Raw genomic sequence first — 72,089 nt, forward strand, 5'->3', positions numbered from 1 at the left:
AAAGTCCCTTACCTGGTCCCGCAGCTTGCTTCGCGGTGGGGGGGAGGCGCTCCATCCCTCCCCCCGAAATTCTGGGTGGGGGGGGAGGCGCCCCATCCCTCCCCACTGAAATTCTGGCTGGTGGGGAGCGCCCCGCCTCTCTGGCCGCGAAAGTTCTTCTCCTGCCGGGACGCAAATGGCGGCGGCCGTAGCCGCCGCCGTTTGCGTCCCTGGCCTGCAATCAGCCGTGATAGGCTACGTAAATCTTTACGTAGCCTATCACGGCTGACTTTAAAAAAAAAACGCGTACGCAAATGGCGGCGCCCATGGGCACCGCCATTTGCGGATGCGCTTTTTTTTTTTTTTAAGTCAGCCGTGATAGGCTATGTAAAGATTTACATAGCCTATCACGGTGTTTTTTGAAAATCTAGCCGTGACAGGCTAAGTAAATCTTTACGTAGCCTATCACGTTTGTTTTTTGTTTTTTGTTTGTACTTGCAAATGGCGGCGGTGGCAGCCGGTCGGAAGACCGGCCGCCACCACCGCCGGACCGCCGCCGGGAGCCGCCGCCACCAGGGACATTCGCCAAAGGTAAGTCCCATCCCGGGGGAGGCGGGGGGGCGGACCGTTTCTCCACCAATTTCGGGGGGCCGAATGAGTTGGCATTCGGCCTCCTGGAGATTTGTGGAGGAATTCTCCAACAGCCCTAGCCACTGCACCAACATTTGAGGTGAGGTTGCTGATGAGCTGAGCTGAGAACTGCACCACAAAAATTAGAGAAGTGTGAAATCTGAAGAGTAATTGCATTCCAATCCAGACACTAGTCTGGGAGCTGTTGATGAAGTGGTACAGCAATTCAATATCAAATTTGTACAAATTTCCCCCACAGAATAAAGTGGGGCTGATTAATTCTGCAGGGGAAATTTACTCAAAGTGGGAAATTCATGCAAAAATGAACTGGGAAGTTATGCAAATCAAATGCGGGCTGTCTCCAGGAATTTGCTAACATTTTGATGGATTGTTGTTGTTGTTGTTCAGTCGTTCAGTCGTGTCCGACTCTTTGTGACCCCATGGACCATAGCACGCCAGGCCTTCCTGTCCTGCGCTCTCTCCCGGAGCGTGCTCAAGTTCATATTCATTTTGATGGATACATGCTTACAATTGCAATTACAGTTGAGGCTTCGAACAGGGCATTCTCTCGTGTTTTGAACAAAATTCTCATACATCCCTATGCATATTACTTCAGTTCTTGAGGAAGCACAAAACTCACATTTCTCTTCCCCCCTCCAATTGCCATTTCATGCTTTAAAATTGCTTCTACATTCCTGATGTTAAAATTACAACAAATCTGTTTGAGAATCCTAATTATATATAGGGGCTCCAGCCCTGGCAGCACCACTGGATGGGCTCTGGAAAGTGTTTTATTCCAGAAGGCTTTTTATGATGATTCGCTCCTGCTTTTTTCCTGGCTTCTTGGATCTTTATGTTGATGTGTTTTACTGGTTTGGATGTTTGACTGACTTTTACATTGCTGTTTGATTGCTATTAGTTGCAACCTGGTTGGGGCAGGGGGATGATTATTAAAATTAAGGGCCGCAGACTTAGTGGTTAAGATGCTGAACTGCAGACCAGAAGGTCGGCAGGACAGCAGTTCGAGACCCGAGTGCCGCGTGACGGAGTGAGCTCCCGTCTTCAGTCCCGGCTCCTGCCAACCTAGCAGTTTGAAAGCAACAAATTGCAAGTAGATAAATAGGTACCGCCTCGGCGGGACAGGTAACAGCGTTCCGTGCACCTGGGTGTTCAGTCATGCCGGCCACATGACCACGGAAGCGTCTTCGGACAGCGCTGGCTCTTCGGCTTAGAAATGGAGATGAGTGCCAGCCCCTAGAGTTGGACACAACTGGCTGGGGACACCTTTACCTTTACTTGCAACCTGGTTGGGGCAGGGGGAGGATTATTAAAATGGGATGTTGATGATTCAAATAAATTAATAAATTATCTGTAAAGGACTCTGGAGCCTGATGCCTCAGTGTATCATGCCATGCTGTTTTCCATAAATGATTCCCCCACATACACTTTGATTCATCCACCCTCTGTAAATCTTAATTAAGCCTCTGATCCTTCCACTTTTTTTTTTAGCTGTTACATGTATATATTTATATACACACATAAATGTAATGCTGGTTATTTGAATGACGTGTCACATGACATTACTTCTGCTGGGTGAAAAAAACAGGTTGAGTGGTTCAGGGAGGAAGTACGCTCTGATGCCTGGTGGAAAGTTTATCCTCTTAAGAGACCAACAGAAAGGGGCAACTCGTTGTAATGCCCACACCCCGGAGGCAACATTTCCTGGTTATTTCTTTCTTGTTCAGGTTTGAGCAAACACAGCCCTAAGTGATTCCATCAAGATGCCACCATAGGAAATGGCTCCCAGTAATAGCATCTCACCATATTGGTGATGAGGGGTGTGTGTGAATTTATGAGAAGCACAATTAGCCACAGATATAATAGCAATGGAGAAATGTCAAGATCTGGTCGTCAGATTCTTATGTATTCAGTCATAATAATCTGTTTCGCCCAGTTTCTGCACCAGTCCATGATTTAAGAAAAAAATGAACCACACAAATATTGGTATTTATTTTTGTACGTACCTTTTCCTAACATGCACATTTCTGTACACATCTATGCATTTTTGTACAAAACCTATGCATTTGTGTACATAATTTCCCCTAATATACACATTTTTGTATGCAATATTTGAGAGGAGAGCTGCGTCGGGAAATTAGGGAAAATGCATGATTTGAAGGATAACTGTCTTCCAATCAACCCACATAGTAGTCCAGGAATTGAACTGGTTCACTTAAAAATGCAAACCAAACAGAATAATCTGTCATCTGTAAGAGATAAGGGAACACGTCCCCATTTGCCTTAAAATCCACTGGAATTTATTTTATTTTGTGCGGGTTTACAAGCATTCATTTCAAGCCGCTGCGAAGTCTTGAGGACTTTCACAAGTCCTTGAAAACAGGGATGTGCAAATCCGCAAAATTCAAGCTCACAGAAGTTCTCCGAATTCCATCTCAAAGCTCGTTTTGACTCACATCTGTATCAGGTTGCAAGCATCTGTTTTTGTTGTGGTTTTTTTTTTTTTTTTGCACAAAAATCTGTGTATCTTCTTGCTGCAATCCTTTCCAGATGCATGCATCAATATGCATTCTTCTCCCATTGATTTAAGTGGATATGTGAATATTTTTCAAAAGTACACAAGTTATGGAGACACTAGCAGGACCGGTAAAAAGAAAAAAAGTAACCTGGGTGCTCCAAGGGGGTAAAAGACATTGCACCTTCTGGAAGCTTTTAGCTGAAGGCCCAAGAAGCATGCTCCATGGATACCGGCACAGTTTGCTACACTACAATGAACTGTGTCCACCTTTTTCTGTCCGCAAAACAGCTTCTTTAAGCAGTTTACACATTTACAGATGATCAGCCCGCTCTATGATTGCACAGCACAAGTGCAAACATGTTTGCATAATCCAATAAAGTGTCTGAAAGGTCAGGATTGGTTGACAGGGAAGTGGGCCTCGTAATGAGGCTGCAGACACACGTGTAGCCAATGAAACAGGTATATCGACTGAGTGGCTTTTCATTCCTCTCCTGCCTACAGCTGTTGTTTGTGTTCCCACCATGTGGTAGATGACCCCCAGCCCTTCCCCTCCATCATGTTTGTTGATTCTCTCGCTGCTGTCATCCTTAATAGCTTCTAAAAACCTTTCAGTTGATGAGGGCTCATGCTTTGCCATGCAGGAAGATGATGTGCATTGCTCACAGGTGCCTCAGATCGCATGCCCAACAAGGAGGAGATGGGAACTAGCAAGCGAATGAGCTGTCCTGAGCTGTACATCCTAACAGCTGTCATGTCCATGACTTTTTTTTTTTCTGGTTTGGCCTGCACCATACTGGATGCTGGCAGAAATGCCCACATCTCAAAAGCAGGATTTGATTCTAAGGTCCATTCTCAGGGCAGCTAGTTTAAATCCCAGAGACATCAGCTAGTCTCCAATTACTATCTTTGGCTCTTGGTTCTAGGAGTTTAGCAACAGTATTATTTTAAAACACCGTTAAAGCAAGTATTCTGAAACAGAACCTACTGCATTACAAGTTGCATAATGTTTCACCACATTTCCAATTTTTCCAGTGGAAAATGAGGTGCATCCTTCCAAAATTAAAGAAAACATACACACACCATTCTCCACACTTCCCTGGGCCTTCACATCTCCAGTTCTGCCACTTTACCATTGGGCCACATCCCTGGCACTTGTTTACGTATTAGCTTTTTAACTTAAAAGACAACGTTTGCAGTGCTATGACATCACAAGGCCCTTCCCTATGGCATCATACGGCCTCTTCCTGTGACATCACTATGCCCATTCAACAAGCCTCAGTCTTTGAGATGCTTGAGACTGTCAACTGGGGTAATCACATATGAATTGCCAAAAGAGAGGAAACCCAACACCAAAAAAGAGGACAAAAGAGGACACAGAGTTGCATAAAATTTGCATGTGTTAATTCATATATAGAGATGGAAATCTAGGGGGGAAAATATTGAAACACTTAAATAAAAATACAGTACATCCCACCATTGCATGGAAGACTGTGATCAGGTGACCTGCATGCCTCCCAGGTCAGTCTGCCATTCAGGTGCTAACTGTTGATGGCAACCATTCTTATGGGTCTTTATCATTAAACTGGAATTGGACAGGACAGCCCTTCAAATATTTATTTATTTATTTATTTATTTATTTATTTATTGCATTTATACCCCTCCTTTTTCCTCTTGCAAGGAACCCAAGGCAGCTTACATTATCCTCCTCCTCTCCATTTTATCCTCACAACAACAACCCTGTGAGGTGGATTGGGCTGAGAGTCTGTGACTGGCCCAAAGTCACCCAGTGAGCTCCCATGGCCGAGTGGGGACTAGAACCCGGATCTCCCAGCTCCTAGTTCAACGCTCTTGCCACTACACCACACTGGCTCTCACCTTCAAATAGAGGACAGTCTTGTGGCTGCCCTGCAAATACAGGACTGTCTTCTGGAAAAGAGGACACATGGCCTCCCTAAGTATCCTACTAATATATCTCAAAACTAGGGATGGATGGGTGCGCCCCTCTCTGGGTTCTCCAGGCACCCACCCAGCACCTGCCCTGCTCATGCACCCCTGGAGCCACACTTGAACCCACCCCCCACCAGCCGCTCTTGCCAAACCACCCACACCTACCTGGGCCCTGTGCTCCAATATCACGATCACCATTTTGCTAAAACAAAAAACAAAAACTATGGCAACTGTGAATATGCGCACATAGTGCTATATACAAAACAGCATCGTGAATCACCATATACACGAGATTACTGGCATAAATGGGCTATTTACACCTGTAATCTTGCTTATGTGGGTGATTCACGGTGTCATTTTGTGTATAGCTCTGTGTGTGCATATCACAATTGCCATGTTTTTTCATAAGACGTCAATCGTGACATCAGAGGACAGGGCCCAGGTGAGTGTGGATGGCTCAGCAAGCGAGACGAAGGGGTCGGGCAGGGGCTTTGAGGGAACAGCTCAGGGGTGGGGTGGGGTGGGGTGGGGTGAGTTTGCCAGACTCCTGGACCAAATCAGGCATCTGTACCATCCCTACTAAAAACCAGTCTGACAAAGCCAGTATGCTGTTGACCCTAATCCTGGACACACCAGGCCTCAAACCCAGCTGAACTCCAATCCCAACCTAACTCCACTCCAGCCTACCAGGATCTACCTTGGTTCCAATCCTGATTCTACCATTTTCCTACTTACTTTTGATTTTAAGTTTTGGCTTTTAATTACAGCTGCATGACTGGCAGAAACAGGCTAGGTTAATCTTTTTCCTAGCCTCACCACATCTTGTCAGAAAAGAGAAGCTTTGCCTCTTTTACTCCTGCTTGTCATGCAGATTTAAACAGGGCAAATTTTGAATTGGCCCCTGTACTTTTCCCCTTTAACAGCCATCTTTTGACCTGTATCAGGTAGTGGATGGGAAAGTCCAGGCCTACACATGTAACAGAATGAAGTGCAGAATTCTGAGGACTGTGGGCCACTTTAGAATACCAGTGGAGGATATGACTTTTAAAGACCCTCCCCACCTATCTCATGAAAACCTCCCTGCAAATTAAACAACCACATCCTAACACATCAGAGAGAAAGGGTGCCCAGCTTGCCCCTTCTTACAAGGGTTTTCTACCTGTAAGGTGTCTATTATGTCAGGTGACCACTTAAGCTTGCAAAAAAAAAGAAGAAATACATCACCAAAAAAGAGGACACTGATTGACATAAAATTTGCAGATGCCAATTTATATCTGTACATGTAAATTTTAAAATAATTACTATAATTTGAACAGAAATACAAAAAATAGAAATCTCACGGCAGTGGTGAAGACTTTGACAAGGTGACCTGGGTGCCTGCTTCATCTGCTGTCCAGGTGCTGTTGATGGGCAACTTCAAGGCTCCTTGAGATTTTTCTTCTCCTTAAACTCTCCTTGGATTATACAGCCTTTCATGTAGAGGACTGTCCTCTGTGAAGCAAGACACATGGCCACCATACTTTTAGGTAGGGGAGCATTCATACATACAAAGCACACCCTGGCCTCTAGCACCAGCCAGGGGAACTAGATCCCCTGGGAGGTCGCACCCCCTGCCTCCCTAAAAGAGCATAATGGCAAGGGGAAGACCAGCCTGGCCCCATCCATTAGCTGAAGAAGGAGGAGCTGCAGGAACCTTGCTTCCCCACCACCACCTGCCAGGAAGAGCTCTCCCCACTCCAACAGCCAGTGGCTGTGGTACTGCAGAACCGAAGAGAGGGATGCTCTATGGCACCAGCTAGAAGGCTAAAGGCAGCTCCGCTGTGTGTGCATGTGTAAGTTCGGAGTATTATTATTATTACCTGTTGCCTCTCAGCCATGTAGAGAATCATGGCTTGAAAGGTGGTGCCTAAATCTTCTAAATAAATAAACAGATAGATTCCACCCCTGCATCGGGAGTGATGCAGTCCAAAATGAATAGACAGATGTGATTCTACCCCTGCAGTCGGTAGTGGTACAGTCCATTCAGCTACCTCGTGCTTCCAAGTCATTCTGCTCCAGGCGTAGGCCATTGATGTTTACCTGCATGCTCTGAAAAACCTTTACCTGCTGATTTCTTCATGTCAAACCTCTGTTAAAGGGAATAGGAGAAAGCAGGCCAAGCATCAACACCTGGCGCCCTCAACCAGCTGCTGGGGTCCTGGCACTCCCAACAGGGAGCGTGAGTACACTGATATCTGCTGCGGACCCCCCATGCTAGCTGGCTGGTTCTGAGAGCTGCCATTTCAATTCCCCATAATGCCCCAGAGCAATGTGACATCAGTGGCATTGTGGGAAATTAAAATGGTGGCACCCACGCAGAACTGATCAGAACATAGCTGTCTCCCACAGCCACCAGGTAAGCCCACAGAGGCCCACTGACATAGGAGGAGGCCCATCAGAGGGCATTTTGGTAAGGAACCCCCTCAAATTATGGAGCCAGTCCCGAGAGAAGGCCGTATGTGTGTAGTGGTGTGTGTGCTCCCAGCTCATTGGCAACCCTAGCTGTAACAGGCCAAAAACCTTCTCAAGGCTTCAAGTCTAAATCAAATTAGAAACCTATCGGTGTGCAATCTGGTTGCACGGTCTTTCCTTTGAAAATCACATTGAGACATCATGGCTTTGTGGACTTTTATTGTTACACAACTGCTCCATTTCAAAACAAACCCATACAGAGCACCAAAAGAGAATAGGCTTGCAAACGTTGCAGAAGACATCAGTTTCCCCAAACGGCAGACGAATACTAGTGAAATGGGTACAATTGGGGAAATAACTTCTCGTCACTGAATACAAATTTAGCACCTCGAAAACATATGCAAAAGAGGACAAAGATCCTTTCACTTTTCATTTCATATATACGTTAAGTACACCATAATAACTGTTGTAATAAATAAGTCATATGTAGCTGCCATATGCAGGAGCCAGATCTTTGGACTTCGTATTCTAGTACTGTTTACTCTGACGAGCAGCAGCGCACTTAGAGCTGAGCCAAAATTTCCTCCCCAAAATTCTCCATCCCGTTCACAGGCTGTGAAGTTGGCTTTCATTTCAAGGTGATGGTCCTAGGTGGTGATGGTGGGAAGATGTGACCAGAGTTAAAGTGTTCTTTCTTTCTGTGCACTTACTAATGGCAGTATTCACGTCTATTTCTTCCAAAGTTATTTCAATCTCTACCCAGAAGATACCAGAGTGAGTTCAGGAAACATAGCTTCCTTCTTCTGCCCTTACTCAGTGTTGTTCTGAAGTAAAATCAGAGTGAAGGTAACCTTCTGCATAGAGATGGAAGGTGGGGGGAGGGATGTCACCCAGCAGCCACCAGTGAAGCAAAAGTAAGTGGGGAGCAATGAGTTGCACCATTTCTGGAAAACTGGGGCAAACGGGGCAAATTCAAGCGAGAAAAGCTTTATTTATTTATATGTTTATTTATTTGATTGATGTATTTGATGTATTAGCTGTCCATCTGGCCAGCTACCCGGCCCCTCTAGGCAGTGTACAGTACAAATAGCAACACAAAATACAATATAATCAACTGAACAAAACAACATTACTCTAAAAAACTCACCCCTAACCCACCCCAAATGCCCACCTGAACAGCCAGGTTTTCAAAGAACAGCGGAAGCTCATCAAAGAGGGGGAATGGCAGAGGTCACGAGGGAGGGAATTCCACAGAATGGGGGCCACCACAGAAAAGGTCTTGTCCCTAGCTGTCCTGGCTGATGGGATAGACAGAAGGCCTTCCAAGGCCAATCTCGTTGAGCGGCATCCCTGGTGTTGCTGGAGGCACTGCTTAAGATAGACTGGGCTGCAACAGTGTAGGGTTTTAAAGGTCAATACTAACACCTTGAATTGGGCCCATAAAACAACTGGCAACCAGTGCAACTCCTTCAGTACTGGAGTGATGTGGTCTTGCCAATAGCTGCCTTTAATCAGGCAGGCCGCCGCGTTCTGCACCAGCTGCAACTTCCAAACTGTCTTCAAGGGTAACCTCACACAGAGCACATTATAGTAGTCTAGGTGAGAAGAGCCCAGGACATGAACTACTAAGGGGAGCAGATGTTATTGTTTAGGGAGCTGGGGCACAGCCGCTGTATCAGATGGAGTTGGTACTGTTCCACTTGGCTCACAGCTGACACCTGAGCCTCCATGGACAGCTGGGAGTCTAAAATGACCCCCAGGCTTCGGACCTGGTCCTTCGGGGCAGCTACACCCCATTCAGCACCAGGTCAGCATCCCCCAACCTCCCCTTGTCTCCCACCAAAAGTACTTTGGTTTTGTAGGGGTTCAGTTTCAGCTTAGTCCTTTCCATCCAGCCACTCACCGACTCCAGACATTTGGACAGGGTTTCTACTAGGGAAGTACGAAAGTCACTTACCTTTTCACAGCTTGGATTCACGGTGGGGGGGAGGTGCTCCGTCCCTTCCCCCAGAATCCTCCCTGGGCCGGCTCCGCTCCGTGGCAGCTCCGCAGAGCCGCTGGCCAGGGCCGTCAGCAGCCAGAGTTCCAGCCACGGACGAGCTGCCACGGACGCAAATGGTGGCCACCATAGCGGCCTCAATTTGCATCCTGTGAAGCTGCCATCATAGGCTACATAAGTATTTACGTAGCCTATCACGGGCCGGCAAGCAAAAAAAAAAAAAAGTATGCAAATGGCAGCGGCTATGGCGGCCACCATTTGTGTTCCCTATTTTTCCCTGTTTTAGCCTATGTAAATATTTACATAGGCTATTATGGTGAAACAAAGGGGAACGCAAATAGCGTAGTGGGCGCCATTTGCGTTCCTTTTTTTCCCCCGTTTTAGCCTACATAAATATTTATGTAGGCTATTACAGCAAAAAAAAAAAAAAAAAGGAACGCAAATAGCGTAGTGGGCGCCATTTGCGTTCCTTTTTTTCCCCCGTTTTAGCCTACATAAATATTTATGTAGGCTATTACAGCAAAAAAAAAAAAAAAAAGGAACGCAAATAGAGCCCACTACGCTATTTGTGTTCCCCTTTTTTTCGCCGTAATAGCATACGTAAATATTTACATAGGCTTTGCATACGCTGTTGGGGGGTATTTGGCTTGCCGTGATAAGCTACATAAATACGTACGTAGCCTATCACGGCCTCCGCAGGGATGCAAAAGGCGTCCCTGCATTAGCCGTGATAGGCTACGTAAGTATTTACGTAGCCTATCATGGCTATGATGAGGAAGCGAATGGCAGCCGCAGGGCAGCCGCCATTTGCAAGTCAGCACAGACAGTAGGGATGTCAGAGAATTCCGCGATGGATCTTGGTGAGGCCGAATGCCCGTGCATTCGACCCCCCGAAATCCGTCACTGAACAAAGCCCCTGCCCCCTCCCAACCCACGAAAGGTGCGTGGAATGAAGTCCCCACCGCCCCCACCCCACAAAAGTCACACGAAACAGAGCACTTACCTGCTCCCGTCCTCACTGCTTTGCGAATGACGGCCATCCTGCGGCCGCCATTCGCTTCCTCCTCTTCAAGCAGTGATAGGCTACGTAAACACTTACGTAGCCTATCACGGCTAACACAGGGATGCCATTTGCATCCCTGCGGAGGCTGTGACAGGCTACGTAAGTATTTACGTAGCCTATCACGGCGGGGGGGGGGACCCCAGTATACGCAAATGGCGGCAGCTACTGCCATTTGCGTACACTGGGGTTTTTTTCCCCCAGCCGTGACAGGCTACATAAATACTTACGTAGCCTATCACGGCGGGGGGGGGGGGGAAACCCAGCGTATGCAAATGGCAGTAGCTGCCACCATTTGCGTATGCTGGGGTTTTTCCCCCTGCCGTGATAGGCTACGTAAATATTTACATAGCCTGTCATGGCTCAATACAGGGACGCAAATGGCGGTGGCTACAACAGCCACCATTTGCGTCCCTACAGGGCTGCCCAGCGGACGGATGTCCAGCTGTGGGCAGCTGGAGCCGGCCGGTGGCTCTGTGGTTTGGCCGCGGAGCGGAGCCAGCCAGGCAGGATTCTGGGGGGAGGGACAGAGCGCTTCCCCCCCATCAAGGATTCCGGGGGGAGGGACGGAGCGCCTCCCTCCCACCACGGATGCCCCTCAGCGGAGCAAGGTAAGGGATTCGTACATCCCTAGCAGACGGCAGTAGGTAAGTGCTCCGTTTCGTGCACCTTTCGTGGGTTGGGGCGGCGGGGGCTTCATTCTGCCACGGATTTCGGGAGGCCGAATGCACTGGCATTCAGCCTCACCAAGATCCGTGGCGGAATTCTCTGACATCCCTAGTTTCTACAGCCACCCTTGGTGAGGATTTAAATGAGAGGTAGAATTGTGTGTCATCTGCATATTGGTGACGTATTTTAAGTACATTCATCTTACTGACAGATGTAAGAGTGCCTACAGCTAAGCTGAAAAGTCTAGCCCAGGGGTGGGGAATGTGTGGTGCTCCAGATGGTGTTGGACTTCAACTCCCATCAGGCCCAGCCAATATGACCAATGGGCAGTGATTATGGGAATTGTAGTCCAACAACATGGGGGGGCAAAAGTGTTCTCCAGTCTTGCTCTACGCATGCCTCAGTCTGTCACTAGTAGCTGTGACCAGCACCCACAACCAGATGCAATGATGAACAAGTGCCCAGATGCAAAAGATGATCTATAATCACTCCTAGGATCAGCATCTGGGACTGGATACAAAGAGCTGTTGTCCTAAAACAGTAAAGAATACACTTCTTCACTGTTTTAGGACAATAGAGGATAGGGATACAATTGAGGCTTTTTCTAAATTGATTCTTTTAGAATGCTATGAGAATAAGAGCCCTTCAGAACTGATTTTGCTGTATATTTCCTAAATGTGTTTGTAGACTCTTTGTATTTTTGTATGTTCAATGTCTGGTCAGTGACCATAATAAAGACGGTGATGATGGTACAAAGAGCAGGACTCCTTTTTTTCTCTTCCCTGAATAACAAGCTGCATCAGCTGAATTCCCCTGTTCCATGCCACTGTTAAAGCTAAATTGTTTAATTATGATGCCCGGAAATATACTAATGGCTATTAATAATATGCACTTTTTAAGGTGGTGCACTAAGCTTAAGAACAATTATGTCAGGTCAAACACTGTCCTTCCCCCAGTTTCACAGGGCTTTCATGGAACATAGGTTTCAAGTAATGCCATCTGTATAGCTTGAAAGGGAAATACACAGATATTCCACAGCAGGAGCAAAAATGTGGTTTGGGATGCAACCACATTGAAGACATAATTCATTGTTTATTATTTGGCCCATGCTATGTGGATCCAAGGAACAAACTCCAGTTCCAGATTCTGTCTCAGTATTTGGATACTGCGATCAAACTTTTAAAAGGACAATCAGTTTAATATCACCTATATGTTAGCACTACCTCCCATAGAAGCTAAGAAACTATGTTAGCTTTTTCTTGTACAACAGTGTCTTTGGAGGTGGGGCTTATATTTAGTAGAGGCAGTAGCACAGCTTCTTTCTTTTTTCCTAAGATTGATTTATCCCACACTGGAGGCATTGAAGACGAAGCTGGACAGCCATCTGTCTGGGGTGCTCTGACTTGGATTCCTGCATTGAGCAGGGGGTTGGACTCGATGGTCTTGTAGGGCCCTTCCAACCCTACTATTCTATGATTCTATGAGGCTGGACAGCATCTGTCAGGGGTGCTCTGACTTGGTTTCCTGCATTGAGCAGGGGGTTGGACTCAATGGTCTTGTAAGCCCCTTCCAACTAGGAGTGCACGAAAGCCACTTACCTGGTCTTGCAGCTTTTCGCGGTGGGGGGGAGGCGCTTCGCTTCTCTCCCCCCAAAGTTCAGGCCGGGGGGGGAGGCTTTCCGCCTCGCCCGGCCAAAATTCAGGCCGGGGGGGGAGGCGCCTCAGCTCGCACGGCTGCGAAATAAAAAGTTTTTAAAAAAATGCCCCCGTAATAGGCTACGTGACGATTAACGTAGCCTATCATGGCTAGATCTGCAAAGTCAGCCGTGATAGGCTACGTAAATCGTCACGTAGCCTATCACGGGTGACTTAAAAAAAAAAAAGCACGTACGCAAATGGCGGCCCCCATAGGGAGCCGCCATTCGCGTTCCTTATTTGGTCGCTGTAGTCTACGTAAATCTTTACGTAGACTAAGGCGAAAATAAGGGCAACGCAAATAGCGTTGCCCTTATTTTCGCCGTAGTCTACGTAATCTTTACGTAGACTACAGTGACCAAATAAGGCACGTGAATGGCGGCTCCCTATGGGGGCCGCCATTTGCGTACGCGCTTTTTTTTTTTTAAGTCACCCGTGATAGGCTACGTGACGATTTACGTAGCCTATCATGGCTGACTTTGCAAATCTAGCCATGATAGGCTACGTTAATCGTCACGTAGCCTATCACGGGGGCGTGTGTTTTTTTTTAGTTTTATTGGAATGGCAGTGGCGGCAGCCGGTCGAAAGATCGGCTGCCGCCCCCGCCCCTGACGAAGACCCGACAAACCGCCACCAGGACCCACCGCCGGGAGGGACATTCGGGAAAGGTAAGTCCCGTCCCGTGGGGGGTGCGGGGTGCGTGCGGAGAATTTCTCCCCGAAACTTCTTCGGGGGGCCAAACACGTTGGCGCTCGGCCCCCCGAAGTTTCGGGGAGAAATTTTCCACCAACCCTACTTCCAACCCTACTGTTCTATGATTCTATGGTTCTATTCTTGTTCACTGACACTGAAAGAGATAACTGCAGCAGCAACTGTGCTGGATGCCATTTTCTACCCACACAATGCCCCAGACCTAGGGTTGTTCCAACGTTTTGTGTGTGTGCAGTGGTGGTGGTGTGAATGGCAGCCACCTCCCGAAAGTATGGAGAATATTAGAAGACAATTCTGCAAATTGGCATTTTTTATTTCATATTTTTTTAAGGCAGGATGAGAAAAAAAAATCTGAAAAATGTTCTCAGAAAAATATCTTCTGACCAATTTTGGCTCAGCTTTACCTGAAACATTCCTGTGTAGTGCAGGAGGGACGTGCGTTTATTTTCACAGAATGCACCCCAACAACCCTAATGCCTCTGCTTCTCAAATATTTACTGTAAGTTGTTAGGGACTTCATCTTCCATTTCTTTTCCCATCTCTCAACTGTCACCTCAGTATTCTATATATCCTGAGGGTTTACATGTCCTTTTCAGGTTCTTATGGAGGAAGTTAACCCTTTTCTTTTCTTTTTACAGATTTACAGATTTCTACATACCTAGGGAGTCCCCCATTATTATAGAAATGACTCCCCTTTTATGGAGCTGTCCCATTTTGTTTCCAAACTCTTAGTCACTCAACAACCCAAGTTCACTATCAGAGGGAATTATGGGGTAGCTGGAGACAGAATTGTGATATCCCTTTCGATACGTGGGCTTATATATCTGAAATAACTTTTCATAATATACTAATTTAAGTGAAATTTGTTTTAAATGAATCAACAGATGGTCAATTACACCAATGACATACATATCTGTTATTTTGTATAACAATACCTATTTGTTGGAAGCATTAAAAAAAGAAGGCAGTTATTTACACATGTGGTGGACCTGCTCAATAGCAAAGACATTTTGCAATAAAATGAATGGGGCTATTGAGATGATAGTTGTCCTTAGATCCATTAGTATTTCTTCTAAACAATACAGAGGATATACACAGCCGACACTGACTAGCATGAGCTAATTTCAGAGATGATCACAGCTGCTAGGGTACGGTTTTGCAAAACAACACTGGAGATTATTGTTTGTTCAATCAATAGCCAAATGCAAAAGCAAACTCCATGAATAGGTCATCGTGTCAAATCTGATGGTTTATAGTAGACTGAAAATGGGGGGAGGCAAAGATGTAATAATATTGTTCAGAAGTGGGTGTCTTTGTATTAATTACTGGCAAAATAGGACTCATAGATCAATAAATATAACTAGCTTGTGGGAGGCATGGTTCAGCCATGGGGTGGGGGCCAGGCTTGAACATGCAACTCCCCATCACCCTTTCAGCCCTCATGTGAGCAGACTCAATGCCTGCATATCAATCAAAGTAGACAGTACTGGGTTAGATGGGCCAGTTTTGTTTATGGTGGTTCAGCATACTGTAACAATTACTATGGTGTAATTGATGTATGCTATTTTAAAAACATTATAAACATATAAGGAACAGGAAAGGCAACAGATCCTTGTCCACTTTTGCATCTGGTCACCCTACTGGTGATTTGCACACTATGCCTATTAAAAGAAATATGGCAAGCTATTGCAATGTTTTCAAAACTTTTGATACTTGGGGCATAGCGGTGTGGGGGTGTTTGGTCTTTTTCTGGATTAAATTTGGAAGCCATGCTTCACTTGCAAAAAGAGGCATATGCCGAGACTTTCTCAACCAGATCCCAGAACACTGGGCAAGAATCCTCTTTGAAATGGTAGGATAGCACAGTTAATAATATTGCCTCCAGCACCCTTTGGCCAGTCAGCTGGAGCTCCAAGATGGGGCCATGCTTTCTGGGCCATGCTGCTTGCTGCTGCTGCTGCTGCTGCTGCTGGGGTTCACCATAGCTGACAGCTGTAGCATGTTGAGAGAGTCAAAGAATCCTTATGCATCCTTCTTTCCTTGGAATGATGTCACTGCCCCCCATACAAGAAGGGTCATATAGAAGGGCTATAGCTCAGAGGTAAAGCACATGCTTTCATGTCAAAGGTCCCAGGTTCAATCCCCAGCATCTCCAAGCAGAGCTGCCTGGGGAAGATAGATTCCAGCCTGAAACTCTGGAAAGCTGCTACCAATCAGTGTAAACCAAGGCAGGGTAGATCCCATCAACCCAGCCAGCATGGCCAATCTTCAGGGATTATGAAAGTCTAAAACACCTGTAGGACACATCCTGGTTACCTACCCATGTACCAACAGGCCCTGCTTTATCTTCTTCCCATCCCTGGTATAGACAATGATATATACCACTGGTCTGTCTTGGTATAACACCTTGGTATAACACCTGCAACACCTTGGTATAACACTCGTCTAACATCTTCCTATGTTCCTATATAGACGGAGCACTCAGTATTTCATGAGACCTCCCCACTCCAGGGAACATAGATGGATATATGTATCTGAGATGGTGGCTTACTTTCTTAAGGCCCCTTTCAAGGTCTGATACGTAGTATACCCCCACATGGTTTGGGAACCACAGAGCTGGAAGCAGCCATAGCCTAGCAGAAGACATTCTTTGCATGCAGGAGATTCCAGATTCAACCCATGGCACATCCTGTTGAAAGGATCAGGTAGCAAATGATGCCCTGGAGAGCATCTGCCAGTAAGAACTGATGATACTGTACTAGATGAATCAGTAGTCTGACCTTGAGCAAAGTGGTTTCCAATATTCCAAAGGTATGGATTGGGTTGTCAGGAAGGAGGAAGGCAACAGCACATCATTCCCATTTGATCAAATGGGGAAAGTGAGACTTGGGGAAACTCTCTCAACCATCAGTGAGTTGTGTTTATATGCAGAAAGCTGGACATTACCTCTATCTACTCATATACCTCCCCATGGGTGGCGGTGATACACTACACATATGTCACTGCCAATTTTGCCTGTCTCCTAATACAGTCATACCCCCTCTCCATTACCTTCACACTCTGCTTTTCTTGGCTGTAAAGATCATGGAGATAGCATGTAACATAGATTCTACCCCGCCAACACCATTGAGGGGTGCAAAGAATCTGGGAGCAGTTCCTGATCTCAGCTCATTCCAAGTGGATCAGTGCTTCAGGAATGCATACTGGATGCTTTCCTCTGATTCCGAGTCTGTCTCTGAATCTATGCAGGTGGGGCGGGGCTGTGGGGCCAGGTTCACCAAGGAAGAGTAGTGCAGCTCCTCTTCTTTCTTGTTCACCACATTCTCGTAGTCAGCCTTGGTGTCTCCCTAAAGAAAGGGAGGATACAAGTTTAGAGGAAGGGCTGTAGTTTAGTAGTAGAGCACACACTCTCTCTGCACACAAAAAGTCCCAGGTTCAATACCTGGCATCTCCAGGATGGGCTGGGATAGAGTCCACAAGACCATAATAAGAGCCCTGATAGATCAGACCAAGGTCCATCTAGTCCAGAATTTTGTCCATACAGTGGCCAGCCAGCTGCCCATGGGAAACCCACAAGCAGGACATGAGGTCAACAGCACCTTCCTACCCATGTTCCCCTGCTGCTAACACTGGTGATACATAAATAAATTCTAGTAATTCTAAATTTGCATGCATATATATGTTCACCAACTGGTGTACAAAGAGGCATACTGCCTCCGATACTAGAAGTAGCATATAGCCATCAGGACTAGTAGCCATTCATAGCGTTATCTTCCATGAATTTGTCCAGTCTGAAACCCTGTAAAGCTGGTGCCAGGCAATGTATATCAACTTGGTGCCCTCCAGAAGGTTTGGATTTCACCTCCCATAGCCCCAGCCAGAATGGCTAATGGTCAAGTATGCTGGGAGTTGTACTCCAAAACACCGAGAGGGTGCCAGCTTGGGAAAAATTGGTGTAGACCATTGGTCTTCACTGATGTGTTGGGAGGGATCCAGTACTGGGCTTGGTCCAGTACAACCTGACCTAAGCAGGGTTGCAAATGGCTACTACCATTAAAAAAAAAAATCTAGATAGGTCATTCTCTGTGGTGGTGCCGTGACTTTGGAATGTCCACACCCTGGCACCAACTTTATTATCATTTCTCCACCAGGCTAGGACCCATTTGTTCAACCCGGGTCTTTATAAACAGCTCTGCTGCTGGTGGTTTTATTAGAATTTGTAATTGTATTTTTATTGTTGCTTTAATGTTGTTATGTGCCCTGGGATTTTTTTTTCTAATGAAGGATGGGATATAAATGGAAATAATACATGAATAGTGAATAAATAAATATGGTAACGATATTAGGAAGTGGATCTTCAAAAGCATGGCTGGGCTAAAGCAGGGTCCTACTAGATCAGGAAATCTTGAAGACTACTTCTGTAGACAATACTGAGCAAGATAGAGCAATGATCCATAGCTTCCTACATTCCTATGCAACCATGTTAAACATCCCAATTTTATGTTATCTCACTCTGTGCTGTGTTAAAGAAACACGAACACCAATCGATGCCAAATTTCAATAATTACCAAATTGTCAACATTCAAGATTTAGATTTATTGGTAATTTTGACCTTTTTTCAAAAGTACAAGTCATAGAATCATAAAATAGTAGGGTTGGAAGGGGCCTATATAAGACCATTGAGTCCAACCCCCTGCTCAATGCAGGAATCCAAGTCAGAGCATCCCTGACAGATGGCTGTCCAGCCTCGTCTTTAATGCCTCCAGTGTGGGAAAGCCCACCACCTCCCTGGGTAATAGGTTCCATTGTTCTATTGCTCTAACAGTCAGGAAGTTTTTCCTGATGTTCAGCCGGAATCTGGCTTCCTGTAACTTGAGCCCATTATTCCATGTCCTGCATTCTGGGATGATCTGGCCTTCCTCTCTGTGACAACCTTTCAAGTCCTTGAAGAGCGCTATCATATCTCCCCTCAGTCTTCTCTCCTCAAGGCTAAACATGCCCAGTTCTTTCAGTCTCTCCTCACAGGAGAGTTTCCAGGCCCCTGATCATCTTTGGTGCCCCCCTCTGAACCTTCTCCAGTTTTCTGAATCCTTCTTAAAGAGTAGTGTCCAGAACTGGACACAGTACTCAAGATGAGGCCTAAGCAGTGCTGAGTGGAAGGAAACTAGTACTTCATGTGTTTTTTAAAAAAACTTTAGATTTTGACATTTGCCTACTTTGATTGGACTGATCAAACATACCACATGTCATTGCAACTCATGTATCAGATTCAGTCAAATGTTGACAGCTATATGTCAGAAGCAGGGATGGGCAAACAAGCAATGTTCAAGTCCACCAGGATTTTCTGAATGCCATCTCACTGCTCATCTCTCTGCGATTTGCACTTGTGTTTGCGAACACTTTTTGTTTTGCATGAATGGAAAAAATTGCTCAAAATAAATATATATCGGACATGACAGTTATGCAACACCCCCCCAAATTCGCACAAATTTCCCTTATAGATTAAAGCATGGGTAATTTAAAAGTTGCACATTTTGAGAAAGCTGTGCATTTTTTTTTTCAAAATTTGCACATTTTGAGGAAGTTGTCTATTTTGAGGAAGTTGTCTATTTTTCAAGTACGCATTTTGCAAAATGCAAGTTTAGGAATTTGCAAATATTAGAGAAAATGTGCTCCTATTCACAGGGCATTTTTGAGCGATTTGCAAAGTGAAATTAAATTCTCAGACATCCCTAGAAGCAGTCCAAACACTGACTACTGCATAAAAACTGTTATGTGAAAATTATACAGTCAGATACTGACCTCTACTGGATGTTGGATATCAGTTACTGTCAAATATTGGCTGTTGCTAGATGATGGCAGTCAAATCTTGCTAAATGTTGACTGTTACATGGGAGGTATTATTGGGTTCTCACCACTACTATATGTCCATTGCCAGATACTGTCAAACACTGACTACTACATGTCAGATGCTGTCAAAATACTGACTGCTGCATAGAATGTACATTATGAAAATCTATGGTGAAGAAATTTTGAGAATTTGGGTGGAGGTGGGGCATTAATTCATTTTAGCCTTGCATCATGCTCAAAGCCTTTAAGCATTTAAGTGAAACCATCTACATATTTTTCAGAGTTTTCATGGCAAAACGAAGCAGTTTGCTTTTTTTTTTTTATTTCAAATTGGAAGTGCAATTTCTCATATTTCTATAGCTGTTCTTTGACCTGAGCTACAGAACTTGTTCTGTAAAAGATGGACACTTCCACATTTGAATGTAAGTGGACTAATTAATACAGGTATTTCCTGCTTTCAGTGATTCTGATCTCTTGAGCAGGTATGCTGTGTGCTCCAACACCCTTACTATATACAGCCACTTAATAGGAATACTTGAGAGGCAAGTTTCTTCCTCCATCCTCAAAACTGCCACTCTATGGCAAGAAAACCTTTAATTATTGAATGTCTGCTTCTCACACAGTTGTTTTTTTTTTTTTTTTTAAAGCACAGGGGCAGAGTGAAAATAAAAGATGCCAAGCCTAGGAGAGAGTTTCAACAGCAGAGCCCCCTGGGACCAAGATACGCTCTGTGGAGATTTTACCTGGGCCATGAAAAGGAAACACATGTTTATCTTTTTTAGACAAATTATTTTATTTCAAGGGTGATGGTTACTTGTGAATTGCGCGCGTGCATGCACACGCGCACGCACACGCGCACAAGCACACAGAAAGAGGAAATTGACTCAGAACAGCATAGCCTATGCATTAGCATGCCTCACTGCTTGGATTGCCAAACAAATAAACAGAACCAAATGTTGCCCATTAAGTCCCATTTTTATTTGTTCAAAAATGAATGCAATGAGTAACAAAATAAATGTGTATGAATGAGTCCGATTTTTGGTATCCCGTTCATACTCATCATTCATTCAGGAATGAGGAAGTTACCTGGTGGCAGCGGTGGCACCAGTACAACTGTTTTGGGCAGCCATTCCTGGCATCCACCATTTTATGTTGCCAGAATGCCTCTGACATTGCGTTATGTTGGAATGTTCTGGAGGGAAGTGGCAGCTGGCGGTCTGGGCTACCACTTTTTTTATAGTAGCTACCAACAACAACAAATGGCTCAGAAGAACAGCCTTCCCTGATCTAGCACCCTCCAAATGTTTTGGACGACAACTCCCAGAAATCCTGATCATTAGCCATGCTGGTTGGAGAAGATGGGAGTTGACATCCAAAACATCTGGCGACCACCAAGTTGGGGAAAGTTGGTCCAGAACAATGCAACGCCAAGGGCATTGTGAGAATACACATTGGCAATGGCCAGGAGCAGTCACTGAAACCAGTTCTTGGTACTGTTGCCAGCACACCACCCTAAGTAAAAAGGGGAGGGGAGGGGGGTGCTTTGGGAACTGAGCAGGGTGTTTTTTTCCTTCTCCAGATATTGATCCAGGCTGAAGAAGAGTTAGGGAGCTCAGGGGGTCTTAAAAGACCCCCTTTCATTTGAGGTGGGCTTTTAAGAACCCCAGGAGGTCATACCTGAGCCAGACTTGGATTAACTCCCATGACACCCCTAGATATAACAAAACCAGGAAGGACAGAAAAAGAGAAACAGGAAAGGGGGAATGACATCAAAGCAGAAGCAGCAGCTAGGAGAAGCAATGGCACCCAATGTGGTTGAAAAAGTATTTGCCCCACTGAAGTGAGGGATTGAGAAGAAATATTTCTACCCACTATAATAGCTGTTTTCCATCCCCCAAAGGTGGAGAATGGAGAATATTCAGCATGGTCCTACACTGCGCATTAAATATTTCCACATTAGTTATGTGCCAGAGCCAATCAATTAAATGCTTTAAAAAAAATAGGCAAGGGGACTTCTTTTATTGGTCAGGTTGCCAGCTCACCAGAAAGTCCACCCGGCCATTGTAGAGTTTCACAACTCCAAAGGAGGCATCTCCTGCCCCACTCTTCTCCTCTCTCCTCCTCCACCACCACCACCCAGTCCCCAGTAGACCACGAAGTTAAGAATAACTTAACTTTCCAGCTGAACATCAGGAAAAACTTCCTGACTGTAAGAGCAATACGACAATGGAACCAATTACCTGGGGAGGTGGTGGGCTCTCCCACACTGGAGGCCTTCAAGACGAGGCTGGACAGCTATCTGTCAGGGATGCTCTGACTTGGATTCCTGCATTGAGCAGGGGGTTGGACTCGATGGCCTTGTAGGCCCCTTCCAACCCTACTATTCTATGATTCTATAAGATTATATAGTGACACACAGCCAGATTTGCCAGTTCGAGATTAAAATCTACCACCATCCCTGATGCTGTGTGGATGGAGACATGTGGCTCTCCCCCTGCATCGTTATAGTGCGAATCGCCCTTCCCCATCCTGGCACCGCCCAGGAGTGTTGGCCTACATATCCCATCATCCCCAGCCATTCTGGTGGGGTTGATAGGCATTGTAGTCCAACACATCCAGAGGGCATCGTCGGGACAGGGAAGACCAACGCGAGTCATATATACCTGGCAACGTAAATTTGAGTGGCAACTGAGTGTAATACTGGAAGTGTTGATCAGGAATGGATTGGGAGTGGGCCTGTTCATAATCGATTCCCTGCAACACCACTCCCCTCTCAGCTGCAAGGGCCACCCTCCCTGTCCACATCTTACACAGAAACTGGGAGAGAGTGCTACACAGGATCTAGGATGCCAGGTTTCACTCACAACCCAGGGGATTCGGGCTTCAATGGAGTGTGTACCTTTGAGGGGGCCCTGGGTTTCTTTACCACACTATAGACCACAGCTTCATCCGAGCAATCCAACGCTGCTCCTGGGCTTGGTTGATTAATCCTGTAAGATCAAAGAATCTGGTAAGAAAGGCATTAGGGGAGTATGCAGAGAGTTGGTGGGTAGGCTACCTGGACGCAATCGACTCTATAGGAGTGTCGATCTTCACTTGGTGCATCAGCAGCATGCACAAGTGTGTTGCATGCTGACTTCGGGTGGGTGTGTCACAGCAGTGGCACTGCCACCATTTGCTTTTTGTTGTCATTTAACTTATTTAAAATAAACATACACAGGAGGAGACCAAAAGCAGTACCAGATGCAACGGAGGACCAGGGCTCCTGTGTCTCAGTGAGTGATCATGTAACAGAGGTAGTTTCTGGGAGTATACCTTTCCCCTTCATGACACGAGCTGAAATTCTTCTTCTACCCCACTGTTAAAATCCCAGGAGCTCTGCTTTCCTCCTTTGCACCTGGCCCATCCAAGGGACAAAACAAAAAAGGAAATAGGCAGCAGAACATAATGTAAATGGGGTCCCAGATTGTAGGCTGGATGAAAGGTGGACCCTGATTCTGATCAGCTTGAAGAAGGCTTCTGCAACAGAGGCAAGGACTCTGGGCCTTTATATCGGTGTGGAAGTTCAGCAGGCACACTTTGGCATGCAAGGATGACATAAGCTGCAGAAATTCCCCGTCTTTTATTGTGTCTATTCACCCTGATACTGATCTAGCTTCTTTTCTTTTTTTTTTTCTTAGCCCACCCAGCCCTGGCATCAAGGGTTGGCATCACTTGGCATTTGTTGAGGCCCATACCCAAGTAGGGCACCTACTACTGATAGCTGGAGCCTCCTAGCATTTTCCTCCTCCTAGGGGTGTATGAACCCCACTTACCATTCTGCTCTGTAGTCCGCTCGGGCGGGGAGGCGATCCGTCCCTCCTCCCGGAATCTTCCCCGGCCAGTTCCACCCTGCGGCGAGTCCATGGAGCCGCCAGCCAGGGCCACCCGCAGCCGGAATTCTGTCCGCTGCCGGGCTGCGGCTGCAAATGGCGTCCAGCGGAGGAGACGCCATTTGCGTCCCTGCCCTTTGCCGTGATTGGCTACATAAATATTTTCATAGCCTATCACAAAAAGAGCAGGGAGGCAAATGGCGTTGGCTATGCCATTTGCATCCCTGCTCTTTGTCGTCATAGGCTACGTAAATATTTACATAGCCAATCACAGCAAAGGGCAGGGACACAAATGGCGTCAGCTATGCTGGATGCCATTTGCGGCTGCAGCCCTGAAGTGGCCGGCTGTGGAACGAAGAGGACGGACCCAGACCGGCCAGCGCCAGGTAGGGTCCGTCCTACCAGGCTTCGCGGGGTGGCGGGGGAGAGCAGTCTGTTCCACCACAGACTCCGGGGGGCTGGATTCTAAAGAATCCAGACTCATTGGAGTCCGTGGCAGATTTCCCCACCTTCCCTACTTCCTCCTCCTTGATGTCACAGTCTTTCCACCTGCCCTCTCCAGGAGAGGAGCAGCAACCCCTCACCCTTTGCCCCGTGTTCTCTCTCTCTCTCTCTCTCTGGGAGATGGTGCCAATTGGGTTCAGAGAGAGGAGCAAAAGAATGGTCAGCAGCAACAGTGGTGGTGAGGAGGAAGTGAACAGAATCAGAGAAGGGGAACAGTGTGAACATCCTGTGAAGAGCCCCCCAAAACCTGCAAATGGCAGTGCACCTAGCCCAACTCCCCTGACACCCTGGTCCCCTTCCTGCCATACCTGGCATAAATGGTGCGGTCCTCAGAGACAGTGGGAGGGAACCGGATTGTTGCATAAGAAATGGTGCCGTCTGCACCCTGGTTCAGGAATGCAAGGGGGTCTTCCACTTCTCCTTCATTTAATTGGTTGTTATTATTGCACAGCTTTTCTCTCTTGGGCTACGGAACAAAGTGATGTTGACTTTCCTGCCTGAGAGGTCTCAATGTTTCTCTGCACAGAGATAACCTACCTGCCCCCTGCCTTATGTGTACTCCATGCAAAAGAAGTGGGTTCCCACACCTTTAATAGGTTTCTTGGAAAGGGAGAATTTCAATCAGAACAGCTTGTCGCTCAGGGCTGAGAAAAACTTATCCTGCTGAAATTTAGGACTGTATGAGAAATTTGTTTCAGTTCGTTTTTGATCAAGATTTATCCAGTTTACACCTTCCGAATCAAACACAGATTCAAACACAGATCTGGATGCAGCCTGTGGTTGAAGTCCACACATTTGCAGGCTTGCCATGTGATTTGCAAACCAAAAAATCCTTGTGTTCGACAGCATGTGTTCATTTGAAAAACGTGCCTGAAAAATGCATACTTTTGAAAAATGCACACAAATACAGTTTAATCAATGGGAGAAGAATGTTGTACGTTTCAAAGTGGTGCACAACTGATGCGTACATTTGGAAAAAAATATGCACAAATATACACACGGATTTTCATGCAAAAATAAAAATAAAAAGGCTTGCACTCTGTTATGGACTAAAGTCAGAACGAGCTTTGAGATAGAATTCAGAGTACTTTGGCAAGTTCAGGTTTTGCTGATTCTTCATATACATACAGAAATTCTCTATCTCCAATCCAACAACTAAAGGTACATGAGTTCCATCCCTTTTTCTTTTTCTTTTTTTTTCTTTTTTTTACCTCTTGGGACTTTATCTGTGGGGAGAAGGTTGAGTTTGTTACTCTGGTCCCTTTTTGGCCCCAAGTGCTGGGAACAGAGGGCTTATAAGGGAGCCATGGAATGGAATAGGAGCAAAACTTTGGTTCATAAGCAAGCCTGTCTTTCCTTGAGGGCAGAAAGCTTTTGCTGCCTGGAGTCTGAGATGCAGACAGTCATGCTGACAAAGCTGTGGTCAAGCTGTGGAACAATGGACCAGTATGAGAAGAAGTTACAACGTTTGTTACTCCTCACACCTAGCAGCTCCTTGAGTCTGGAATGTTCCCATATACCCTGATAGGGCCTACAGTAACATCAGCTGCATAAAACAGTGAAAAAAAAGGCTGTTTTTGCAGGTTTCTGTCCACCCAATATGTCTTTCACCAACCCAGAGCCAAATTTCTAGTTGGCAACTGAAAAGAAAGAAAAGGCCCCATCGGAAGACAGGAAAGTTTGGGTGAGGGAGTATGTCAGTGAATAATAATTAAAAAGCAACTGAACCTAGGAGAAGGACTTTGTTTTCACTTCTTTCATTTTTTTCTGGTTTGCACTTTGCATAGCTGCAGTTTTTGCTATTTTGGGGGGGCATAGTTTGCATGCATACCTTTTTTGAGAGAGAACAGGGAATTTCTTAGTTTGACCTTGTCTCTTCTCCAGTTTCTAAGGCTGCAGTTGGCCATTTTTTCTGAACTAGCTTTCTGGAGCTAGATGCCAAGCTCCTGAACAGCTTGATTCAGTTTTCCTCTACTATTTTATTTTGCTCACTACTGAGGCTCAGATGTCACCACACTTTTCGTTTCAAAACATTTCCTTCACTTTCTACCTGGATTAATTTTTCCTATCTGGTCTTTCATGAGTTCTACCCCTTAGATTCTAGGAGAGGGCTCTTTCAACTTTCCTCTTGGCCCACAAAAGCCTCTTCTTCAGATGATCAGATCTCTGCTTGGGATACATAGCTATACTTTCCTTTTAATTCCCGTCCCCCCACTCCCCCAGCCACCTTCCTTTCTTCCTTTTCTCTAAAGGCTTAGACCATACTGCTATATAGTTGAAAGCTTCAGACATTGCCTTTAACTAGTTTGGACTGGTGGAAGTTTAAGTGAAGCTATGTAACACCTGAAACTGCTGCAAGCTGGGCCTACTATCACTTTTATATGTCATAGCTATTCCATTTGATACTCTAGTGCAGTTTTCCTAATACTGCTTTCTAATAGGCCTTAACAAGAGTTAAACTGTAATTTACTTTGCATGGTATAATCTTAGCATGTAACCTGTGTGGTTCATTGGTACAGATGTATTTTCTCTGTAACCATTGCACATTTCACATTTTATTTCTGTGTGCAATGTTCTTTTGCATTTCCTTTTCTGTATAAACCACTAATATCTTAAGACTTCCTGTGTGGCATGTTGTTATCTCTTTAACAAGTTGAAAGGGCATTCACTGTTTTCCGGCTTAAGTTTTAAAATATATTTTCAAACGTAATGAACTTCTAAATAGCCTTAAGTCAGCTCTGGTTACACTCTCTCACCCACTGGGGCAAAGCCAGAACCTCATTTTCAGAGCTGCCAACTATTGGCACAATCACCTTTTCTGGGAGAAACAGCGCTTAGGACATCGAATTTTAGAGAGGGAAGGAGTCTTGGAGGTTATCTAGTTCAGCCCACTGCTCAATACAGGAATTGGTTCACCTTCTGACTTCCTGATACATTCAGCAGGTTATCAGAGGTCTGAAGTGAGCTGGAGACACCACTTGTTCCGACAAATTGAGGGGCTCTGGACTCACTTCTCAGGGTTTTTATCAACCATTGGGCCTGAATGGATAGGTTAGGAGGTCCCACAAAGAAGAACCAGTGTAGTGTGGAGGCTGGAATATATTGGACTCAAGGCCAAGCTGCATGTTTCATTAAATGCATGATTGCATTGAACTTTCTTGGATGTTCTCTGTTGTATTACAGGTAGGACTGTGCACTGGCCTGGAGCCTGATCTCCAAGCTGAAGTGGGGCACTTCGTACTACTTTGTGTTGCTTCTGAGGTGAGGCGGAGGGGGCATGAAGTGGCATGAAGTGGGTCAGGTCACTCTGAAGTGCTTTGGTGGTCCTTTGGGATGATCTGAAGCCCAGCTGTGGCACTGCCCCCCCTGCCCCCAGCTCCTTACTGTTTTCCTCGGGACATGCGCCGGCAGCTACCTTCTTGTTTGAGGGAGTTGCCATTTTTAAAATGGCGACTCCCTGGATTTCCAGAAATTGATCCTGCACCATTTAAAAAATGGCAACTCCCTGGAACAGGCTGACAGCTGCTGGTGCTGGCATATGTCCCAAGGGCCCAGGAACTGGCGGCAGTAACGACGACTCCCCTCTGGAACAGAAAGAAAGCTGCCGGTTCACATTCTGAGGGCCCAGGTAAGGAGCTGTGGTCTGGGTGGCATGGTGGAGGCCTCGCAGTGGGTGGGGGGGCAAAGCAAGAGACGGACTTCCGAATCCCACTTCAGCTCTGGAGGCCAAAGCAGGTCATTGGGGGGGGGGAATCAGCCCAAAGCAAATCGGGCCCGCCTCAGAATCCCTGAAGTGGTCTCCAAGGTGGATCAGGGAGTCCCTGCACAGTGCTAATTACAGGTTTATCTGTGGAAGCCCCTGTACTCTGAAAGCAGGATATAAATTTATTAAATGAATAAATAGTGGCAGCTGCAGAGGAGAGATCATCAGGATTGAGACCATGGCTTACAAAAAGGCAGTTTATTTTTTCCCACCTTACCAGACTCCCAGCAATAATCCCCTCTCACAGAAGCTGCTAACTGGCCACACAAGAGAAGCAAACTTGACAAAAACTTGATGAACTGTGGCCACCTAATTAACATGACAATGGTTTTGTGAGACTAGCAGTGTCAGAGATATGGATGGGTGAGAATTTCATTTGGCTTCATTTTTTGATCTGAGCATACCAAAATTTTCAAATTTCTTCATAAACAGGATGGAAATAACTTACATTTTTTTTAAAAAAATGAATGTGGGGAAAAGGAAAACTGACCATCCAAGCAGAGGGCTTTGAGTGTTTAGCTTTTAAAAGTCTGGCTTCGAATCCCTGTGTATTCAGCCATGTCTGTGGTGCTGAATTTGGGTTGCCAGCTTTTTTTCCCCTTAGCATTAACAGCTACGTGGCAAGCACGTTCAACAGGCAGGTACAGCATGGGTGTCTCCTTGCTAAGAATCACTGAATTTGTTGGATCTGGCCAGTACAGATGGCTGAGAATTTTATTCGCTTTGTTGCTTGATAAGAATATCCTAAAATGTGCAAATCTCATAAACAGGATGGAATTAACTTGAGATTTTTTTCATGCATTTTTTAAAATGAATGTGGGAGAAAGTGAAACTGGCAGATTCACCCATTCCTACAGATAACATTTTTCTGTTCAGTGAACAGAAAAGTAAGTACCATGTGTTCTGATACCTGCAAACCAGCTCAGCACCCTTCCTCCCTGTACTGTACTGAAGTCAACTAGGAGTAGGGGGGGAAGTACTTCACCTTCTTCACAAAAAATGAGCCAGCCCTTTCGGTCCTGCCAGTGCCTGGATCAATCATTTTCTTCCTGCAGAGGCAGAAAAAGAGCAGGTTATGTCCCAGCCGAGCAGGCGTGTGAGGCGGTTCACTGGAGGGTTTGCCAGGGTCCCACTGCAGATGTGCCACTGCATGAGTGAGAGTGACCAAACTAGATGGCATGAGTGCATAAGCATGGTGGGAGGCGATGGATGCATGGGGGCTGCTAGCTCAGAACTGTACAAGTGTGTGACTGCTAATCAGTGGTTTTCCCCAGCTCAGATTATGACAATGCAGGCCCACCCACACTGAACACTAATGACTAACCCTGATAAGTGCTAGTGGTACAAGCATCAGCTCACCTGCCCCCATGCAGTGGTGCCACCTACCCACGGCCCCACCATTTAGAATGGGGGTGGGGGCTGTGCAAAAGCCAGGAAACCACAAAATGATCTGTGGCCAGGGGAAAGGGGTGAAGCCATTGGAGGAACCCACAGATAGGGATGTACAGACTGTGTAAAATCTGATCCGTCTGTGTTTCGTGGATTGTCAGGTGCCCTTTCTTCTGTCTTCCACCCACAGACGGGTGCGGATTTATTTTTTTTCGTCATGCGGAAAAAATACTCAAATAGTTAATGTAAATATTTCTGTAAGTATTTACATAATTTTCCTTAGTACGTAACATTTAGCATAGCATATTGTCCTCCATTCTATTCAACGTTTCCTCAGCAGAAAAGTACATATTTTCCTACAAATTTATATGCATAAATTTCAGGAAAGTAAAAACAAAAAAAATCTGAAAGTCCACAAACTCCACACTGCCTGAGGGAGTCACTCCGCAGCAGATTCCGCAGGTCAGATTCTTAGAAATCCAAGCTCATTTTAGTCTGTCTCGAATTTCTCCAGCATCCCTACCCCCAGAGGGCCAGACTGAGACCAGGGGTGGGTCAGATTGGGCCCATGGGATAGAGGTTGGACACCCCAGTCCTAGACGATCAGCCACCTCTGTCTACCATGAAGGCCTCCACCCTATGGCTTGCTCTATTTTATACAGCCTTCCACAGCTGCAGAAGCTCAGTGGACACCACTTTTTCCTGCCCTGGAAATGCAACAGTGGGAAGGACAGCTCCCTTGTTGGATTTCAGCTTCTGCTTCTCTCTGGTTTCAATCAGGGATGTATGGACTGTGTAAAACTTAACTTTGGTAAACCGCCCAGAGAGCTTCAGCTTTGGGAAGGTATGGAAATGTAAGAAATAAATAATGTAATAAATAATAGGTATATTCAAAAGTTACTTACCGTTTCGCGGATCTGCTTCGTGGTGGGGGGGAGGCGCTCCGTCCCTCCCCCCCGAGTCCTGCCCGGCCGGCTCCACTCCATGGGGATTCCGCGAAGCCGCTGGCTGGCTCCGCCAGCAGCTGGACATCTGGCCACTGGGTAGCAGGGACGCAAATGGCGGCAGCCATAGCCGCCGCCGTTTGCATCCCTGTATTCAACCGTGATAGGCTACGTAAATATTTACATAGCCTAACACATCTGGGTTAAAAAAAAAACACACGTATGCAACTGGCAGCGGCTCTGGCAGCCCCCATTTGCATTCCTTATTTTTCGCCGTCTTAGTCTACGTAAATATTTACGTAGACTATTACAGCGAAAATACAGGGGAACGCAAATAGCGTAGCGGGTGCTATTTGCGTCCCTTTTTGATTCACCATTTTAGCCTACATAAATATTTACGTAGGCTAAAACGGCGAATCAAAAAGGGACGCAAATAGCGCCCGCTATGCTATTTGCGTTCCCCTTTATTTTTGCCATCATAGTCTACGAAAATATTTACATAGACTAAGACGGCCAAAAATAAGGAACGCAAATGGTGGCGGCCGTAGCCACCGCCATTTACGTACGCGGTTTTGTTTTGTTTTTTAAACCCAGCTATGATAGGCTACGTAAATCTTTATGTAGCCTATCATGTCTCTTTTTTTTTTAAAACCCAGCCATGATAGGCTACGTAAATCTTTACGTAGCCTATCACGTAGTTTTTGTTTTTTTTTTTTACAAGACTGCAAATGGCGGTGGCGGTGGCAGCCAGTCGGAAGACCAGCCGCCACCACGGAAGCCGTCATCGGAGCCGCCACTGCCCGGAAGGTCCGCCCCAGGTAAGTCTCGTCCGGGGGGGGATCTGCGGGGGTGCGGGGGGGCAGACCATTCTGCCACGGAGTTCAGGGGGCCGAATGCATTGGCATTCGGCCTCACCGAGATCCGTGGTGGAATTCTCTGACATCCCTAAGGGGAATGCAAATAGCGTAGTGGGCGCTATTTGTGTTCCTTTTTGATTCGCCATTTTAGCCTACGTAAATATTTACGTAGTCTAAAACAGCAAATCAAAAAGAAACGCAAATAGCGCCCACTATGCTATTTGTGTTCCCCTTTATTTTTGCCGTAATAGTCTATGTAAATATTTACATAGACTAAGACGGCGAAAAATAAGGAATGCAAATGGCGGCTGCCGTAGCCACCACCATTTGCGTACACGTGTTTTTTTGTTTGTTTTAACCCAGACGTGATAGGCTATGTAAGTCTTTACGTGGGCTATCACGTCTATGTAAAAAAAAAAAAAGACCAGACTGCAAATGCCGGCGGTGGCAGCCAGTCGGAAGACCAGCCACTGCCACCGCCGCCGAAGCTGCTGCTGGAGCCGCCGCCATCCAGAACATCCGCCCCAGGTTAGTCTCGTCCCGGGGGGATCCGCAGGGGTGCGGGGGGGTGGCAGGCCATTCTGCCACGGATTTCGGGGGGCCGAATGCCAAGTGCATTCGGCCTCACTGAAATCCGTGGCAGAATTCTCCGCCATCCCTAATAAATAATAACAATAATAATAATAATCCATTCCATTTGTGTTTCGTGGATTGTCAAGCAGCTTTCGTTCTGTCATCCACATATTGACAAATTCGGATTTTCCCCTGCATTTGCCCAAATTCGCACTTGCAAAAATGTGCAAATCCCCCCAAATCCACCTTTTCACACTTTAGTCTGTGCAGGGAATGCACATTTCTTGCATTGTTGTTGTTGTTGTTGTTGTTTGCATACTTTTCCACAACAAAATTTGCACAAAATTCAGGAAAGTTAGAAAGATGGTCCTGAAGTCCGCAGAATCCACCCAAGAGGGGGAAACATAGTCCTCTGCGCAATCCGCGGGTCAGATTCATGAAAATCCAAGCTCATTCAGTTCTTGTGGCACAATGTTATGATGGTTGTTTTCCCCCATGGAGATGTCCTACAGCCAAGCAGGCAATGAAACAAAGAATCCTATTTCCTTGGGAAACACTACCTGATAAAGAGCTGCCTGGGTAAAAGAGGCCCTCTCTATCACTTACCATCTCTGCCAGGCAAGGAGCAGCAATCCCAGCAGGATCACCAGGGCAAGAGTGATGCCAAATCCAATGGCGGTACGCTTCAGCACTGTACCTCTGCTGTCTACAGGACACAAAAGGAGATTAGAAGAATGAGCACCGTTTGCATGCATTGAATGGTGAAGAGGCTTCTTCCTGATCCCCAGAAGGTTTGTGCCAGTTGTCCTTGCTTGCTCATTGCATCTCTACCAACAGTATATCACAACCCTTCCTCATATCCATGGGCTTCACAACCTTAAAAGGTGGGGGCTCATTGACCATTTTGTTTTCTTTTTCCTCTGGGTTTATCTTTGCAGAATTGTACAACCCCCTAGCTACATCTCCTCGTGCCTGGCTTGCAGCTATAGTTGCATGAAGTGCTAGGAGAAAGGGAGCTGGGAGAGAGGGTTGGACCTTCCACCATCATTTCATTCATTCATTCGTTCATTCCATTTCTATACTGCCCCATAGCTGAAGCTCTCTGGGTGGCTTACAAGGATTAAAACCATAAAAAATGCATTATACAAAGTGTGAAACCATTTATGTAAAAACCATAGAGACAGACAGCACACACAGAGACAACTAGGGATGGACAAAAGTCCCTTACCTGTTCTCGAAGCTTGCTTCATGGTGGGGGGGAGGTGCTCCATCCCTCCCCCCTGAAACTCTGGCTGGGGGGAGGCGCCCCATCCCTCCCCCCCAAAATTCTGGCCGGGGGGGTGCCCTGTCCCTCCCCCCTGAAATTCTGGCCGGGGGGGAGGCGCCCCGTCCCTCCAGCCGCAAAACCACGTCTCCTGCCAGGACGCAAATGGCGGCGGCCATAGCCGCCACCATTTGTGTCCCTGGCCTGCAGTCAGCCATGATAGGCTACGTAAACATTTACGTAGCCTATCACGGCTGACTTAAAAAAAAAAAAGCGCATACACAAATGGCGGCGCCCATGGGCACCGCCATTTGCATACGCGCTTTTTTTTTTTTTTGAAGTCAGCCGTGATAGGCTACGTAAACGTTTACGTAGCCTATCATGGTTTTTTTTTTAAAAAAAAAGCCATGATAGGCTACATAAATGTTTACGTAGCCTATCACGTTTGTTTGTTTTTTGTGTTTTTTTACTTGGAAATGGTGGCGGCGGCAGCTGGTCAGAAGACTGGCCGCACCGCCGCCAGAGCCGCCGCCGCCAGGGACATTTGAGCAAGGTAAGTCCCGTCCCAGGGGGGGCGGGGGGATGTCAGAGAATTTCACCACCAATTTCAGGGGGCCAAATGTGCTGGCAATCGGCCTCCCCGAGAAGACAATTCAGGACCTGGATGAAAACTCATTTTATGCTGCCAAATGACTGAGAGAAGAGGACAGTTTTAACCTGGCACTAAAAAGACAGAAATACTGTCACTGGAACCAAAATAACAGCACCTAAAGATGCAAGTTGATGTGTGGATAGGTGTGTGTGTGGGGGGGAATTGGAGCAGGGTTAAGGGAAGGGAATTCTAGGCTCTTGGGGGCTTGAGGGAGAGACAGGCCATGTCATGCCTTGATTGGGGGCATAACATGGTCTGATTTAATTTGAACTGGTTCAGAAAATAAACAGATATTTCCCAACTTTGGGGAGCAGGGGAATGCCTCAGGTTATTTTGTACCAATTTGAGATGAACGATGTCTGTGGCAACATGTATAATTATTTGTACTGTTTATCTCTCTGGAAAGTAGTGATGTTGGAGAAATCCATTTGGGAGAGATTCTATGAGTTTTCCTCGGCTCAGCCCCCTAGACTTCATTTTGGTTCCTGCTGTGGTGCCCAATTCAATCTGCAGTGGGTTAGGCCAGGTGGTGGATTTTCTGGGAATTTTGCACATTTTGGGGAAGGTTCTTCAATTTGCATAGATTACTGAGCAAGTTGCACAAATTCTGGCCAAATTTACTCAAATTACAGCCAAATTTGTGTAATCTGTGCAAATTCAGCCACAATTTGTACAAACTCGGCCATCATTTGAGTAAATGTGTGCATTTTGCAGAACCTTCTCCCCAGAAATGTGCAAAAAAGTTCCAGAAGTTTGGGGAACAGCTCTCAGCTTGGCTCATAGATGGAAAGCGAGTCGCCCATGCCATGGAACTCTGAATCGGATTCCCCAGCAATGGACATCCCTATTAGAAAGCCTGTCTGTCTGTCTGTCTGTCTGTCTGTCTGTCTGTCTGTCTGTCTATGTATCTAATCATATATCTACTGTATATACTGTATATCCCACTTTTTTTGCCCCAAGAAGCCTTCAAAAGCAGCTTACAAAAGTTTCTTATAATTATCTGCCCTTACAAAAAGCAGCTACTGCTTTTCCTTCCATATCTATAAATAGGGATGTGTGGATTGCATAACTTCCATTCCATCTGTGTTTTGTGGACTGTCAGGCACCTTTTGTTTCTTCATCCCCCCATTGGTGGAATTGGATTTTTGTTCCCAAATTTGCACAAATTTGCAATTGCTCAATTTTGCGAATTCAAAATTCTGCACTCACAAAAATGCACAAGTTCACCGAAAACGTCCATTTTTGCACTTTAGCCTATGGGAAAAATGCAAATTTTGGCTGCTTTTTTAATTTTGCATATTTTTCTAGAACAAAAATTTGTGCAAAATTTGTAGGGATGTATGAAAGTCACTTACCATTTCGATTCGTGGCTCCGTGGTGGGGGGGAGGCGCTCTGCACCTCCCTCCGAAATCCTACTTGGCCCGTTCTGCTCCGTGGCAACTCTGCAGAGCCACCGGCTGGGTGTATTTGCAGGCCTGCAAAATGTGCAGGCCTGCAGACACAAATGGCGGCCGGCGTAGTGGCCACCATTTGCATCCTTTCACTGTGCCATGGTAGTCTACGTAAATATTTACGTAGCCTATCATGGCAAAAAAACAGGAACGCAAATGGCGGCCACCGTAGCCTGCAAATGCACCCAGCTGGCAGCTCCGCGGAGTCGCCGTGGAGTGGAGCCAGCCAGGTTAGGATTTCGGGGAGAGGTGTGGAGCGCCTCCCCCCCACCGTGAATCACCCCTTTGAAAAGGTAAGTGACTTTCGTACATCCCTAGCCGTGATAGGCGACGTAAATATTTTCGTAGCCTATCACGGCCTCCGCAGGGACGCAAATGGCAAGGACGTAAAATATTTATGTAGCCTATCATGGCTAGGGATGTACAAAAGTAAATACTTACATAGCCTATCACAGCAAAGTGGGGATGCGAATGGCAGCTGCAGACGTGGCCGCCATTGCAAAGCATCGTGAATGGAAGCAGGTAAGCGCTCCGTTTTGCACACCTTTCGCGGGGTGGGGGGCTTCGTTCCACCACGGATTTCGGGGGTGCCAATTCAATGTAATTCGGCCTCCTTGGGATCCATGGTGGAATTCTCTGACATCCCTAAAAATTTAGAAAACCGGTCCACAAGTCTCTGGAATCTGCCCGACAGAGGAAAATCTGGTCTGCTGTGGAATCCATGAGTCAGATTAATGAAAATCCAAACTCACTTGGTTCCATTGTGGATTTTCCCAACGCCTCTAGCTATAAGCAGCAGGCAATCTCTAAAGAAAGGAGCTATAGCAATATTTTTCAAGGCAGAATTCTGGACCTACTACTATTAACTACTCACAGTACACTATGAGGGCCATGGGCTGCGACTCCCCCTCGGAGAGTACATTGGATGCTTTGCAGTAGTAGTCCCCTGACTGCTCAACCTGGATTTTGGGGAGCTCAAGGGTTTTGGAAGTCTTCTGAGGGATCTGTTCCCTGTTCCAGTACCACGTGTAAACATTCGCTGTCGGATAGGCATCATTTTTACATTCCAAGTAGACATTCTTTCCCTCAATTATAGTATCCTTGGGATCCAGGGAGAGTTGGAAGTTGCGGGGCCCAACTGCCAGAAAGAAAGAAAGAAAGAGTCATTCAGCACAGCACAGCCTTTAAGGTTCTCAGCACCACTGCAGGGCAGTTGAAGCCTGAATTCCAGCAACGTGAGCCAGGGAGTTATATGGAGGGCATAGTGGATTGCACATATTTTGGTTTTGATGCAGAATTCCACATCCTCAGAATCTCAGGTTTCATTTTAAAAAGGGAGAGGAAAGAATTTCTAGTCCCTGTTACGACAAGGATAGATTTTATAGGGTGAAAGCAGATGCTATGGTAGATCTGCAGCTGCCACTGAAAACAGCAGTCATAAGTCTAGTCTCCTTCCCCCAGTGTAAAGACTTGCAGAACTTATCCATGTCCTGATATCATGAAGCTCCGTACTTTTCCACAACCAACACTAAGATCAGCCAGTGATGTGGACTGGGGGCTAACAAATGCAGAAATTTGTGCCATCAAAATACATGTAAGCTCTACCATATGTTAATGGGGGGAGCAGAAATATGGCTGCCTTTTTAGGCAGCAGCCGTGTGTTTACCATAAGGTCCAGTTTGGGCCAAAGGCTGTATGCAACACTGAGAGAAATATCAAAAGCCATAGGTAGGTTTGGTGGGCTGGGTAGGATTTCCAGTGGTCAGAGGGTGCCCTTTATAGGTTCTTGGCCCACACCATGAATCACAGAAGCTGAATTAATGGGCAAATATATACAAATGGAACAGAAATGAAGAGAAAATAAATATCCCTATGGCAGACAGAATTCTGTTTTTTTCTTTAATTGTTAAAGTATCATCCCAACTGGAGATGTGAAGACCACCACCACCCACAATATCTCACACATATACACAACACTAAGAAATATTTCAGATGAAAATACTTTGGTTCCCCTTAAAATCCCTCAGATGTAGCGCCAGCACAAACACTTCCAAGCTCACCTCGAAATTTCACTTTAGGCAAAGTTTGGCAATGGCTCTAATTTCAGCTTTTGTATACTGTTTGGGAACCTGGGGTCCCTGCTGCCACCGCCACCACCTCCTAGGATCTTCCACTTCCAAGGACAGGGTCCATGTGAGTGTGGTAGTAGAAAGGGGTGGAGACAGCATCCCCACCCTCTGGCCCGTTAAAAGCATAAAAGTACCACTGCTCCAGGCAAAATGTAGAGCACAAGGCCTTGGGTGGGGATTTGTCCTCAGCTGTGAGATAGAAGAGGAGTAGTTCCTCTTTTTGAATTATTATTTATTTGCATTTTCCAACAATAACAAGTACATCAAGTGGTTCCTCAAAGACAGAGCAAGGGAATCAAATCACATGTGTGGATTTTATCGTTGGCCCATCTCCAGCACTCTCCCATTCTCTTACTTACACTGGACATTCAGCATAGCAGCCAAAGAGCGCAAACCACCCACACTGTTTTTGGCTTCACATTGGTAGTGGCCCGAATCCTTTGAAGTCACTTTCTGGATTTTCAGGAAAGCCCCTGCAGAGACCAGCTCCACATTATCTTTGTACCACGTGTAGTTGAGTTGCTGAGGGTTCGCTGTTCCCACATCACATCTCAGCTGAACACGGAAGCCTTCATTGATCATCCCCGCTGGCTCTTGCACAGTTATCACCTGGTTGGGAGCAACTGCAGGAAGAGAGAATAAAGACAATAATGTCACAGTGGAGACACCCTCCTGCCCTGGCACTTGACACAGACACCCCACAAAACCTGAAGAACCAGATATCTGCTGCACACTGATTCAACTGAAGTAAAGCCCACTGATCAACAGAATCTCACTCATCAGCTCCAAAGGCATATGCCTACTGCACTCTCCAGCCCTGCTCCTGGCACACACCTTTCTTCTGCTGCTGTTAGTGGGTGTTCACTGCTCACACAACAGCCTCACCTCTAGGAGCACCAAAAAAGTCCTCCAAAGTCCTTTTGCCTCAGTGGGTCTGCCTGTGTAATGTGCAACTGACAATGGCCCACAATTTCTATAGGCAAGGCTCCAGGCCTTCATGAAACACAACAGTATCAAACATTTGATAGCCACAGCATAGCATCAAGCCGCTAATAGTCTGGTAATGCAAAGGACTCTTGGCAACACCAACAGGACTTCATCCTCTGCATTGGCTACGTCCAGAGGGTAGTAGCCACGTTAGTCTCTTTCAGCAAAAGCAACCAAGAGTCTTGTGGCACCTTAAAGCCTCACAGACTTATTCCGACGTTAGCTTTTGTGAAATATAAACCACTTCATAAGATGCATGGAGTATTCTGGAGAAGTATGGAGTATTCTGGAGAGTATTCTGGAGTATTCTGGAGATGCATGGAGTATTCTGGAGAGTTTCAGGTTCATACACAGCACACATGGTGGTAGTAGGGTAGGTGGGTGGGGAAAATTGTAAACAATAAGGCCAGAAGGAAATTAAATGCAGAAAGTGACAATCATGTGATTGTCACTTTCTGCATTTAATTTCCCTCTGGCCTCACTGTTTACAGTTCTTTCCTCCACCCCCATATGTACTATATATAAATAAGAAATATGAAATTTCTTCAAAAATAATGGGCAAACGTTATCACCAACATGAATCTCTGTGCCATTTTGACTGTGTGTGTGTGTTTTTTTTCCCTTTTTCTTTTCCACTCTAAAACGTCCTTTCTCCCTCAGTCTTTAACCAATCTTCCTGAAATGTTCATGTAAAATAGACATTTTGGCACATTTAAATTTCAGGAAGATTGGTAAAACGTTTTCAATGTTATTAAGTTTAGAATGACCCCTCCCATCTCCATTTAACCTTTCAGAATGTTTATTTTACTGATCGCCTTCTCTATTGCAGCCATGACTATGGATCCAATAATAAACCCGAAACTCTCCATAATACCTTATGCATCTTGATGAATTGGACCATAGTCTGTGAAAGCTTATGCAAAAAATACATTTCTTAGTTCTCAAGGTGCCACCTTGGTTGAGTTGGCTATGCCACCATAGTTCAGCCTGCAATTCCTTGCACTTGCTGTGTAAACAGGTGGACAAGCTGCACACTGGTACCATATAGCCACTGTGGATCAGGTTCGCCGAATAAATGCACCTACCCTCCCATAACCTCTCCTCTCCCTGTAAATGTGCTCTATTTAGCAGCAATGGATGTTTCAAGGCTTCTGGTGGCATTACTCACAGAGTACATTCACGGTGACTGGTGCAGATGGAATACAGCCGATGGCATTGCATGCTTCACATTTGTAAACACTGGCTTTTTCACGGGGTGCATCAAAGGAAAATTGCTGCCTGTTGGGAGGGAGAAGTCTGTTTCTTCCGGCTACCTCTCTCTTATACCATTTGTACTCACGGATCCTTGGATTGCTGCTGCCTACAGAGCAATTCAGCTCAACAGTGTCTCTTTCCTTTATGGGAAGAAGGTTAGTAATGGCAAGCTGGACATTCTTGGGAGCATCTGGAAAATCAGAGCAACACATGTCTTTGTGAGAAACAAAACTTGTGATTGAGCTACATTTAATGGACATGGTCAGGGAATGGTCAGAATGGTCCCTATATATGCCTGCCCGAGAACTGAGATCTGTTGGAGGGCCCCTCCTCTGCACCCCACCAGTATGAGACATACACTACGGTGGGACATGGGAGAGGGCCTTCTCTGCTGTGGCACCCCGGTTGTAGAATGCCCTCCCCTTCGGAGGCCCAACTGGCACAGACATTGGTCTCATTTTGGCACCAGGTAAAAACATGGCTTTTTACCAAAGCCTTTGAGGGCTAAATGTATTCCCTAGCACATTGTTCTAATTGTTTTGTTGTTTTCTGTTTTAACTGGTATTAGCTTGTTCAGTAGTTCAATATGTTTTTAGGTGTTTAAATTATTTATTGTTTTATACTGTTTAAATTGATTTTATCTGTACGCTGCCCTGAGATCTTAATGATATAGGGCAGGATAAAAATGTTTAAATAAATAAATATCAGTCATTGTGCACATTTACCAAAATAACAAAGAATGAGCATAAATACATACCCATTACAAATGGGGAATAACCAGATTGCTGGTTATTCTCTAGAACTGTGTAGATGCCCATATCTCAAGAGTTGGCATTAATATTCTCAGTGACTAGGAACATCTACAGCTCAGTGGTACCATCTATGGTCTGCATGCAGATGTTCCACAGTTCAGTCCCTGGCATCATTAGTTGAAAGGATTTCAGGCAGAAGAGCTGGGAAGACCTTGGCATGAGACCGCAGAGTAGCCTTTCCCCAACCTGGTGCCCTCCAGATGTGTTGGACTACAGCTCTCATAATCCCCCAGCCATCTAGAAAGCACCATGTTGGGGAAGGCAGTCTTAGAGAGCCACTTCCAGTTGCAGGAGATGACTCTGAGTTAGATGGACCAGTGGTCTGGCTCAGTAGAAGGCAGCTTCAAATCGTATGCACACAACACATACAGAGACACCATTGGCGGGGAAATGAGAGAACTAATCATAAACATAGGCTGCATGTGTCAGGTCCCTTGGTCCTCTCCTTTCGCAATCACACACCCCAGGATACCAGGCTTCAGACTCACTATTTTATTAGTTAACGACCAGGCTCTTTACAAATGCAAATCCTTGGAGACTCTCAGACAGCTACTCCACAAAATTACAAATATCAATAGAGGAGCCAAGTGGGAATCAGAGACTTTGTCGCCAGTTTGAACAAGAACTTGCTGGCCAGAATAACTTAGGGGGATGCCCCTCTCTTACAGCTGTGCCCCCGTACATAAGCTATCACACATAGCCAACCAGGTGGAATGTCTAAGCTCCACCTCTAACTTTTCCCGCTTCGCCATGTGCCAGACTCTAGCATCCTTCAGGTCACAGCCCACACTTTCCTCCTCCACTGAGGCCTGAGTTCTTACAGGGGAGGAAAGGGGGGGTCACGTCCAATCATCTGTGTGCCAAGGTCCTGAGAAGAACGCCTATCCATATCTGAGCTCACTATGGAGGAAACCTCCCCCTGGTTCTGGATGTTCCCATTCTGAGTCTGAGCTGCTAACTATCTCCACACACTCAGAATCATTCATGACAGCATGAAACAGATAAAATTAGGGATAGGGGAGAATTCCGCCATGGACCCCAATGAGGCCGAATTCCAAGAATCCAGCCCCATTGGGGCCCATGGCAGAATGGAGCACTCACCTCATCCTCCCCACAGAATCCGTCCAGGTTGGATCCATCGCTGCCTCAATCCTGCAGAGCCGGCCACCTGCTCCGTGTCCCTGGGGAATGTTGATACGGCTGGCAGCCATTGCCGTGCCTTATCACTGTAAGTCAGTCTCCAGATGCAAATGGAGTAGTGGGCGCAATTTGTGGCTGTAAACCTGGTAGATTAGCCTAAATGCAGCCATTTACGGCTGCATTTAGGTTAATCTACCAGCTTTATGGCCACAAATGGCGCCCACTACACCATTTGTGTCCAGAGACTGACTTACAGCGATACGTCATGGCAATGGCTCCTGGCTGTATTGACATTCACCAGCAAAGCAGAGCTGGCAGCCGGCTGCCCAGGACTGAGGTGGAGTGGAGCCAGCCTGGATGGATTCCAGGGGGAGGAATGGATCGCCTCCACCCCCCACAGACACCGTCATGGAATGGACAGTGAGTGATCCGCCCACCCCTAGATAAAATGGGCAACCTTGAATCAGGCCTCATTCCTGCCCCTCTTCCCATCTGCTTCCTAGGGGTGTACAAAACCCCACTTACCTGACTCCGCTGGGTTCCGCGGGGGGGGGGAGTTGATCCGGTCCTCCCCCCCAGAATCCTGCCTGGCCGGCTCCGCTCCGCGGCCAGTGCATGGAGCCGCCTGCTGGGCTGATCTGCAGCAGGGGCCCCATCCACTGCCGGGCTGGTGCGGACACAAATGGCATCCTGCATATGGGACGCCATTTGCGTCCCTACACTAGGCCATGATAGCCTATGTATATATTTACATAGCCTGTCACAGCTACAGCAGGGTCACAAATGGCGTAGGGGATGCCATTTGCATCCCTGCTGTAGCTGTGATAGGCTATGTAAATATTTACATAGCCTATCACGGCTACAGCAGGGATGCAAATGGTGGCCACCTCAATGGCCACTATTTGCAGCTGCAGCAGCCTGGCAGCAGCTGGGAGACCAGCCAGAGCTGCCGTAGCTGCAGGGTCGGCCACCAGGTATGTGCCGCCCCAGGGGGATTCCGTGGCATAGCCGGCATGGCCGCCACCATTTGCATACGCTGCGCCCAGCCGCGGCCGGCCAGGAGACCAGCCGTCCCCGCCCCTGCCCCGCCACCGCCGTAATAGCTTATGTAAATAATTACGTAGGCTAAAACGGTGGGAGGGGAAAGGAACGCAAATGGCACCCTCTGCGCTATTTGCATTCCCCTTTTTTTTGCCGTAATAGCCTACGTAAATATTGACGTAGGATAAAACGGCGAAAAATAGGGAACGCAAATGGTGGCCACCGTAGCCGCTACCATTTCCATACGCTGTTTTGGGGGGGGGGCTGCCATGATAAGCTACTTAAATACTTACGTAGCCTATCATGGCAGCATGGCTGGACGTAAATGGCGGCCGCTACGGCGGCTGCCATTTGCGTCCGCAGCAGCCCGTCCACGGACAGAACTCCACCCACGGACAGCCCTGGCCAGCTGCTCCACGGAGCTGCTGAGGAGCGGAGCCGGCTGGGCAGGATTCCGGTGGGGAGGACCAGATCTCCTCCTCCCTCGTCAAGGATTCCGGGGGGAGGGATGGAGTGCCTCCCCCCCCACCATGAATCACATCTGTGAAAAGGTAAGTGACTTTTGTACATCCCTATCTGTATGTCGCCTCTCACGCATCACTAACCGGGTCGACCATCTGAACTCCGCCCCTGACGTTTCCCTCTTAGCTCTGTGATGCAGTCTAGCATCTCTTAGCTCACAGCCCCCACTCTCCTCCTCCTCCTTGTCTTCCTCGTGGCTTCTCACAGAAGGGAGCAAGGGGGGGGGGGTTCAGGCCCTGCCATCTGGGAGTTAGTAACCTGAGAAGCACACCTACCCATATCCGAACTGGCTTGGGAAAATGCATCCCCCAGTGCTGGCTGTTCCTGTTTTGAATCTGAGCTGCTAACTATCTCCCTGTGCTCAATCAATCCTGACTAGGGATGTCAGAGAATTCCGCCACGGATCACAAGGAGGCTGAATTCCAGTGAATTCAGCCCCCCAAAATCCATGGCGGAGTGAAGCTCCCTGCCCCACCACCCCGCAAAAGGCTCACAAAACGGAGCGCTTACCTGCTCCCATTCGCACTGCTTTGGGAATGGCGTCTACGTCTGCGGCTGCCATTCGCCTCCCCACTTTTGCCATGATTGGCTGCGTAAGTATTTACATAGCCTATCACAGCTAATGCAGGGATGCCATTTGCGTCCCTTCACTAAGCCATGATAAGCTACGTAAATATTTACGTAGCAAAAAACAAAAAACAAAAAAATATTTACGTAGCAGCAAAAAACAGGGACGGAAATGTCAGCGGCTACGGTGGCCGCTATTTGCGTCCCTGCTTTTTTTGCCGTGATAGGCTACGTAAATATTTACGTAGCCTATCACGGCTTAGCGAACGGATACAAATGGCGGCCGCTACGCCGGCCACCATTTGTGTCCGCAGGCCTGCAAATTTCGCAGACCTGCAAATGCACCTGGCCAGCAGCTCTGTAGAGTCGCCATGGAGCGGAGATAGGATTTCAGGGGGAGGTGCGGAGCGCCTCCCCCCCCACCGTGGATGCCACGAATCAAAACAGTAAGTGACTTTTGTACATCCCTAATCCTGACAGGGTGTTTCCCCCTCAGACAAGCCATGCTGCCCAGGTTCAGATGACCAAAAAACCACACCCTTGCAGGTAATTAGGGGAATGGCACCCGGCATGTGCAGTGGCATGCACCAGGGGTTGAAACAAGCCACTGTGCATTTATTTAAGGCACAGTGGCTTGTTTTGATCATGCAAACTGGGTCAGTGACTCCCATTCCACAGCAGGCAAGACATGAATGGCCCCAAGTATATTTCATGCATGTAAACCCTCTGCTCCCTGAATCTGTATATTTACTTACAACAAACATCCAGAGTGACATGTGTAGATTTTGAACTGCCAATGAGATTCTGGGCTTCGCAATAGTAGATGCCAGAATTTCTGGGCTCGATGCTTGGAAACTTCAGCTCATTCACTTTTACATGTTGCAGCAGCACATTTTCTTTATACCACGTATAGTTCTCAATGGATGGATTTCCTTGAGAAGAGCATCGCAAAGTGACACTGATCCCTTCCTTTATGTCCCCTGGAGGCACCTGTTGAACTTCAGGATCCTTGGGTGGATCTGGAGGAGAGATAGTGACACAGAAAATGGGACTGTTTTGCAGGTATTTGGGGGCATCATTCCAGATATTTGGGGGTGTTTCTCACTAGGCTAAGAACAAAAGCAGAAGCATGTTGTGTATGCAACAACTAGGCAGGTGACTTTGTCACCTTCACAATTAGAGAGGGTGAGCACTGGTGCAAATAGGTAATTCTAGATTCTGGGCCTTGTGATCTTATGGACCCTCCTATTTAGATGGTAATGAAAATTATTATTACTTCATTTCCTTCACAATGTGGCAAACCAACCCTGCTATGTTAGGGTGGCCTCCTGGTCATTCTGCTCAACAAGGCCTTAGAACTCTTCCCAAAAGTCCTTCCCTGACGGGACCACTGAGGGTGAGTCAACCCACATCAAGTGGGCCATTTTGAGATCCTACTGAAGGACAATAAATGGCCAATTACTTCCATTATTACAGGGTGACTTTCATTGTTATGTGTTTACACTTACCCCCACCCTGCTGCCCAACAGTCTCCCTGCCTGAGCTGACTGAGGTGGTCTCGAGCGTGATGTTGAGGACCCCAAAGCTTATGGTCTTGGGAGACTTTAATATTCATGCTGAGGCTACTTTGTCAGGAGAGGCTCAGGATTTCATGGCCGCTATGTCAACCATGGGCCTGTCTCAAATAATATCTTGCCCAATGCATGTGGCAGGACACACTTTCGACCTGGTTTTCTGTGCTGGATTGGGAGAAAATGATCTGCTGATAGGGGAGCCAGTAGTGACTCCTTTGGCATGGACAGATCATTATCTGATCAGTTTTGACCTTCAGGCCACCTGTAACCTCCGCAGGGGTGGGGGACCAAATTTGATGGTTCACCCCCAGAGACTGATGAATCCGGATGGATTTTCGAGATCTCTTGGGGATTTTCCTGCAGGCTTAGCCGGCTGTCCTGCCAAGTTCCTGGTCACCGCTTGGAATGAGGAGATGACCCAGGCTATTGATGTGATCGCTCCCAAACATCCTCAACCTAGTCGTAGAACTGTGTCATGTCCTTGGTATTCTGAGGAGTTGAACATGATGAAACAACTGCCTTGACGATTAGAGTACAAATGGCAGAAGACTCTGAATGAATACGATCGAACACAGGTAAGAATCCACTTGCAGGCTTATTCTGTGGCGGTGATAGCAGCGAAGAAATCCTACTTCTCCACCACCATTGCATCTGCTCAGTATCATCCAGCAGAGCTTTTTCATGTGGTTAAAGGACTTTTGGGGGTAGGCCTTAGAACACAAGGAGTGGAACCCTCAAAGGCCCACTGTCAACAATTTGCCAGACACTTTGATGTCTGGCAAATCACTTGTATTCGTGCTGACTTGGATGCCATTGTTTTGACAGAGCCTGATATGGGACGGGGCTGGTGAACCATCTAGTCATGTTATGGATACCTTTCAGTAGGGATGGGCAGATCACTTACCTCATTCCGGCTGGGGGGGGCTGCAGGCTGGGGGATGTGATCCGTCCCTCCCTCCAGAATCTGTCCAGGCCAGCTCCGCATCGCTGGCGAATGGCAATATGGCCATTTACAGCTGCATTTAGGTTAATCTACCAGCTTTACAGCCACAAATGGCACTATGCCATTTGTGTCCCTGTTTTTTCATGTGATAGGCTACGCAAATATTTGTGTAGCCTATCACATCAAAAATCAGGGATGCAAATGGCATAGTGGATTGGGCTTGGGAGGCACAGTTTTAAAGTGGCTCCATTCCTTTCTGGAGGAGCAGTCTCAGAAGGTGGTACTGGGGGACTTTGGTTCTACCCCATGGCCATTAGCCTGTGGGGTGCTGCAAGGTTCTATCTTGTCCCCCATGCTTTTTAACATCTACATGAAACCGCTGGGGGAAGTCATCAGGAGGTTTGGGCTGAAATGTCATCAGTATGCAGATGATACTCAGCTCTACCTCTCGTTTCCCAGGGAGGCTGTGGAACTCTTGAACCAGTGCACAGTCTGGGAGTCCTCCTGGACTCTGAGCTAAATGGGGAAGCCCAGGTAGCTGGGGTGTCCAGGAGTGCCTTTTACCAGCTTAGGCTGGTACGCCAATGGCGGCCCTATCTAGAGAGGACAGACCTCACCTCAGTTATCCACACACTAGTCACGTCCAGGCTGGACTACTGTAATGTGCTATATGTGGGGCTGCCTTTGAAGATGGTTCAGAAACTCCAGCTTGTGCCAAATGTGGCTGCCCAAGTAAGTACTGGTGGGGGCGAGCCGCTTCGATCACATAACGCCTATACTGCATCAGCTGCAATGGATACCGGTGCGTTTCTGAGCCCAATTCAAAGTGTTGGTTTTGACCTTTAAAGCCTTAAATGATTTGGGACCAAGTTATTTGAAGGACCTCTTTCACCCATATCAGCCTGCCCACATTTTAAGATCAGAAAGAGAGGCCCTTCTCATTTGCCCACCCGTGAGAGCTCTCAGGTGGGTGATCACACAGGAGAGGGCCATCTCTGCAGTGGCCCCACACCTTTGGAACAAGCTTCCATCGAAGGTCTGCCATGCTCCGTCATTGCAGACTTGTAAGAAGGCCTTGAAAACATATTATTTAACCTTGGCCTCCTCGTGATATGACTGCTATTGTTGCTGGTACTGGTGTTAATATTGTTGCTGGTTTTATTGTCTGCTTTTATTGTTGCTTTTATTGTTTTTATGTTTTATCACTTTTAATATTTTAACTGTTTTTATGTGTTTTATTGCTGTAAGCTGCCTGAGGAGGGCTTCTGCCCTGAAAGGTAGCCAAGAAATATTTTAAATAAATAAACAAACAAACAAATGTAACCTTAAAATGACAAAAGAATTTCTGCACATTCTCATGGTATTCTCTGCAAGGCAGAGTTGCTATATTTTTAAGCTGGGTATTTCATCTAGCCCTGATGCGCTCGGTGTCATTTCAGGGCTGCTAAGGCTTTGCCTGTGTAGAAGCAGCCAAAATCAAGCCTTCAAAGAATTTGGTTCCAAATTTCAATAATTTTTCTATCATCATTAAATCTAAAACATTGGAATTATTGCTGTTTCCTGATGCCACACCCCTCATTTCAAACACTGAAGTTTCTTTATTTTGCTTTGTGGCTCAGTGGTTTCTCACTTTGAGAAGTTTATCACATTTTGTTTAAAATGGTCTATGGTGTGGACTTAAAATTTGCATAAAAATGAATCTCTTCCCATTGCTTTCCTGCATCCACGATATTCACACATGGCATGAATAGCAAAAGAGAAAGCATGCTGTATGATGCCATGCATGAAAACATTCTCAGAAGAACAAGGGAATGGAAGAGGCTGGAATCACAGACTTTAGCAGAGATAACTTGTGGCTGGAAACACATTCATCAGACCATCAACTGCACCATCCCCATGAACAAACTCACATTGCACATCGATGTTCAGTTCTTCTGACTCGCTGCTTCCAATTCCATTTGCAGAGTTACATTTGTAACTACCAGAATGATCCTGCCCCACACTGGGGAATTCAACTGTATCTGTGTTCCAGTGGTGCATATACTGATGGTTCTTATACCAATTGTATGCATAAACAGCTGGGTTGCTGCTGTTGTATATACACTGCAGGGAAAGTTTCATTCCCTCTTGGACTGTCGGCCCAGGTGTGGCTTTCAACTTAACTCCTTTGGGAGCATCTGAAATAAGCAGAAATTCACAATTACAAACAACAACAGAAGTCAGATATGCTGTATTTAAAAAGAAAAAAAAAGGCAAGAGCAACCAGGCTTGAGTTCCAGGAACCAAAATAGGGGTCATCCATCTCAGTTGTGTCCTGCCGGCCGGCCCAATTTTAACATCACCTCTTGTACTTAGCTGGGTACCCAAATACTCCCTCTCCCCCTCCCTCCGTCCCTCCCTCCCTCCCTCTCTCTCTCTCTCTCTCTGCCTATTTCATAAAATCTGGAGATGTGTTCTATTCTTGTGCCCCCCCTTTTTTTAATGGAAATGGTGGCCTGATTTTTCCTTCACTGTGACCCCCATCCATTTTAAAGATCTCAACCAGTGCCTGGAACCGGTAATGGAGGCTAACAAATTAATACAGACAAAACTGAGGTGCTCCTAGACTACAGAATAACTAATCCAGCAATAGGAATTCAGCCAGTGCTGGGGTGGGTAGCAGTGCCCTTGAAAGCATCCAGTGTGGATCTGTGCATAAAACACAAGAAGTTGATCTTAGATACTTGTAATTGTTCTGAATATATTATTGCAATACTCACCATCCCAGCAAAGAACTTTCCTTTGAACTTAATTGCATTCACACATACTTAAAGCTCTAAGCCCACACTTAATGGGGGTAAGGACTCTTCGAAAACAGTGGGACTGACTTCTGAGCAAATGTGCAGAGGGTTGTAATGTAACTATTTTTCTCAGCTCAGCTTTCTTTTCAGACCCCGGCAAAGTGCCCAGCTCCTTCCAGCCCCATGGTACACTCACATTTCACATCCAGTTGCCTGCTTCTCTGGGATACCTCTGACCCATTCTGGTTGTTCAGCGAGCATGTCAGCATTTTCCCGTGGTCCTCCCAAGATGGCTCGAAGTCCAGCACAGTCTTCATTATTCTGTTTTGAAAAGTCATTTTTTGAGGAGCCAAACGATCCTCCTCTAAGCCCTTGAGAGTCAGCCTCAGTGGCTGATCAAGGCATTGGTAATTCACAGAGCAGGTCACCGTGGTTTTCTTCTGTTCTTCAAAGACTAGGGAGCCTTGGAAGTTTCCAGAGAAAGCTTCCAACTTGGGTACTGGAGGTGACTCTGCAGCCCCAAAAGAGAAAATAGGAGGCCATGATTAACTGAAAATCCAGTTGGGCCTGTTGTTTTTAACTTCAGCACAGATGCAAAGACCTTGGCTATTCATCCAACAGCCCTTAACAGTCAGCCTCAGTGGCTGGTCAAGGCCATGGTAAATCACTGAACAGGTCACCTTGATTTCCTACTATTCTTCGAAGCCTTGGAAGCTTCCACAGAAAGCTTCCATTTTGGGTGACTCTGCAGCCCCACAAGAGAAAATAGGAGGCCACGGTTACAGGGAAATGCTGACAGAAATTTGGGCCTATTCTTTTTAACTTCAGCACAGACACAAAGACCTTGACTCCACATCCAAACATGTCAGAAATTCCTCCCTATCCAGACATTACCTCCATACTCTTGGTTGTGACACATCATAGCGCAGGAATAGGGATGGGTGAGAATTTCATTTCAGTTTGGTTTTGATAGGAATTTACCAACGTTCAGAAAGTTCTGCATATTTTGGACAAAAAAGAACTTCAGTTCTTTTTTAAAGAAAAGAATTTTCTTTTTTAAAGAAAAAATGTATGTGAGTGAAACCAAAACTGACAGATTCACGAGTGAGATTTTAGTTTCAGTTCAGCCTTGATAGGAATTTAAGAAAATTTGCAAAGTTCTTCATATTCGAAAGAGAAAGAACTTGAGACATTAAAAGTTCAAAAGCAAGAGAAAATGAAACTGACAGTTTCGCCCGTCCTAACCTGGAACTATAGGAGATATTGTTCCTTCATTCTCCAGCGGTGCATATGGGCACATTTTCCACTGGATTCCTGCACTGTCCCTCACTGAATGAGAGGATCCTGATTGGGGGGTGGGGGAGAGAGAGAGATGGAGGAAATGCTCCTAGTGCAGCCTAACCTCCTCTCCCATGCTTCATAGGCAACCCATCTTTCGTGGCAGTAGGAAAGTGGATTTCAAGCTCATGGTATTCTTAAATCATTCTTCTGCCCAGAATGTGTAATTTTAGTTTAATGGTGCTGTCTGACTGTCTGAAACAACAAATCATAGGTTAACTCTGAGTTGTTTAACCCCCAAGCAAGCCAGAGTGCCTGGGCTCAGACATCACACTCACAACCTATGAAAGGGGGAACTGTAGGTTGTTCAATGAAAGCAGAAGTGAGAAGTGCACCGGATACAGTGCGCTCGCTTGCTCCCGGGCCTGCCAGACAACCCGTGGTTTAAACAACCCACTGATTTTCGTGATATCCAAACCAGTTCAATATACAGTGCAAGGTGTGAATGGCATATTAACGGAATAAAAGAAGGAGCCAGATGCAGTGGCCCTAAGACAAGACATCTTGACTGAATGGAACTAGTCGCAAAGTATAAGGAAATGGAAAGGAATCCATGGATGTCCTTTAATTACCAGCTTGCAACTTGCTGCTAATCCACTGGCAATATATCCTTCTGCTGAATCGGTAGCAGGGAAGTTAGATCAGCCTATCATGGCTCTGTAGGCCACCCTCTTTTCCCTTTCTGGAATTTAGAAGATGTTTCACTGTCAGCAATAACATCCAGGCACCATTTGTCCATGAAAGGTTGCTGGTGCAAACCTGGCTGATGAGACTCTGATATGGAAGGTTTTATGTCCTAACTAAAGAACCCCATTTGCCTGGGATGAAGTGGGAACAAAAGGTGATCTGCAAAAGTCTTACCTTCAACAGTAACAGTAGCTTCAACTATCCACCTATCTTGCTTGTTTCCAGCTGAGGCATAAAGTCGTGCTCCATATTTGCCAGTGTCATTTTTCTTGAGTTGGGAAATCTTCAAGCTGCAGTTTCCATTATTTAAATCACCTACAAAGTTAACCCGACCCTGAAAGTGAGGAGTATTTGGGATCTGATGGTAACTGGAGATCAAATTGCTCTTGTGCAACATGATTCCGGTAAAGTCTTTCAGGTTGTCATCATAAGAAGGATCAAAATACCAAACTAGGGAGATGTTTGTGAGGGGTTGATTATTATAGAATTTTTCAAACTGGCATGGAATCAACACACAGGATCCTTCCCAGGATTGCACAGACTTCGGGTATATGATCGGTGGGGGCCACTTACATAGGAAACCTGAAATGGGGAAGCACATAAGGTCTTTCAGACAGCTGCTCTTCTCTCACAGCAATGAGCGAATATTACAAATACATCAAAATCCTCCAGTGCGCTCTCTCTCTCTCTCTCTCTCTCTCATTCACAGCAAACTTGCAATCCTTGCCCAAGGATTTCTCACCACTTAGAAGTGGGAAACAATTATCTATCATATATCCATGCCATGACCAAGACCCAGAGCATCTCATTCATCTCAACACAGAGGCTTTGAACATCCATTCTTCACACTGCTGCCCATCCATCCATCCATCCATCCATCCATCATATATCTACATTACAACTTTAACCTGGTTTCAAACCTGTTTTTAGTGATTACGGCTACCAAATACAAGGATTCTGGGAATTGTAGCTCTAGGAAGAGGGGCCGCTTGGGCAAGGGACAGGGGTGTCTAGCAAAGAATTCTCAGTACCCTCATGAAACTGCAGGATCCCTTTTGATAAACCGGTTTGAAACCAGTTTAAAGTTGTAATGTAGATTGGCTCTGAAAGGAGTTTTTGACATTGCTTGGAGCCTGGCATGTATATTGCATTCACAGAGGGGAAAACAATCCAACAATCCCATTAGGCATTCACATGCCCTTGGATTTCCCTGAGTTACATCCTTTCACCCTAACCTCAATAAGGCATCTTATTTTCAATTTAACATCTCTTTGTTTCCCCTTAATTTATCTCATCACCCCAGGTTCTACTTTTTTTTAAAGTAAATGTGCACCTGGCTGTGTTGTGGAGTCAGGGCCAAATCAAATGTGGCATTGATTGCATGCCTCAATGAACACACACATCTTTTCTTCCATAAATAGCAGCTGTGATGAAGCCTGAGCAGCCTTGGGACCACTGGATCTCCCAAAGTTGCATCTGCATTTCCAGGGAAGCTGCGACTTGCACAATGGAACTATTAGGAAGATTGCAACTTTATTTGCAAGTAGGGATGGCGCAGGCGCTCGGGCGAGTCTGAGAGTCTGGCAGAGTCCCCCCCCCACACACACACTCATGCCTGAGCTGTGCCTGTAATATTACACCAGTAATATTGCATAGATGGGGCCTTTATGGCCACTATGTGCACAATATTCAATTTATGGAAGTTCCTGAGACACTTTTTTTTTTTCCAAAATGGCAACCGTGGGAATGTCAGGTGCTTGGAAATGGCTCCAGGTAGGCCCAGGCAGTTCAGCAAGCATGGCGGTGGGGGGGGTGAGCCGGTCCAGAGGCACACAAGCAGAGGCAGTGGATCAGCAGGGGCTTGGAGAACCCGGATTCGGGGGGGGGGTGTCCATCCCTATCTGCAAGTTACAGGAAGGGGGCAATTTGGCACTTAGCTAATTAATGCCTGGGAATTCTGGCCATAGCTCACCTTAGGATCTCTACGGCCTATGATGTGGCTTCCTGGTCCTCCCCTTCCTCCCCCCCCCCGCCGCCTTCCTCCATTGCTGGGAGCACAAATGGTGCACTTCCTCTCTCTCCTGCCGGTGTTATGGAACAAAGAAATGGACTGAACAAACTGTTCTCTGAAACTGTAAGCTGTGCCTGCATATTCTGTGCAAGAAAATGTGTGAGTAAAGCTGTTTTCTTTCACTCACCAAAGGAATAGAATCTCCTTTTTTAGCCTTCTGTGTGCATGTGGGACTGGTAAATGCTCGGTCCGTTTTACCTTTTTGTTTTTCTCTGCTAATTGCCTTTCCAGCAAGAGGCAGCAATACCATATAATCCCACCAGGAACTGGAATGGAAATAGCAGTTTTGGAGATGTGAGTTTTGTCTGGACAGTAGCAGGGAGAAAAGGACTTCAAACTCCCCACTCTGCAGTGTCCAGAGGCTGCTCAGGCTTCTTGGCGGCTGCCATTAATGCCGCAGTCAAGTCTGGCCCCAAGGCCCTTGGAGGACAGCAGAAATTATCCCAGATTAAACACAGCGGAGGATTCCAGCTTGTTAGTCTCTGAGAAATCTAGCATGACCCTGGCTCCCTCCTCCCCACAGAGAAGAGAGAGCCATGGGACTACTTGCTCCAGTCCCATCCACTTTTGCCAGCACAATCCAAAGCAATCCTGCTTTCCTTACCTTGAAGAAAGAGCAGCCAAAAGAAATGCCTCATTGTGGGCTTATGCAAGTGCCAAACCTAGGAAAGGAAAGCGGGTGATTAATTAAAGCCACCACTGATTGACATTTTTCTTTATCAAGAATGAGAGGCTTATCAACAAATCGTGGGAAGGCGATGTATATAGAAACATGCTGATTAAGATGGGCTGCAGCTCAGAGGGCAGCCACATGCGTGCTGCAGCTTCCCTTCCCAACTAACATTCCCACAGATTTCTTTCCCTTGGCCTCTCCATCCACCACAGAGTCCTGACAATTCCATCCACAGGTCAGGTAGCGATGGCACAAGAAAGAAATACTGAGGAGAGCACAGAAGGATCAAAGTACATTTGGAGGACAGCGTGCTGAACACGTAAAAAATCCCTTTCCTACAAATAACCAGAAGAATAACAGCAATGAGGGGTGAGCTATGGAGCATTTGCCTCCTCTCCCCTACACTCCCCCAATAACTATGAGTTTAGGGCTGCCAGCCAGTCTGGGAAACCTAGGATCCCTGCCTCCTCTCCACCTTTTTTTTTTTCTTTTCCTTAAACACAGACACACATGCTTTTGCATGCACATTTGTTTCTCTCAATCTAGGAAACCTAGGAAAGTGGGAAACCCAGGATCTGGGGGGGGACTAGGATCTGGGGGGGACTAGGATCTGGGAAGCCTAGAATCTGGGAAACCTAGGTCCCTGTCTCTCCTCTACCCTACTTTTTCCTTAAAAACACACACACACACTTTTGCATGCATATTTGTTTCATTCAATTTTTCAGTGTGTGTGTGTGTGTGTGTGTGTGTGTACGTATGTATATGTGTGTGTGTGTGTGTGTGTGTGTATATATATATATATATATATATATATATATATATATATATAAAAACTTAACAAAAACAAATCCAACCAGAGGCTGGCTGTTATATATGTATCTCATCTTCAGGACAACAATATATGTATCTCATATTCAGGATGACAATATAGACTTGCCCCTACATGTTTCTAATAAATATTAAGATCACTTTGATGATATGAGGGAAACATTCCAAAAGGAAGAATGAGTAACAGGCTGACAAAATTGGGAAGTGAGGAGCTTTATTGACATGGGGAAGAAATGGAAACGATGTGACATAAAATACATACTGCTTTAGTCTTCCTCTAATTCGGGTCAGTCAACTTGTGGTCCTCCAGATGTTTCGGCCTGCAAGTCCCATCAGCCCTAGCCAGCACAGCTATTGATGAGGTACGATGGGAGTGGTAGGCCAAAATGACAGAGCCACACATTCATCATTCCTGCTCAAATTACGCTGTTGCAGTGTGTTAACGTTTCCACAAGTGCTGTCTGCCAAACCCTTGAGAACCAGCTCTCAGTCAAATAGCCAGCTGCCAATGTTCAGTTTCTCACTACTTTGTTTGTTTGTTTGTTTGTTTGTTACATGTATACCCCACCTTTTTTCCAAGGAGCCCAAGGCAGCATACATGATCCTCCTTCTCTCCAATGTATCCTCACAACAACCCTGTGAGGTAGGTTAGGCTGAGAGTCAGTGACTGGCCTTACCCAGTGAGCTTCATGGCTGAGAAGGGACTAGAACCCAGATCTCCCGAGTCCCAGTCCAACACTCCAACCACTACACCACACTGGCTCTGTTTCAATTCTAGAATTCAATTCTACTCCTACAGCTTGCATGGAGTAGGGGGGAACCTCAGGGTCCTTGTCAAGGATTTTGTTTGGGGGATCCACAAAAATGTATAGAAATGCTGGTGAAGGATATCAAAGTCTGGTCTGATCATGCGATACTCCTGAAATGGTGTCAAACCCCAACATTCATAAATGAGGTCCACCTCATATCAATGAAGGGTCTGTGCTCCCTGCATCCCCTCTGACACAAGGGTGAGAGATTGTTATTAATGGGATTGCTATTAACATTGCCTGCCCGCTAGGGTGAGATGCCATCTGTGTTCAAGGAAGACTCCCTGATTTTTGCAGATTGGTTTTGAATGGCTGCTTTAAAGTAAATAAAGCCCCAATTTGCATCTCAGTAGTTCGTACCTTTGTCTGCCTCCCAGACCACTTTCAGTCTCCTGGAAGATCTGCCCAGATTTGCCATCAAAACTTAGTTGTGTAAGGCTGCTGTACAAACTTGCTTTCAAATTATATTAATGATGTCTGTGCCTCACCAGAATTCAGCAGTTGTGTGTGAGTGGGGGGGGGGGATGTGGAAGCCACTGTAGGAAACTGCTTTGCTGCCCACATATCAAGGAGTAAATGCTGACTCCAGATATGGGTTTACCTTCATTAAATAGGTTATCCTACAAATGCCTCTCTTCTCCCACATCTCAAATCACTTGCATTGATCTGCTCTCGAGAACAAAGGAAGATTTTGCAATTTTTATAATTAATAACAGGCAGGGGGATATTCGGAAGGGATCAGGAGAGGAAAGGGTTAAACCCAGTTTCAGTTCCATTCAGTTTCTCATTTTTCCACCCTTAAGACAAGTTCCACTCAATTTCACACCAACACATGCATTTTACTTTTAATAAAAGTCCACGTGCAAATTCATAGCCATTTTCGTGGCACACTTTTTTCCCCAAATGTATGCATGTTATGTGCACCTTTTGTATGAATGTGCACATTTTTGCTAGCTATCTTCCTATAATGTCCATTATTTTCACTATTTTCCGAAACATATGGATGTTCAGTTTTCTGTTCTGTATGGATTTGGGGGGACACCATTCCCCGATGTATATGGGGGGGGGAGCACTTTTTTTTTTTAATAGAGAACTGTAGGGCTAAATTTGCAAAAGTGTGAATTTCACTTCAGCGCACAATGCTGTTCCAGTTTGCTTGTTGGTTTGGCAGGCATGAATTTGGTGAATTTGTGTAAAAATTCTGATGGAATGGATTTCTCACCTATCTCTAGTTCAAACACACACACACACACACACACATGCCTTTTCCTGAGCACAGTGGTCCCAATGAAAAACAGGGTTCCAGAACCTGCTATACATAAGTACAAAATTCAGAAGAACAAGTGTGCTTTGTTGCAGAGTAGAATTCGTCTGACGATGCTTTAGACGGAAGACAACTGCAAGCTTTAAACCTTTCCTCGATATTAACAGGCACCTTCTTCTTACAACTAAAACAGGCAAAAGTAAAGTAGGCAAAAGTGAACCCAGAACCAGCACCCAAACTCTCTGTATGGATTAACCATTTAGGGGCTTTTCAGCCAGTTATTTTCCCCTCCATACAGCAGGTTTGAACTAATGGCCACTGCTTATCCGAACACGCTTACCAATGGCTGGACAATATGTGGCCCTCCAGATGTTGTTGGAATGCAACCTCCAACTACTGGCTAAGTTTGCTAGTGCTTATGGGAGTTGCAGGGCAGCCATATCTCGAGGGCCACACGTCTCCCACCCCTGGTTTAGCATCATATCTAGTTTATCCCTTAGACAGAGCAGGCTCTATGTCTCTCCTCCTGTAGTCTGACCCTGAAAGAGATCACGGGCTGCCTCACTTACTGCTCTTTGCTCTGTCTCCCCTCTGTCAGGTGACAGACACACAATACTAAATTGTTCTAGCAGAAGATTTCTTCCCCTTGAGCTGAACTTTGTAAATCCTCTGCCTGCCTGCCTGCCTGCCTGCCTGCCTGCCTGCCTGCCTATTTGCATGTGGAAAGGAAGCAACGTTCAATGCATTTCAGCGACTTGCTAAACAGACATTATTATCTTTAGTTAGTGAGTCCCCTGGGAGTGTTCCTTTGTGGCTAGTGGTGTGGTGAGCCATGATGTGAAGACTCTGGGCAAGATTACCATTTTATGTTATTTTATTTAAAGGAATCATGTAGCATCCTCCAGCAGTGCTTCCAGGGAGGTTTACAACAACAAGATAAAATTCAAATAAAATATAAACAACATCTGTTAAAAAAAATTCATTAAGGCATTCACATACATTTCAAAAGCAAGTGCGGTATAATGGTGAGAGTGTTGGACTGGGAGCTGGGAGATCTGGGTTCAAGTCCCCACTCGGCCATGGAAGCTCACTGGGTGACTTTGGGCCAGGCACAGACTCTCAGCCCAACCCACCTCACAAGGTTGTTGTTGTGAGGATAAAATGGAGAGGAGGAGGATAATGTAAGCCTCCTTGGGTTCCTTCCAAGAGGAAAAAAGGCGGGATATAAATGCAATCAATCGATCAATCAATCAATGCCTTGGAGATGGCTAACAAACTGAGGGAACAATCCTATGCATGTTTAGGCTGAAAAAAATCATACAATTCCAGCATTCCCCATGGCTGGCTGGGGAATTCTGGAAATTGTAGGACTTCTTTCTGTCTAAATACACATAGGTTTGCACCTTAAGCCAAATCATCAATAAGTATACAGAAATAACTATAAAACACAGCATCACTGACGTCATCGAAAACTAGCATCCAAAATGCCAAAGTAGTAGTGATTAAAATTAACACCTATTAATCTTATGTGCATAAAGGGTAGCCACTATTAAGCAAAAAACAAAGAACAAATACTGTTCTCTCCTGTGCCTTTAGCAGCAGTCACAAATTTGGCAGGTGGAGCTTTAAAGAAATCTAGCACAGAAATAAAGTGACAAGGTTAATAAAGCAATGAGGAAAGGTTTACTGCTTGGCAAAGTTGTGCATGCTCATCAAGATGCTGTTCAAGGCCACCAAAGCAAGATTAGAAATGAAAACCCTGCACATGGGTGACAACTTGCCTTGTAGATCATTCATACGAACCTTTGCAAGACCAAAGCCCTTGAGTGTGAGTTGTTTCCTAGGAATCAGCCCTTCATCTTCTCAGCAGCGTAGCATGATGGGGCAAAGATGCAAGCAAGTTCCTGGAGCTCACCTCATTAGATGCTCGCAGTACTGACTGCCAGCCCCTTCCAGCAAGTACTCTGTGACGGCCAGGAAGGCAGCTTCTCAGAGTTCTGCATCTGTCATAGAAACTTCCCTCTTGCCACACTGAATGAGCAGCAGAGGATCTGAGCTGATCTGTTCACTTTCAGCTACTTCAGGCTTGGCTGCATCTCTGTGGTTCAAGCTGAGGGATTTTTGTGAGAGACGTTACCCACCCTGCTGGGTGTGTGAGAGATGAAGTTTAATGCATGGAGGTCAGCAGTGATTCTGAGCAGGGGAAAAGGATCTTCCCTGGTGTTCTTATTTACAGCACTGAGAGTCTCAGACAGCCTTCCCTAAAGTGGTGCCCTCCAAATGTTTTGGATTATTTATTTATTCATTTTAATTATTTTTGTCTCATTTATATCCCAACTTTCTTCCATCATGGAACCCAAGGTGGCTACACGTGGTTCCCAGGTGGTCTCCCCTCCAAGCACTGACCAGACCCAGACCTGCTTAGCTTCAGCAAGGCAGCTGCCTCATGTGCCTTCAGACCATGCCCTAGGACCAACTCCCATCAACCCTGCCAGCATGGCTATTGGGCAGAGCTGATGGCAGCTGTACTCCAAAACATCTTAAGGGAACCACCCTGGAGGATGGGCATCTAATTTAAAGAGGACAATCCTCCATCGGAAGGTGTCCTCTATTAGAAAAGGCTGTTGAGTCCAAGTCATGATTAAAGACAAAGAACCATAGGAAGGGTGAGCCAAGGGGCTTTGAAGATGCCCATGAGCAGTTAGTAACTGAACGGCAGGCTGAGCAGGCAGAGATGCATTCTATTTCTGTTGAAATGGTTTTTATTTCAAAATTTGCAATTATACATATACATCAGCAAATGCCATTTTAATCAAAACGGTGTTCTCTTTTTTGGTGGTGCATTTCCTCTTTTTTGGCAATGCGTAAGTGGCCACCCAACACATTGAGGAAGGCTTGTCTAGGCAGAACAGATTCCACAAGGCAGCAGTGCCACCCACCCACCTAACCCTTCACCTTTTGCATTCCCACCACCATCATAGGCATTAGGAACAGAAGGTCATCTCTCATTTTTTTTTCATTGTTTTGGGCACGGCACAAAGGCTCTATCATAACTTCTATGTGTCAGGTTTCAAGGCAATCTCCCTAATGTGCAACCCAGCTCTCAAGCTCAGCCTCTGGAGAACCACCAAGGCAAAAGTTCCATATTTAGAATTCCACCTGACCAGAACATATTTTCCACTTCCTCCACTGATGAGAAGAACCTGGATTGGTGCACAGGACAATGACCACTACTTGGAACCTCCTCTCAATTGCTCCCTGTGCCAGCTGTCCCTGCATAGCACTGCATACTGAGCAGTGTTTGTGGTGTTGTTGTTGTGTCTGTGGTGTTGTGCCCAAAGCATAACAATCTACATTGTGAGCACATAGAGATGTAAAATTTCTGGAAATTTTGAGGCAGGGGGGAATATTGTTGTTGTTTTCGGGGGGGGTTGCAAAAATTGGAAATTTTGGAAAATTGGAAAATAAGCAATACTTATTATATTTTATTTTTAGCACTCTTCACAAATCTAAAATCACTTTATTGCTTTAAGACACCCTTCCCCAATCTGATGCCCTCCAGACATTTTGGACTTCTGCTCCCATCAGCCTCAGGCAGTATGGCCAATGGTCAGGAATGCTGGGCACTGTAGTCGAAAACATCTGGAGGCCCCCAGCTTGGGGAGAGCTGTTTCAGGAATATAAAGCAGTCTTTCTATTTTTACAGTTATTGTATGTATGACTTAGTTTGCTCATAAAATTATCATTATATTTCAAAACTTTTAAAAGTAAACTCAGTTAGTAAATTTGTAATTATTGTCTGAATAGATTCGAGCAACATTAAATGACTGCTAGAGCATCAGAAACCCAGGACGCTATACAAAGCCCAAGCTGTCAAGAATGCACAATGGTGACTTTACTCATGTGCAGGGAAACTGAGCATAAATATCTGCCAGTGACATATACTTTAGATCAATAGTTCTAATAAGGAATGAAAGAATTAACTATTCTGGGAACCTTACAGAGAGGAATGTATATATGTATATATATTCACCATGGCTTCATTATTTCCAGACATTTTACATCTCTAGTCTTTCTATAAAGGTGTTCTTAATAATAGTTTTAGAAATCACTTTGCAGGGAGTACAGGCTGGGTAACAATATTTAATTATTTGTCTTATATTTTAAAAGAAAATATTTCATAATGCAAAGCTGTTAAATTTTTCAGGAAAACAAAAACATTCCTTGGGAAAAAATCTTCCATACAGAGGCCAGCCAAGCCTCCATCACACTTTACCCAGCCTCAACTAAACGCTGAGAGATAGCTTAGGCATAGAGAATGACCCAGGAACACCCTATGTGGATTTGAGGTCAAATCCAAGCATGGCACAGTCTCCAGGACAAAAAAAAAAGTATGTGTTTCCTTGGAGGCTAGAGGGAGATTAGCAGTTATGGACAAGATTCCTTAAAGAAAACTTGTCCATCACTATGGATGTACGGACTGTGTAAAATCCTCTCCATCTGTGTTTCGTGGATTGTCAGGAGCCTTTTGTTCTGTTGTCCACCCACAGACAGATGCAAATATTTTATTTCGTCATGCAGAAAAATCCGCAAATAATTACATCAGTGTTTATGTAAGTATTTACATAATTTACCTTACCACGTAACATTTAGCGTATTGTCCCCCATTCCATTCAATGTTTCCTCAGCAGAAACATGTGTATTTTTCTATGAATGTATATGCGTAAATTTCAGGAAAGTAAAGAAATCATCCAAAAGTCCACAGACTCTGCGCGGCCTGAGGGGTCGCTCCGCAGTGGATTCTGCTGGTCAGATTCTTAGAAAACCGAGCTCATTTTAGCCCATCTCGAATTTCCCCAGCAACTCTATCCACCACTACAGATCTATCTCTGCAGTCATGGAAGAACTGGATGTGTTCTAGGGAATTTGCACTTAGGCCATAGTAAGGCGCAAAGGATGTATCGAGAACAAAATGAGCGTATGGCTTGAAACATACAAAGAATCCTCTGCAGTGCCCGGAGGTTCTACAGTACAAGTGAGCAAATCCTCACAGACACATCGAAAGTGAATGTGCAGTTGTGGAAAGTTTAAAAAACACTGCACTTAAACACACTCTCACTCTTAGTGGGGACAGATAGTCTGCTCAGGATGGGGGCTTTTCTGGACACCAACCATCATGGGGTCCTGGATGGTAGATGAACAAATGTCTCTGTCCTCCTAGCTGGCTATGCAGCGATCAGCACTATTTTGCTGGGCTAGGGAAAGTATAGTTCACATCCCCTCAGCACTATACAATAGCAGAACATTCACCATGTCTTCTTTTGGATGTAAAGGGGTTTTTTTGCATGGAAAAGATGCCTATGCAAACCTAGGTAATGCCTCCAGTGTCTAAACTTTGCTTCCACATATGTTGCTATTAAAGAAGAAAATGGGGTTCTTTCTCAGTTCATTCGTCTGATGCCCTAGAACCCAAGTTTCCCAATCCATGATGTAATCAAAATCATGCAGAACAGTACTGCCCTTATCTGCATGCTTTTGCTTTTTAGCATTTTTTTCCCCTATGGACAAGAAATTTGCTTTTTCTGATGAAAATGGAGAATCCAGGAGGAATATGTACAGCATGTTTCCACATCTGGCAATGATCGATCAATCTTAAGACCGAGGCAATGTTAATACTAATATATTAAGTGAATATATGTGAATAAATAATACAGTTAGAAGCAAGTAATCCCACCCCATCCAGTGCAGAAGAAAGCAACATTACCTACTACTGTAGAAATGTAGTAAAATGTAAATGTTCTGCTCTCGGTGTGGATATGAAGAAACTGGTAATGTGAGGCACAGGCACCACTCCAAAGAGGGAAAGAGAAAGCATCCGGATGGAGGTTGTTTCTTTTCTTTAAAAAGTATCTGTATTAAGGGGAGGAGTTAAGCCTGCAACAGGAAGGGGTGAATTACTGCATCAACATAATTTGCATTAGTTGCAAGGTAAAACCTAGTTTGGGGGCTGCCTCTTAGTGGCCACATTGAAAGCTTTAAAGGTCTCAATTTTTTAGCAAATGTTTGATGCTAGCAAAAGGCCAGTCCTGATGAGCCTGGGTTGTGGTGGTGGGAGAGAAAGTATATTGCAGTCTCAAGGGCTAGTGGTAGGCAATGTGTCTCTGTAAGCTCTCACCAGAAACACATTGCCTTCTGCAAATGAGCTGGCCCCTATAAGTCAGAGGGTGGGTTTTGTGGGGAAACTGACACAGGAACAAATCTGCATTCCCTCCCCACCCCTATAGAAGCAATTCAATTCCATCTTCTTTTTCTTCTCTGACAAACCTTGGCTATTTCATTCACCTCTGCCCTGTGGGATTTAACCGCTTTATTTGCAAAGTGCTGCTTCAGGAATGGGGAAGCTGTAGGCCTCCAGATCTTTTTGGACTCCAGCTCCCATAAGCCCCAGCCAGCATGGCCACTGATCAAGAATGATGGCAGTTGTAGCTAGGGATCTCAGAGAAATCCACAACAGATCGAAATGGGTTCAGATTTGAATGAATCCAACCTGCGGCTTTTTCTGAGTTACGCGAATTCCACAGACTTGTGGACCAGGTTTTTATGGCGGGGGGGGGGATTTTCACAAATTTGCATTAGTGCAAGTGTGCATTAGCACAAGTGTGCACTTGCGCAAATGCACACTTCTAAACAGGAATGAAATTCTTGTGCATCCCTAAAGAAAATCTGTCAATGAGCAGATGATTGCATGGAACACACCTGACAATCAGTGAAACACAGATGGAATGGATTTAACAAAATCCCAGGCCAACAACATCTGGAGGGCCACAGTTTCCCCACTGTTCTTTGAGAGAGAGAGAGAGAGAGAGAGAGAGAGAGAGAGAGAGAGAGATCTTCCTGGTAGGACTTCTCACAGGGTTCCTCCAAGTCTTAGGGAAGAGAAGGGAGGTGTGGTTGCCGGGTTGTCATTAAGGGGGCAGTTCAGAGTTAATCCATTGTTCCTGAATAGAACACACCCTTGAAAGGGGCAAGTTTTGTTGCTCTAAAGGGCAACTTTCAACTGGGGGCAAAAGCTGCTCCTGCCCGTCGCACTGGTGAACCCATTGTTGGGACAAAGGCAAGGTCCCATGGCCACCACTGCCACCACATGGTCCCCAAGGGTAGTGATGTGCAGAAGTGGGCCAGACCCATTCTGTCCTATGGCAGAACATTAAAGGCTGAGTCCAGGGAGACCAGGATGTGCTATGGTGAGGAGACTCCCATCCCTTTGTCCCAGATCTTCTCTTGGTCAAGGATGTGAGGAGGGGGTGGCACTCCAGTCCACAGCTGGTGCTTCTCCTGACTTCCACGCTACAGCAGAAAGACCACGTGCTTGGCAGCGTGGCTGCACAGGAGAAGGATGTGATGCCATGAGACCAGGGCCAGATTCATGTTTGCGAAGGCACTCCACAAAATGCCCACTGGCAGCCCCCTCCTCCATTAGTGGGCCCTCCCTGGCAGATTTACCTGATGATGGGCGACAGTAACCACAGTGCCAAATTGGGGTGTCAATTGATAATTGTTGTTGTCAATTTCATGTCCCCACAATGCCCCTGACGTAGTGTTGCTCCAGGGCAAGGGGGAAACTACGATGCAGCTTCTTCCAGCTGGCCAAGACCTTATTTTAAAGGGGGCTACAGGCAGGTGTGGTGGAAACGCCTCAGGTTTTCCCACCACTGCCACCAAATGTGGAGGCAACACCTTATGTTTCCCCCGCCGCTGTTCTCTTTTTAAAGTGTTGAGACTTGGTCTCATGCATCTCTCTGCCAGAAGGCAGGCTCAACTAGGGCTGTGCACCGCATCGTTACAGAGCCCAAATAACGAAGTGAAGTGGGCTGTTTCGGAGCAAAGACCTCATGATGTGAGGTGGGTCAGAGCAGTATTGAGGCACCCCAGGGCGAAGCCCCTCCCCCATGAGGCCCCTCCTGTGAGTCGTGTATTCGGAGCTCTACTGAATGCCTCAGCAGTCCTGACAGGTGGTCTCCAAAATATATCTTCTCAACGCTCATGTGTTTGGGCATGAGGAAGAGGAGGAGGAGGAAGGGGGAGGGGGAGGGGAGCAGATTTGGGCAGGTGGGAGGAGGCAGAAAGGGGAGTGCAGGAGGAGGAGGGAGTGTGCTTTGGCGAATAGGAACCCTCAGCCAGAACCGACTCTAGCAGTCTCCAACCAGAGAGAGCATTGGAGGAAGGGGGCATATACTTGGGCTGCGTTCGGTCATTGCGCTAGCTGTGTCTTTGGGAGAGAGGGCTGGTGTGGGTAGATGATCGTTTGTGCGTGTGTGTCCATGCACACATGCATTCCTAGGAGTTGTTCCTTCAATTTATTCAATTTTGATCACCATCTGGCTTTCCTCCAAATTTAAATTAAAAAGAAACAGCTTGGTTGTCCTGGGAGCATTCCCTTCTCTCGCTCCTTGATCGTCCATCCCCATTGGGATGGTGCCTTTTGCAGCACCTCTTCCAGCCACTTTCTCCTATATCTTTGTACCTCCAACTCATTTGTTATTTGTATTTGATTAGAGTCATCTCTCCTTTCCATATTTTTTCACACTAATATAGCTTTTTCTTGCAAGTTGCTGCCTGCTATGATCCCCCTCCCCCGTCATTCCTGTGTTCGTTAACTCAATTTTGGACTCTGGAAAAGGCTGTGTTTGTTGTTCAAGGTCAACCCTTACTTCTGCTTTCTCCATTAGATTTCCTCGTCATTTTTGTAGGGATTTTTTTTTACCTTTGACAAAAAATTTTTTACCTTTGACATTTTTACCTTTGACAAACTTTGCTTCGCGGTGGGGGGGAGGTGCTCCATCCCTCCCCCCAAAATTCTGGCCGGGGGAAGAGGCGCCCCGACCCTCCCCCTGAAATTCTGGCCGGGGGGGAGGTGCCCCGTCCCTCCCCCCCAAAATTCTGGCTGGGGGGGAGGCGCCCCGTCCCTCCCGCCGTGAATCCCGGCTGGCCAGGAACACAAATGCGTTTGCGTCCCTGCAGTCAGCCATGGTAGGCTATGTAAATGTTTATGTAGCCTATCACGGCTGAGTGAAAAAAAAAAAAACCGCGCATATGCAAATGGCGGCACCCATGGACGCCGCCATTTGCGTTCCTTATTTTGGCACGTGTAGTCTATGTAAACATTTACGTAGACTACGGCGAAAATAAGGGGAACACAAATAGCTTATGTTTACGTAGACTACACGTGCCAAAATAAGGAACGCAAATGGCGGCGCCCATGGGCGCCGCCATTTGCGTACGCGCAGGTTTGGTTTTGTTTTTTCACTCAGCTGTGATAGGCTACGTAAACATTTACGTAGCCTATCACGTTATTTTGTTTTGTTTTTTTTAAAACCTGGAAATGGTGGCAGCGGCCACCAGTCGGAAGACCGGCTGCCGCAGCCGCCGCCACCGAACCGCCACCGAACCGCTGCCGAACCGCCACCCCAGCCGCCCCAGCCGCTGCCACGAGGGACATTTGCCAAAGGTAAGTCCCGTCCCAGGGGGGCGGGGGGGCAGACCATTTCGCCACCGATTTCGGGGGGCCGAATGCGTTGGCATTCGGCCTCCCCAAGATTCGTGGCGAAATTCTCTGACATCCCTACATTTTTGTCAGTCAACTCTGTCTCTTTTAGATTTTTACAAACCCAGGCTAATTCCGATTTCTAAAAGCAAACATTGACTTCTGGGCATGCCCCCCACTTTTAAGTCATATTCAAGCATTTAGTTTTTTCTGTCTTTCTAAATTCTTAAAGAACGGCATATTATAGCAGCCTTCATGTGTAGTTCTTGCCCCCCCTCCCCAATGCTGAAGTGAACCGCCTGTGTCTTCTCTGTGTTGATCCTCCCAAAACAGAAATTGAAGAGGGGGTTTTGTTTTGTTTTTAAATTGGGGTTTGATTTGGCTGTTATCTAATCGCCTGCACTGTCGGCCTATATTTCTTGAAGTTATCCTGCCTTCCATAAAAGAACATGAAATATAAAATGACAAATTAAAGACACCCGTCATTTGCTTCGGTCATTCTGCTTTTCTTTAGATCTTGTGTGTCTGTGTCCGTGTATGTGTGCGTGCATGCTCAGTAGCGGTTCCACCAACACTATACGTTCCAATTTCAAGGCAGTGTCGAAAAGCACGAGACACATAGTATTTACATTAATTATTCCAATAACACTCCACTGTATGGCAAAGCAATCCAGCGTAGGGATGTCGGAGAATTTCTCCACGAATCTCTGGGAGGCCGAATTTGCGTTGCCCTTATTTTCACCCGTACCCAAATAAGGAACGCAAATGGCGGCACCCATGGGCGCCGCCATTTCCGTACGTGCTTTTTTTTTTTCAAAGTCAGCCGTGATAGGCTACGTAGAGATTTACGTAGCCCATCACGGCTGACTTTGAAAATCTAGCCGTGATAGGCTACGTAAATCTTTACGTAGCCTATCACGTTTTTTTTTTTCTTTCTTTCGTGGCCGGGGAGACAGGGCGCTCCCCCCCAGCCAGAATTTCGGCGGGGAGCAGCGGGGCGCCTCCCCACCCGCCAAGAATTTTGGGGGGAGAAACGGAGCACCTCCCCCCCCCCGAAAAAAGCTGCGGGACCAGGTAAGGGACTTTCATCCATCCCTAATCCAGTGAAATATGAGGCATCTTCGGGGTGTTGGCAGGGGCAGAGGTTGGGAGAAGTTCCAGCTTTTTGCTTTGGGAGTTTTCCTGGGAAAGCTCAAATTTCACGTGCACCTAGCACATAAGCTGGTAAGCCAAACTGCCTGAGCTTTGGGGGGTGCGATGCCCTCAAGGGGGGCTCAGAGGGGCCAGTGTGTCATGTGCATGTGTGGAAACAGGGTGAAGTTACAGCTCTTTGCTTTGAGAGTTTTCATGGAGAAAATCAAACTTTAGTTGCACCCAGAGCAACAACCACTGGGTAAAATACATTCAAAATACTCATTTAGTGTGTGTGCTAGAAATAAACAAAAGCAGGGGGGGGAATAAACCCACCCTGCCTGCCAGGAGTGATTTGGAAGTCAGGGGTATATCCACCACCCCCTTGTCATGGTCAGATCACTATCTGGTGACGTTGGACTTCTCGGTTCCACAACCCCTCCGCAGGGATGGAGGACCCATTTAAATGGTCCGCCCCAGGCATCTTATGGATCCAAATGGATTCCTGAACATGCTTGGAGTTTCTCTGGAGCATACAAACGGCCACTCGGTCGAGACCCTGGTGGGTGGCTGGCATGCTGCAATCACTGAGGCATTAGATCGGGTGGCTCCGAAACGCCCTGTCCTCCTGAACAGGGTTGGAACTGCACCATGGTTCAATCCATGGTTGTGAGCTCTGAAACAGGAGGTGAGATGGCTAGAACGCCGGTGGCGGAAATCTCACTCCAAAAGATGATCGGACACGGGCTAGAGCTGAATCTTCAGCCTATCGCGTGGCGATGAAGGCAGCAAAAAAGGAATATTATGCTGCCTCTATCGCATCCGCAGAATGCTGTCCCAGGAGGCTGTTCCAAGTGGTCTTAAGCCTGGTCGGTCCAGTTGCTCCGGAACCGCTGGAGCATTCTAAGGCCTCCTTTGAGGCCTTGGCAAGTCACTTTGTGGATAAAATTGATCAGATCAGGAGTGTTATTCTGTGCTCTGTGGATGCAGTTCGTGAGCGAGAGGTGGCCTGTGGTGAACAGGTTTTGTGGGATCGGTTCCAGCTTCTTCCTTCTGATGAAGTGGACAAGGTGCTTTCATCTGTAAAGCCGACCACCTGCTTACTTGATCCTTGCCCATCTTGGCTCATTATGAGCTACAGAGAGAGATCGGGTGAGGGGATCAGGGCGGTGGTGAACACCTCCCTTGAGGAGGGAGAGATGCCATCAGCCCTCAAGGAGGCAGTGATAAGACTGCTCTTAAAGAAGCCCTCCTCCTTGGATCCCCAAGTTTTGAACAACTTTCGCCCAGTCTCGAATCTGCCATTTTGGGGCGAGATTGTTGAGCGAGTGGTGGAGATGCAGTTGAAGGCACACTTGGAAGAAGCTGATTATCTAGATCCATTTCAATCAGGCTTCAGGCCTGGGCATGGGACAGAAACGGCCTTGGTCGCCTTAGTGGATGATATGAGGAGGGCTTTGGATAAGGGTGAATGCGCCTTCCTTGTTCTCCTCGACCTCTCAGCTGCTTTTGATACCATTGACCACAGTATCCTCCTGGACTGCCTGGAGAGGTTGGGCATTTGAGACATTTTATTACGGTGGTTCTGGTCCTTCCTCTCCGGCACGTACCAGCAGGTAGCACTGGGAGAGGAAGTGTTGGACCCATTACCGCTCACTTCTGGGGTGCCACAGGGTTCCATCCTCTCCCAGATGCTATTTAACATCTATGTGAAGCCACTGGGGGCTATCATCAGGAGGTTTGGGATGAGGTGTCATCAACATGCGGATGACACGCTGCTCTACCTCTCACTCAAATCTTCACCAGGGTTGGACATACAATCCCTGTCCAAATGTCTGGAGATGGTGCGTGTCTGGATGGGGAGGGATAAGCTGAACCTGAACCCTGACAAGACCAAGGTACTTTTGGTGTGAGACAAGAGGAGGCTGGGGGATGGTGACCTGGTGTTGAATGGGGTACAGCTACACTTGAAAGACCAGGTCCGCAGCCTGGGGGTCATTTTAGACTCCCAGCTGTCCATGGAGGCTCAGGTGTCAGCTGTGAGCCGGACAGAGTTGTACCAACTCCATCTGATACGGAGGCTGTGCCCCTACCTTCCTGACCATCTGCTCCCATCAGTAGTACATGCCCTGGTCTCCTCTCATCTAGACTACTGTAATGCGGTCTATGTGGGGTTACCCTTGAAGATGGTTCAGAAGCTGCAGCTGGTGCAGAATACGGCAGCTCACCTGATTAAAGGCAGCCGCCAGCATGATCACATCACTCCAGTGCTGAAGGAATTGCACTGGCTACCAGTTGTTTTCTGGGCTCAATTCAAGGTGTTGGTTTTGACCTTTAAAACACTATATGGTTCTGGCTCAGCCTATCTCAAGGAGTGCCTCCAGCAACACCAGACAGGCTGCTCAACAGGATCAGCCTCAGATGGCCTTCTCTCTGTCTCATCAGCCAGGACAGCTGGGCTGGTGAGGACGAGGGAGAGGGCTTTCTCTGTGGTGGCCCAACTCTGTGGAACTCCCTTCCTAGGGAACTCCGTCATGCCCCCTCTTTAATGAGCTTCCACCACGCATTGAAAACTTGGTTGTTCAGGCAGGCATTTGAGGTAGGTTAGGGTATTTTTAGATGATGTTTTAATGTGTAATTCTACTGTTTTAAATTGTGCTGTTGTACATCACCCAAAGGGGCTGGGTGACTGGCCAGAAGAGCAATTAAGAAACGTAATAAAGGGATCTCTGCTTCAACACACTTTCCTTCTGAGTTGGGTCTGAGTTTCTAGGAATATCAGATTCAACCTGCACCTAGCATACAACCCGATGGGCCAAACTGCCTGGGCTTTGGGGGGTGCGATGCCCTCGAGAGGGGCTGGGAGGGACCAAGGTGTCACATGTGTGCATGGAAACAGGGAGAAGTTACAGCTCTTTGGGAGTTTTCCTGGAAAAATTCAAATTTTGCCTGTGCCTAGAACACAAGACAGTTGGCCAAACTGTTTGGGCTTGGGTGGGGGTGCAATGCCCTTGACTGGGGCTGGGACAGGCCAATGTGTCACATGCCTGTGTGGAAATCGGGAGAAGTTAGAGCTCTTGGCTTTGAGAGTTTCTGTGGAAAACAGATTTTAACTCCAAGTAGCACAAAAACCACTGGGCCAAACTGTCTGAAATTATGCAGATGGCCTCCTCTCCAGGGGGGTAGAGAGGTCACCATATTTCATGCCTGTAACATAAAAACTAAAAAAGTTATGACCATTTTTGTTTTCCCCTGCAAGTCAATGGGAAAACGCCCAAAACATGCGATCCAGATCTCGTTTCGGATTCGGATCCGAGTCGGAGCAAAGGGGGTCCAAATCAGTCTGAGGAGGATAGGGGTCACTTCTAAGTATCCAAAGCAGCATCCGAAGGGGATCTGGGGGTCCGTGCACAGCCCTAGTCTCAACTATTACACCTTTAACCTTTGCCACCAAAAATCAGCCCTCTGTACTTTCTAGAAACCCATGAGGCTGGTCACTATGGTGTAGGCAAGGGTTTGACACCAACATGAGACACACAATGAACAAAACCAAGATATTTATTAAGGATGCAATTCTATGCATGTTTAGACAGAAAAAGAACCATATTCCAGTTTTATTATGTTTGGCTCGGGTTGGGGGGAGTCAGGGGTAACCACCCCACCAATTTCACCACTCAGAGGAGTGGCTTGTAAATTGGAGGACCCTCTTCTCACCTTTGGGGGCTAGGAGATTGGCTATCCAAGTGTTGATTACAAAGGAGATGGCTTTAGCCACCTCCTGCAGACTGGATCCATCGGCTTCCTGTTTTGTGGTTCTGAAAAGTCTGGGAAAGAGGTGTGTGACTCTGGGTGGGCTTTGGATGCCAGTACCCTGGCCAAAGTTGCTTGCAGCTTTAGATAATAAGACCCTGATGGGCAGCTCAGGATCACACTGCCGCGATCACTCGTGGCATTGGCCACAGCGCTGCTGAGCAAGGGAGACTAGTAGTTCCTGTCCAGAGCCAGCAGGTGGCCAGGAGGACCTGCTGCTTCTGCAAGTTTTGCACAACTTCCCATGACCAAGAGGAGAGAAGCGGCTTCCATTGCCAGATCATGGGACTTTGGGGCTGGCCTCTGTTAAAGGAAAGCACAGAGCTCCACCTAGTGGCTATCACAGCTATAATGCAGTGGACTTCATTGTTGCTCTGTCGATGCTTTTTGTGGTTGTGGAACATCTGACACCATTTTTCTGAGATGGTGTAACTTTGGGATGTGCGATGCTGGGCATACATTCCATTTAAGCCTGATGGGATTTCACAGTGTTTCTGTTCTGATAAGTGCCGGTGGACAGTAGCTAGGGATGGTGGAGAATTCCGCCACGGATTCCAGTGAGTCCACTGGAATCAGTGAGTTGGTGGGTTTTTTGAGGTTAGCCGTGGTAGGCTACGAAAATTCTTACGTAGCCTATCATGGTTGTCTGGCTGGATGCCCTGGAATCCGTGGCGGAATGGCCTCCTGCCCCCTGCCCTCCCCCACAGAATCCCCCTGGGACAGCACTTACCTGGGGTGGATTCGGCGGCGGTTCCGCCAGCGGCGGCAGCAGCTGATCTCCTGGTCGGCCACAGCAGGGTTGCTGCCGCCACCATTGCTGTCATTGGACCATGATAGGCTATGTGGGAATTTACGTAGCCTATCACGGCTAACCTCAAAAAAAAAAAAAGTAGCGTACGCAAATGGCGGCGGCTACAGCGGCTGCCATTTGCGTGCCCTAATTTCGCCGATTTATCTTACATAAATATTTACGTAGGCTAGAACGGCGAAAAATAAAGGAACGCAAATAGCGTCCACTACACTATTTGCGTTCCCCTTTTTTTGCCGTTTTATCTTATGTAAATATTTACGTAAGATAAATCGGTGAAAAATAGGGAACGCAAATGGCGGCCGCCGTAGCCGCCGCCATTTGCGTACGCTGCGTTGTTGGTGGGTTTTTTGAGGTTAGCCGTGATAGGCTACGAAAATTCTTACGTAGCCTATCATGGTTGTCTGGCTGGATGCAAATGGTGGCCGCTATGGTGGCTGCCATTTGCATCTGCACCAGGCCGTCCGCGGCCAGAAATCCGGCTGCGGATGGCCCTGGCCAGCTGCTCCATGGCCTGGCTGTGGAGCGGAGCTGGCTGTCGAGGATTCCAGGGGGGGAGGACTGAATCGCCTCCCCCCCCA

General features: G+C 46.4%; 1 protein-coding gene across 1 annotated transcript; it reads right to left on the reverse strand.

Moving 5' to 3' along the window:
- Positions 1-14,529: 14,529 nt before the first annotated feature.
- On the reverse strand, positions 14,530-58,144 carry LOC146337849 (B-cell receptor CD22-like). The gene is made up of 14 exons (XM_084815353.1): positions 58,019-58,144; positions 53,246-53,303; positions 50,745-51,152; positions 48,742-49,056; positions 47,676-47,942; positions 44,004-44,267; positions 39,081-39,356; positions 37,285-37,548; positions 35,671-35,934; positions 32,035-32,134; positions 28,651-28,714; positions 24,211-24,368; positions 22,426-22,516; positions 14,530-17,023 (listed from the first exon to the last, which is right to left on the reverse strand). The coding sequence occupies exons 2-14, from the start codon at positions 53,277-53,279 to the stop codon at positions 16,859-16,861; spliced, it is 2,670 nt and encodes an 889-aa protein (XP_084671479.1). The 5' UTR covers positions 53,280-53,303; positions 58,019-58,144; the 3' UTR covers positions 14,530-16,858.
- Between the last annotated feature and the right edge of the window lie 13,945 nt (positions 58,145-72,089).

Source organism: Heloderma suspectum, chromosome 10 (assembly GCF_057233095.1).
Source record: "Heloderma suspectum isolate Gila_16-S chromosome 10, 16-S_ref, whole genome shotgun sequence".
NCBI classification, from domain to species: Eukaryota; Metazoa; Chordata; class Lepidosauria; order Squamata; family Helodermatidae; genus Heloderma; species Heloderma suspectum.

Coding starts and splice junctions, on each gene's coding strand:
- LOC146337849 (XM_084815353.1), bottom strand. CDS start 53,279: ATGAGGCATTTCTTTTGGCTGCTCTTTCTTCAAG. Junction 37,549..39,080: donor AGTCACCGTGAATGTACTCT/GTGAGTAATGCC, acceptor CTCTTCCTGCAG/TTGCTCCCAACCAGGTGATA. Junction 22,517..24,210: donor GACCGCACCATTTATGCCAG/GTATGGCAGGAA, acceptor TTGATCTTACAG/GATTAATCAACCAAGCCCAG.